Raw genomic sequence first — 72,089 nt, 5'->3', positions numbered from 1 at the left:
AAGGTCATTGCACTATACTGTTCTTAGTCAAAAAAATCATCTCTGAATTGTAAAACTCTTACTATAAGGCAAAAGGAGGCCTCATACCAACTTTCTGAAGGCCGTCTCATTCTACTTTTGAACAATTCTAAAAGAGTTTTTCTTTATAACAAGCCTTCTACTGAATGCAAATGCATCTCTTACCTTTCCATAAATTTCTCAGTACTGTTGGTGGTTAATCAACCACTCATTGCATCATCTTAAACTTCTTCCTTACCTTTTTTATATCTTTTTTGTTAATTAAAAAAATGCTGTTCTTGCCTTTTAGTCATTCTAAGAACCTTTTTTTAAAAACATCAGATATCTGAGGCTAAACTAGATATATTTCCAATAAGATCAGAGGTGAAACAAGGATGTCCATTATCACCACTGCTATTCAATATGGTATTAGAAATGTTAGCTGTAGCAATAAAAGAAGAAAAAGAAATTGAAGGAATTAGAATAGGCAAAGAAGAAACTAGGTTATCACTCTTTGTAGATATTATGATGATATCCTTAAAGAATCCCAGAGAATCAAGTAAAAAACTACTTGAAATAATAAAGAACTTTGGCAAAGTTGCAGGTTACAAAATAAACCCACATAAATCATCTGCATTTCTATTTATTACTAACAAAGTCCGAAGTCCAATAGCAAGAAATAGAAAGAGAAATCCCATTAAAAGCTATAGTAGACACTGTAAAATATCTAGGAGTCTACCTGCTAAAACAAACCCAGGGACTATATCAACACAATTACAAAACACTTTTCACACAAATAAAGTCAGATCTAAGTAAGTAGAAAAACCTCAGTTGCTCATGGGTAGGCTGAGCAAACATAACAAAAATGACAATTCTACCTAAATTAATTTACTTATTCAGTGCATACAAATAGTAAAACAACTTGAATTACTATTATTCCTAGATATTCTGCTAGATTGTGATAATGATATGCTGAATTCATTGTATTGACTCTTTCCTAATTATCCATCTTTTAGGGAAGAAAGATAATATGATAACACAAGATGAAAATTCAGAGATTATGTTAAAGCCATTAGTCTTTCGCATAGATGAAAACACTCCTGAAGTAGTAAAAAATGTTCTACTAGAACGTGGTTGGAATAAATATAATGAAGATGTGCAGGATGTCGCAGATTGGAATCTGTACTGGCGGACCTCAGCTTTCCCTATGATTGACCATAACAACGTCAAGCCATGGCAGAGACTTAATCACCACCCAGGGACCACCAGACTTACCAGGAAGGACTACCTGGAAAGACATTTAAAGCACATGAAAGGGATTTATGGAGCCTCTCTTTATGCCTTCTCTCCACTAACTTTTATCATGCCCAATGACTACAGTAAGTTCGTTGCTGAATATTCCAGGGAAAAAGAGGCCCTTGGCACCAAACCAAGCTACTGGATATGTAAGCCAGCAGAACTGTCTCGTGGAAGAGGAATAATTATTTTTAGTGATCTTAAAGACTTGATCTTTGACTGTGCAACAGTGGTACAGAAATATATCAGCAACCCCTTCCTCATTGCTAGGTATAAATGTGATCTGCGTATTTATGTTTGTGTTGCTGGCTTCCAGCCCTTAACCATTTACCTCTATCAGGAAGGACTGGTACGGTTCGCCACTGAAAAGTTTGATCTCAATAATCTGAAGAACAATTGTGCCCACCTGACCAACAGCAGCGTCAATAAGGCTGGGGCCTCCTACAAGAAGAATAAAGAAGGGGTTGGCCGAGGTTGTAAATGGACCCTGAGTAAGTTCTTCATTTACCTCCGCAGTCAAGATGTGGATGACCTGCTTCTGAGGCAAAGAATCAACCACCTGGTGATCCTCACAATTCTCTCCATTGCCCCTTCAGTCCCCTCTGCTTCCAATTGCTTTGAGCTCTTTGGATTTGACATTTTGATTGATGACAAATTCAAACCATGGCTTTTAGAAGTGAATGTCAGTCCTGGCTTGTCCTTAGATTGTTCCACTGATGTGTCAGTAAAGAGAAAGCTTATCCATGATATCATTGAATTAATGCATTTCAAGCAAACTCACCTGACAAAAATCAAAAAGGAACCTGGTAAAGCTTCAGGCCACCAGCCACACATTTCCTGGACTGGAATTAATAAAGATAGAGTCTGTGAAACTTCAAAGCATTGGTGTAAAATTTCTTGGGCAGAAGGTAAAAAAGATAGAGACCAGGAAACTCCTGGACAATGGATAAACATTTCTCATTTTGGACAAAAAAATGTAGTTTATGCATCATCTAGACACACATCTCATAGCAAGGAGACTTGTATGTCTTCCAATATTTTCTCTTTATTACAAGGAAAAGCCTATAACAATGATTTAATTGATGTACAGAAAAAAGTCCAAGTTTTTCCTAAGGAAATATCTACTGTAAAACTAAGAGAAATGAAGGCTTCAAGAGATTCTGTATCCCCAGCCTTTCCAAAGATAAGAAGTAGACAGACTACATTCAAGCCCTTCCGTCTGTTCCCATCTTCTGAGTCATGTAAGAGGAAAAAAAACATCATCCCATATTTCCTGTCAGACAAGGGCATGAGGCCATCTTCCCATGTAGGTGATTTTGTTCTCATTTTCCCCTTCAATGAAGCTACTCTTGCAGCTACCAAGAATGGACTGAATCTCAAAAAGGTCATCCATGAATTCCAGAGGCTTGTAAATAAACAACTAACATCAGAGGCAACTAACATTTCTTTACATAAGAAAACGTCACAAGGGAATTCGATGACTTAGGGACCATCTGAATGCAAGTCCCTGAAATTTCCATTTATTACAAGAATCTTGACAACACTAAGTTGCATTTCCTTTTTGGCTATCATCTAAAACTATCAAGATTGGATAAAAGGATAATCTCATTAAGAATGATCATTTTAACTTTTGATGGATTAAAATCATCTATTTTATTACAAATTTAAGATTTTCACTCTGGAAAAGTGGTGCCTACACGTATTTGGACATGGCTTCCTGCGATGATCCTATGTAATTAAAAAATAAAAATGATTAATGATTCAGCCAACACTTTAAAGGCTCTTAAAAGAATAAAACAAAACTAAAAGATTCTGTACCCCCAGATTCTGTTCCCTCAGATTCTGAACCCCCAGGAGCAAACATTCTATAAAAGTCATATTTCAGCAGATCTTTTCATGGGACTCTATTAATGACAAATTTCTTCCTAATGAATGCTTCCTAATGAATACTCAATACTATAATTACATTGTGGTATTGGGTAAGTCATTTCTCCTTTTCTGCCCTCAGTTTCTTAATCTAAAAAATGAGGGAATTGGATTCACTGACTTCAAAGGTTTCCTCCACCTCTAACATCCTATAATATGTCAAAGTTTTTCCCTAAACAAACAATTACTGCAAAACTAAGGAAAAGAAAACACCAAAAAATTCCTTGTCCCTAGCCTTACCAAAGATAAGAAACAGAAAATTTTCATTATATCCTATTACATCCCATGTGGGAACAAATATCATCTATATTCTGAAAGCTAGCTATGTTGTTCATACAATTTCATTGAAAGCATTTATGCACTAACCTATTCAACCAATATTTATTTAAGACCTACCATTAGCAGTACTGTGCTGGGCCTTGTGGGGCATACAAAGAGGGATTAGTCATGACTCCTATCATTGCAGAATGGACATTCTAACATGGGACATAAGACATGCACAAAGAGCTATGATCCAATAAGTTATTCAAGTGGAATATGAGAGGTCATAAGACCATAGGATGATGGGTTTAGAGCTGGAAGAGACTTTGAAGATCACCTGATCTAACCCTCTCATTTTACAAATGAAGAAATGGAAGCCCAGAGAGGGGACATGGCTGACCTAAAGTCAAAAAAATTAATAGTAAAGGGCAGAATTTGAACCAAGGTCTTCTGACTCCAAAATCAGGGTTTTTAATCAAACCATCAAGAGAATTCAAGAAGAGATAGCCCATTCTGGCCAGGGATGCAAGGAAGTGTTTATGAAAGTGATAACATTTGAACTGGACCTTGAAGGATAAACAAGAATTAGAGAGGTGAAACTTCAGGATAGGAAAAGGGTTTCATGTATAGAAGTGGGATATCATGGGGATAGCTCAGGGACTAGGAAGCTGTCGAGTTTGCCATAGAATTTGGGTATGGTAAATGGAAAGGTGCGAAAGACTTACCTTGGAGGGTTGTGAACACCAAGTTTTGTTCTAAGTATGAGTGACATGATTATAACTATTTTGTAGAAAGATAAATGAGGCAGCAGCAGGTGAAATGGACTTGAGATGGAAGGTAACTGCAATCATTCTGATGAAAGGCAATAAACATATAAGGTACAATGGTGGCACCAGGAACGGAGAGGATGAGATTGTTGTTTATCTTTTGTTCTCAAAGAGGATCAATGACATCAGGAGGATGATGTCTTGACTGGCAAGTGAATTGGATTTAAGTGAGGCAGGGCTGTGCATACTATCAGCCTCACTCTGTCCTAGAGTCATCAGAGTCCAGTATCAAGATATAGGTCAGGATGATGCAGTGGGAGACCTTGGCCTTTTTAAGTTGAGACCTTCCCCAGTCCCAGTTTGTATAAGGCAATGCCCATTCATTAACTGAAGGCTAGGTAGAAATTGAGGCAAAAAGTGACCTAGCTTGCCTTCACAAAAGAACCAGTCTAGGAAGGGAAGACTCTCAGAGTTTCTGGCCATATGGACTAGAGCAGGGAAGGATGAGAAACTAGAGACTGAAATGTCAGAATTGATAGGATATAGGTGGAGACTGAGAGGGAACAATCAGAAGCAATTGTTACAAATTATTTTTTTGTTAATTGTTTAGCCTTATGAAAGTCATGGAGAAAACCTTAATAATGAAGATTAAACTTAAAAGTCTGTCTTCCTACATACATTTTGATGGTGGTTAAAAATTGACCAGCACATGCTTAATTGAGGCTAATAAAATTTCTTGCATCACTAAAAAATGGCTAAAACTTATTGGGCTGTGACTTTTCTTCTGTTCAGCACTAGCTTCCCTTGGATAGCATCACATGATGTAGGCATTTTTATACTTGACTCGTCTCGTGAGTTTGAAGTTTCCTAAAATATGTTATGCTTGTTTCTGGCTTAACATACAAGTTTTTCCCTACTGTTGAAAGGATGATAGATGTCAATGATGGCTATAAAATTGATCTAAATTTGATTTAATTTAGCTATTATATATGACTCTACCCTATGAAAGGCATTATGCTAAGCACTGAGGGAGTACAAAAGTGCAGAAGACGTAGTCCCTCTCTTGAAATGACATAATCTATTAGGAGAGATAGGCTAGGGTAGCTTCCGCTAAGTCTTATTACAATGGCTCATCTTGCTGTGAAAATGGTTCTAGGATTTTCTAATGCTTTTCCAGTAGAGGACAAGCTTTTGTAGGTTTTTCCCACTCTAGAAAGTCTTCAAATATGGCCCTAGTGACAATTTTTCTATGCTACTGGGGGACCAATCTAGCCAAGTACCCAGAGGCTTATCACTAGCAGGTTAAATTGAAGTACTGAAGGATTGGAATGTTAACTAAACAAAAAAGAATGAAATATAGTGAGAAATTATTTCTCTTGAACATACTGGTATTTGGGAAAAAAACAAATTCAATTAAAGTAGGGGAAAGTGGTAAATGACTACTTTTATGGAGACGAAAGAGGGGATTTCTGAGCATTTGAGGTCTTTCATAATCTAATTCTGAATTTAAGGTCTAATTTCATTAAAATTATGGCTTTTCTTTCTCTTGATATAGGTATATTACTAAATCTTTTATGTGTACCAGCCATGAACAAAATAATTTAGGGCTTGAAAATGGAATGAACAGAAAGATGAAAGAGAGAGACAAAGACAATGAGAATGGACAGAAAGAAGAACCTAGAGAAAAGGAAATTGTATTTAGCTACAAACACAATAATTTGAATCTCTCCAAATTCCAAGATGTGATGAAGAAGCTCTCCTTGTAAAGCCTTGAAGTAAAATGATCAGCAATGAAGACAAAGGTCCCTGAAGACTTTTAACAGTCAAACAATAGACAGTTTGGCCCAAAAGGTTGTGAAAAAGCTAAAGCCAGAATTTTTTCAAATCTGAAAAGGTGACAAAAATTAGACATGTTGCAGAGTGTATAAAAGTAATACTTTAAGAATATGTAATTTTGTCAGCTAATGGAAATCATAATCCCCCTGGATCTTAGTAGACGGTCTGGGACAGTTGCAGTGATCAAAAACCAAAATGACCTTGAAGTCATATGAGAGGTCTGTTGATGAGTCTCTCAAAATTTACCTGGATTTGTCCTCAGGCTTAGACATACAATCTCTGCCTGGACCCATACCAATGTCTTCATTGTAGGATCAGTCAGATGTTGCCTTTCCCTATCATAGACTTCAAGACCCCTGGGTCACCTCCCTGGTACAATGAGCCACAAGAGTAGAACTTGCATGGTGATCTAAATCATGGCTGATATGCATCAAGGAAAACTGAGGAGTGGAACTGAACCAGCTAAGGAGGAAACATCTTTTCATTCTCCAAGGAATGGTGATCTGTATTCACAGGTGCCATCAGATAAGAAGGGGTGTGTGTGTGTGTGTGTGTGTGTGTGTGTGTGTGTGTGTGTGTGTGTGTATCTGTGTGACAGAAAGAGAAACAGAGAAGAGAAAGGGAGGGAGGGAGAGGAAGAGGAAGAGAGAGAAAGGGAGTGGGAGAGGAGGAGAGGGAAAGAGAAAGGGAGGGGCAAGAGAATGGGAAAAGAAAGGAGAAGAGAAAGAGAGAGAAAAAGAGAGAAAAGGAGGAGGAGGAATAGGAGAGACAGAAGAGATAGGAGGGAGGGAAGGAGAGAGGAGAAAGAAAGAGAGAGAGAGTCAGTCTAATATATATCCCAGAGTTCCAGAGGGAAGACATCAAAGGATTCATAGACAGCCAAAATCATTCATTAGCAATCAGCCCAAGGGATACAAAACTTTTAAGCATTAAATTCCTAACCCCTTCCCAAGACCACACTCCCAAGGTGTCAAGCATTCTATGAGTTTCTTTAACTTTGTACCCACCCCTCTCCCTTATCTAGCAATGATCATAAAGAACCAAGAGCTAGGGAGTGAAAGCAACGACTCACCTAAGCTCCTGGAAAAACTCCTCTGGATATATCTGGGGGGAGAGTCTGACCAGACTTTGGAGGTGTAGAATCCAGTGGGAGACGGACTTTGACAGATTCGGAGCCCAGGCTGGACTGGAAGGTCCACGGGAGGGATCTGTTCCGCGGGGGTAAGACCCCGGCGCACAGCGCAGCGCGGTCGGCACGGCAGGGCGGAGGGGACCAGAGGAGCCCGAGAGTGGTGGGCAAGACCAGCGGAGCAGGAGATAAGCCAGGCCGAGCCGGTGAGAGCCGCTGAGTGCCAGACATCAGCGCAGCAGTCCTTGAAATCTTCAGCCTGAAGACGGACTTCGGTGGGTCACTACTTGAACTTCCAGGAACTGGGATGGCAGAGTGATCAGTAAGTGCTCTCTCCTCCCCCCTGATGACCCTGAGGGAACCATAAAATTCTTCCCCAGATTAATCCTGGATCAGCAGGAACAGCAGAAGGGGGCGGGTGGTCTCATAACACCAGAGGCTGGAGAGGTGGCAAAGGGGGATTCTTCCTACCGTGGTGGAGGCTATCTGGAGGGACAGACGACCCAGGGCAGAGAAAAATTCGCACTGAGACCCAAGCAAGCCTCAGCCCGGGAGACGAGCCCCAGGAGGGGCGGGAACACGCATTAGCCTCTAGGCGTGCCCCAGCCCTCCAGGGGAAAGGGAAGACAATAGGGAAGCTGGGATCAGCATCCCCGGACCTTGCCTTTGCCTCAGGCCACCTGAGGAGATATCCTGAGACCAGACCACACCTCCCACACACCTATCAAGCTAAACCCAGGGTTGATCTGGGAAACAACAACAACAACAACAACAACAAAAAAAAAAAAAGCCTGCTTTTAGCCTAGAAAAACATCAACTCAACTTAAAAGATCTGTATCTTCTGACTGAAAGAACCAAAAGCTACAACACTCAGCCAACATCATGAATCGGAAAAAGCAGACGAAAAGTGAAAAAACCATAGAATCTTTCTATGGGGATAAGGACCAAAACACAAACACCAAAGAGGTCAGAGCTGAGACTGTACTTCCATCTGAAACCTCAGATGGGACTATGAATTTCTCGCAAGCACAACTAGATTACCTGGAACGTCTGAAGAAGGATATAAAAGAAAAACTGGCCAATGATTTTAAAACCATAAAAAAAGAATTCACTGATGAGAACATCAATCTGAAAAAGAAAATTGAAGAAATGGAAAAGGAAGTTCAAAAATTAACTGGAGAGAATAATTCCCTAAAAGGAAGAGTTAATCAAACGGAAAAGGAAACTCAAAACCTAATAGGGAAAATTGATCAGATGGAAAAGGAAACCCAAAACCTAACTGGGAAAATTGGTCGAATGGAAAAAGAAGTACAAAAATTAAATGGAGAAAATAGCTCCTTAAAGGGAAAAATTGGCCAGATGGAAAAGGAGATGCGAAAGCTAACTGAAGAAAACAATACGATCAAGATTAGAATTGGGCAAGTAGAAACTAATGACTCAATGAGGCAACAAGAATCAGTCAAACAAAATCTAAAGAACGAAAAGATAGAAGAAAATCTAAAATATTTAATTGGAAAAACAACTGACCTGGAAAATAGATCCAGGAGAGAAAATCTAAGAATTATTGGCCTGCCAGAAACCCATGATGAAGAAAAGAGTCTGGACAATATCTTCCAGGAAATCATCAAGGAAAACTGCCCAGAAGTACTAGACTCAGAGGGCAAAATAGTCATCGAAAGAATCCACCGTTCCCCACCGGAAAGGGATCCCAAACTCAAAACCCCAAGAAATATAGTTGCCAAATTCCAGAGCTATCAAGTGAAGGAGAAAATACTACAAGCAGCCAGAAAGAAACAATTTAAATATCAAGGTCACACAGTCAGGATCACACAGGACCTTGCAGCTTCTACATTAAAAGATCGAAAGAATTGGAACCCAATATTCCGTAAGGCAAAGGAGTTGGGACTCCAACCGAGGATCAACTACCCAGCAAAGTTCAGCATAACATTTCAGGCAAGGAGAAAGTCATTCAACGAAATAAGGGATTTCCAGAGCTTCCTGACCAAAACACCAGAACTCAATAGACAATTTGATCTTCAAATGCAGGTCTCCAGAGAATCATAAAAAGGTAAACAGAGGGGAAAAAACAAAAACTTGCAACTCAATTAGGGCAATCTGTTTACCTCCCTATAAGGGAAGATGATACCTGTTAATCTTGAGAACTGTGCAGCTATTATGATAAAAGGGATATATGTAGAGGGAACGGGCATAAAGTAAATGATGTCATGGCAAAAATATGATTTAAGTATGAGAAGGGAATGTAATAGGAGGTGTGGAAAGGGGGAAGCAGAAAATGGCAAATTATATCACATGAAGAAGTACAAAACTATAGTAGAGGGAAGGAGGGGAGGGAGATGAGCATTGTTTGAGAGGTACTCTCATCTGATTTGTTCAAAGGAGGGAACAATAATCTTAAGTAGATAAGCCTAACTAGCTCTATAGGTAGTAGGAGGGGAAGGGGGAAGAAAGGGGAGGGTGGCTAAAAGGGAGGAAAGAAGCAATAAGAGTAAAGGGGACTAAAAGGGAGGGGGGCTAAAAGAAGGAGGGGAAGGCTGCAGGAGGAGGGGGAGAAAAGTGAATAGTATTGAGGAGGGGAAGGGAGACGGGAGAGTTAAAAGCACAAATGGTGGGAAAGAGGGTGGAGGGAAATACACAGATTGTAATCATAACTGTGAATGTGAATGGGATGAACTCTCCCATAAAACGGAGACGGATAGCAGAATGGATTAAAAGCCATAATCCAACAATATGCTGCTTACAAGAAACACATTTGAAACGGGGGGATACACATAGGATAAAGGTCAAAGGATGGAGCAGAATATATTGTGCTTCAGCTCATGTAAGAAAGGCAGGAGTAGCAATCCTAATCTCAGACAAAGCGAAAGCAGGAATAGATCTAATCAAAAGGGATAAGGATGGAAACTATATCCTGCTAAAAGGCACCATAGACAATGAAGCAATATCATTACTAAACATGTATGCTCCAAGTGGTATAGCATCCAGATTCTTAGAGGAGAGGTTGGGGGAGTTGAAGGAAGAAATTGATAGCAAAACTATACTAGTGGGGGACCTCAACCTCCCCCTCTCTGAACTAGATAAATCCAACCTTAAAATAAACAAGAAAGAGGTTAAGGAGGTAAATAAAACTCTGGATAAGGTAGATATGATAGATCTTTGGAGAAAATTAAATGGGAATAGAAAGGAATATACCTTTTTCTCAGCGGTACATGGAACATTTACAAAAATTGACCATGTACTAGGACATAAAAATCTCACAATCCAGTGCAGAAAGGTAGAGATAATCAATGCATCCTTTTCAGATCATAATGCATTAAAAATTACATGTAATAAAAGGCCATGGAAAGAGAAACCAAAAATCAATTGGAAACTAAATAATCTAATTCTAAAGAAGGATTGGGTTAAAGAAGAAATCATAGAAACAATCAACAACTTCATTCAAGAGAATGACAATAGTGAGACAACGTACCAAAACTTATGGGACACTGCAAAAGCAGTTATTAGGGGAAGTTTTATATCTCTGAATGCTTACATAAATAAAATAGAGAAAGAGGAGATCAATGACTTAGGCTTGCAGTTGAAAAAGCTAGAAAAAGAACAAATTGAAAATCCCCAAGTAAATACCAAATTAGAAATACTGAAAACCAAAGGAGAGATTAATAAAATTGAAATAAAGAAAACTATTGAATTAATAAATAAAACCAATAGTTGGTTTTATGAAAAAACTAATAAAATTGATAAACCTTTGGTTAATCTGATCAAAAAAAAGAAAGAAGAAAACCAAATTACTAACATTAAAAATGAAAGGGGTGAACTCACCTCCAATGAGGAGGAAATTAAAACAATAATTAGAAACTACTTTGCCCAACTTTATGCCCACAAATTCGACAATCTAAACGAGATGGATGAATATTTTAAAAAATACAAATTGCCCAGATTAACAGAAGAGGAAGTTGAATACTTAAACAACCCCATCTCAGAAAAAGAAATTGAACAAGCCATCAATGAACTCCCTAGGAAAAAATCTCCAGGGCCAGATGGATTCACAAGTGAATTCTATCAAACATTTAAAGAACAGTTAATTCCAATACTACATACACTATTCTTGAAAATTGGGGAAGAAGGAGTCCTCCCAAATTCTTTCTATGATACAAATATGGTTTTGATACCCAAACCAGGAAGAGACAAAACAGAGAAAGAAAATTATAGACCAATTTCCCTAATGAATATAGATGCAAAAATTTTAAATAAGATTTTAGCAAAACGAATACAGCATCTTATCACGAGATTAATACATTATGATCAGGTAGGATTCATACCAGGATTACAGGGCTGGTTCAATATTAGGAAAACTATTAGCATTATCGATCACATCAACAACAAAGCTAACAAAAACCACATGATTATCTCAATAGATGCAGAAAAAGCTTTTGACAAAATACAACATCCATTCCTACTAAAAACATTGGAGAACGTAGGAATAAAGGGAACTTTCCATAAAATAATAAGCAGTATCTATCTAAAACCTTCAGCAAGCATTATATGCAATGGGGATAAGCTAGATGCATTCCCAATAAGATCAGGGGTGAAACAAGGTTGTCCATTATCACCACTATTATTCAATATGGTACTAGAAATGTTAGCTGTAGCAATTAGACAAGATAAAGATATTCAAGGAATTAGAATAGCCAAAGAAGAAACTAAGTTATCACTCTTTGCAGATGATATGATGATTTACCTAGAGAATCCCAGAGATTCAAGTAAAAAATTACTTGAATTAATAAACAACTTTGGCAAAGTTGCAGGGTACAAAATAAACCCACACAAATCCTCTGCATTCCTATATATTAGCAACAAAATTCAACAGCAAGAGATAGAAAGAGAAATCCCATTTAAAGTTAGGGTAGACAGTATAAAATACTTAGGAGTCTACCTGCCAAAACAAACCCAGGGACTATATGAACACAATTACAAGACACTTTTTGCACAAATAAAGTCAGATTTAAGTAAGTGGAAAAACATTAGTTGCTCATGGGTAGGCCGTGCTAATATAATAAAAATGACAATTCTACCCAAATTAATATACTTATTTAGTGCCATACCAATTAAACTATCAGACAATTACTTTCTAGAGCTGGATAAAATAATATCAAAATTCATTTGGAAAAACAAAAGGTCCAGAATATCAAAGGGACTAATGAAAAGAAATGCTTGGGAAGGTGGCCTAGCGCTACCAGACCTTAAACTGTACTATAAAGCAGCAATTATCAAAACCACTTGGTATTGGCTAAGAAACAGAGAGGTAGACAAGTGGAATAGACTTGGCACTCAAGATGCAGTAGGCAAGGAATATAGCAACCTTGTGTTTGATAAACCCAAGGACCCCAGCTTCTGGGATAAGAACTCATTGTTTGACAAAAATTGCTGGGAAAACTGGATAACAGTGTGGCGGAAATTAGGCATAGACCCATACCTGACACCGTACACAAGAATAAAGTCCAAATGGGTACATGATTTAGGTATAAAGATTGATACCATGAATAAACTGGAGAAGCAAGGAATAGTGTATTTATCAGATCTATGGAGAAGGGAAGAATTCTTTACTAAAGGAGAGATAGAATGCATTATGAAATGCAAAATGGATAACTTTGAGTACATTAAACTGAGAAGTTTTTGCACAACCAAACCCAATGCAACCAAAATCCGGAGGGATGTAGTAAATTGGGAAAAAATTTTCACAGCTAAGCTCGGGGATAAAGGCCTCATTTCTAGAATATATAGAGAACTGACCCAAATGTATAATCATACAAGTCATTCCCCAATTGATAAATGGTCAAAGGATATGAACAGGCAATTTTCAGAGGAAGAAATTAAAGCTATCTATAATCATATGAAAAAATGCTCTAAATCACTATTGGTTAGAGAGATGCAAATCAAAACAACTCTGAGGTACCACATCACACCTATAAGATTGGCAAACATGACAGAACAAGAAAATGATAAATGCTGGAGAGGATGTGGGAGAGTTGGAACACTAATTCATTGTTGGTGGAGCTGTGAGCGCATCCAACCATTCTGGAGAGCAATTTGGAACTATGCCCAAAGGGCTACAAAAATGTGCATACCCTTTGACCCAGCAATATCGCTACTAGGACTATATCCCCAAGAGATCATAAAAATGGGAAAGGGTCCCACATGTACAAAAATATTTATAGCAGCACTCTATGTAGTTGCCAAAAACTGGAAGTCAAGGGGATGTCCATCAATTGGGGAATGGCTGAATAAATTATGGTATATGAATGTAATGGAGTACTATTGTGCCATAAGAAATGATGAACAAGAAGACTTCAGAGAGGCCTGGAAGGACTTATATGACCTGATGCTGAGTGAAAGGAGCAGAACCAGGAGAACTTTATGCACAGCAACAACCACAGTGTGTAAGAGCTTTTTCTGGTAGACTTAGATTTTTGTAATAACACAAGAACTTCTGAAAAAAAAAAAAATCCCAATGGTGGACCTCAAGGCAAAATGCCTTCCACACTCAGAGAGAGAAATATGGAAGTCACTCACATAATGTAGCAGATCATGTTTGTGTATGTGTATCTGTTTGTGTATCATGTTCTGATTTGTTATACGGATTCTTTCATTTATCTTAGTCTGACTACATAGCATGACTATAGTGAAAATATACTCAATAGGAAAGTATATGTAGAATCTATACAGAATTGTATGCAGTCGTGGGGAGGGAGGGAGGTAGTGGGGGGTGGGTGGGGAGGGATAAAATCGCAATTGTATGGCAGTGATTGTTAAACATTAAAAAAATTAAAAAATTAAAAAAAAAAAAAAAAAGAACCAAGAGCTAGTCTCTCCTTTTTAGACAGGGTAAATCGAGTAGATGAGAGAAGGCTATATAGTTAAAGAGTTTCACTAGATTTCAGCAAAGCATTGAATAATTTGCCATGCTATTCTTTTTAGATAGTAGGGAGAGATGTGGGGATGTAACAAAGAATATAAAGGAGATACTTCAGAAGTGATGTTACCAATTAGGAATTAAGAAGAATTGGGCTATAGTACAATTTGGAACTAGTTAACTAGGCAGATTCAAACAATAATCATTAACTGGAACTGGTAGGAGACTACTCCCAAACAATCTAGATTTGATTCTGTGTCATTTAACACGTTTATTCAATGATATGATAAAGATACAAATGACCTCTTCAAATTTACAAGTGACAAAGAGCTGGAAGAGATAGTGTATTGATGACAAGATCCAGAAAAGTTTCAACAAACTCAGAAAGGGTGTTGAATCCAAGAAAATGAAATTAGCGATAAATATAAAGTCTTACACTTGGATTCAAAAGAGAGCCTTTTTACCAGGACAATATGAATTGACATTAATTTATCTGAAAAAAAGTCTGGGCATTGAGCAAGTCCCATTTCAGTCAAAAGCGGGATATGGCACTCGAAAAGGTAACAGAGTATTAGACTGGATGACAAGATACGAAGCTGAACTTGTCAGAACATACAGGCATTATGCCTAGTACTCAAGGCCTCATTTTGAAAGACTATGGGTAATCTGAAGAGAGTTCAGAGATATGGGACAATGATAGTAAGAGGCCTCAAATTCCTGCCATATATGAATCTAGTGAAGGAACAAGGCATATTTAACTTGGAGAAAACATTGATAGATCATAACAATCATCTTCAAGTTGGTAAAGGACTGTCAGATGGAAGAAGGGTTAGACTTCTTACAATGGGACCCAGGTAGCAGAATTATGAACAATGGGTAGAAATTTCAAAGAGGCAAATTTAGGATTCAAGAAAGGAAATACTTTTAATGACCTGTGCTATTCAAAATAGACTACCTTAGAAGGAATTGGGTTTTTCCTTATTAAGAATCTTCAAGTAAAGTCTAAATGATCATTATTACATATTACTCCACTTTCCATACTGCATACGATCCAGTCAAACTACCTTTCTTGTCTTCCATCTTCATAACTATCTATCTCCCATGTCTGTGCCTTAGACCATGGTGTTCTCCAAGCATGGAATGTTTCCTTTCTTTTTTTTTTATTTTTTTAATTAATTTATTTAACTTTTCACATTCATTTTCACAAAATTTTGGGTTCCAAATTTTCTCCCCATTTGTCCCCTTCCCCCACACCAAAACACTGAGCATTCTAATTGTCCCTGTCACCAATCTGCCCTCTCTTCTATCATCCCTCCCTTCCCTTGTCCCCATCTTCTCTTTTGTCTTGTAGGGCCAGATAACTTTCTTTACCCCTTTACCTGTATTTCTTATTTCCTAGTAGCAAGAACAGAACTAGACAGTTGTTCCTAAAACTTTGAGTTCCAACTTCTCTTCATCCCTCCCTCCCCACCCATTTCCCTTGTGGAAGGCAAGCAATTCAATATAGGCCATATCTGTGTGGTTTTTCAAATGACTTCCATAATAGTCATGTTGTGTAAGACTAACTATATTTCCCTCCATCCTATCCTGCCCCCCCATTACTTCTATTCTCTCTTTTGATCCTGTCCCTCCCCAAGAGTGTTTGACTTCAAATTGCTCCCTCCTCTCATTGCCCTCCCTTCCATCATCCCCCCCCCCACCCTGCTTATGCCCTTCTCCCCCACTTTCCTGTATTTTAAGATAGGTTTTCATACCAAAATGAGTGTGCATTTTATTCCTTCCTTTAGTTGAACGAGATGAGAGTAAACTTCATGTTTTTCTCTCACCTCCCCTCTTTTTCCCTCCACTAATAAGTCTTTTGCTTGCCTCTTTTATGAGAGATAGTTTGCCCCATTCCATTTCTTCCTTTCTCCTCCCAATATATTTCTCTCTCACCCCTTAATTTCATTTTTTCAAGATGTGATCCCATCCTATTCAATCCGCTCTGTGCTCTCTGTCTCTGTGTGTGTGTGTGTTTGTGTGTGTGTAATCCCACCCACTACCCAGATACTGAAAAGTTTCAAGAGTTACAAATATTGTTTTTCCACGTAGGAATGTAAACAGTTCAACTTTAGTAAATCCCTTATGATTTCTCTTTGCTGTTTACCCTTTCATGCTTCTCTTCATTCTTGTGTTTGAAGGTCAAATTTTCTTTTCAGCTCTGGTCTTTTCATCAAGAATGCTTGAAAGTCCTCTATTTCATTGAATGACCAGTTTTTCCACTGAAGTATTATACTCAGTTTTGCTGGGTAGGTGATTCTTGGTTTTAGTCCTAGTTCTTTTGACTTCTGGAATATCATATTCCACACCCTTTGATCCCTTAATGTTGAAGCTGCTAGATCTTGTGTTATCTTGATTGTGTTTCCACAGTACTTGAATTGTTTCTTTCTAGCTGCTTGCAATATTTTCTCCTCGACCAGGGAACTCTGGAATTTGGCCACAATGTTCCTAGGAGTTTCTCTTTTTGGATCTCTTTCAGGCGGTGATTGGTGGATTCCTTAAATACTTATTTTGCCCTCTAGTTCTAGAATATCAGGGCAGTTTTCCTTGATAATTTCATGGAAGATGATGTCTAGTCTCTTTTTTTGATCATGGCTTTCAGGTAATCCCATAATTTTTAAATTGTCTCTTCTAGATCTATTTTCCAGGTCAGTTATTTTTCCAATGAGATATTTCACATTATCTTCCATTTTTTTCATTCTTTTGGTTTTGTTTTGTGATTTCTTGGTTTCTCATGAAGTCATTAGTCTCCATCTGTTCCATTTTAATTTTGAAAGAACTATTTTCTTCAGTGAGCTTTTGAACCTCCTTTTCCATTTGGCTAATTCTGCTTTTTTAAAGTATTCTTCTCCTCATCGGCTTTTTGAACCTCTTTTGCCAATTGAGTTAGCCTATTTTTCAAGGTGTTATTTTCTTCAGCATTTCTTTTGAGTCTCCTTTAGTAAGGTGTTGACCTGCTTTTCATGCTTTTCTTGCATCTCTCTCATTTCTCTTCCTAGTTTTTTGTCCACCTCTATAACTTGATTTTTAAAATCCTTTTTGAGCTCTTCCATGGCCTGAGCCCATTGAATATTTATTTTGGATGTTTGGGATACAGAAGCCTTGACTGTTATGTCTTTCCCTGATGGTAAGCATTGTTCTTCCTCATCTGAAAGGATGGGAGGAGATATCTGTTCACCAAGAAAGTAACCTTCTATGGTCTTATTCCCCCCCCCCCCCTTTTCTGGGCATTTTTCCAGCAGGTTACTTGACTTCTGAGTGTCCTCTCCACACCCACCTCGCCTCCAGATCCACCCAGCCAGTGCTTGGGGTCTGAGATTCAAATGCTGCTTCCCAGCCTCAGGGCTTTGGGCGGGGATAGGGATGCTATTCAATATGAGATTAAGTTCAGATGCTCCAGGTGGGGGCAGGGCTGCTTCACAGGGCTCAGTTCCCTCAGGGGGTTTACATGGAGACCTTTAACAATGGATCTGAGCTCTTGCCTGCTTTGGGAGCTCCTGCCTGCTGCTGCCCCTGCTGCTGCCTCCCGAAGGGGCCTGAGTTATGGGGGCACCCTGCTCCCCTCTCAGTGAGCCCAAAAGACTCTCTCACTGACCTTTGGTGCCTGTGGGTGGAGGGACCTGCTCAGCTGCTGGAGATTCCATCCCTGAAGCCTGCTCAGATCTGCTCCTCTCAGTGCCACGCGGCCAAGGCAGGGCTAGGCTCTGCTCTGGGTCTGATGTGTGATGGACCTTTCAGGTCAGTTTTCCAGGGCTCTCTGGAACAGAAATCTCCTCAGCTCCATTGTTCTATGGCTTCTGCTGCTCCCAAATTTGTTGGGAGTTCCTCTTTACAGGTATTTTATGGGCTGTGGGTTTGGAGCTACCATATGTGTATCTTTCTACTCCGCCATCTTGGCTCCAAATGTTTCCTGTCTTACCTCAGAGTCATTGAATCACTTGTTTCTTAGCTCCCTTCCCGTTCAGTTGAATCACTGCTTGGTTGTGGTGGATATGTTCTCCTTTGCATATGAATAGTCAAAGGAAGATGAGAAAGCCAAAGGAAGAAATATAAACGAATATGGAGTTTGAGAGCTACCATAATTGATTTAGATCTTGATAAATAAGTGGGAATGTAACTGAGGGGCTGTGATCCCTTTTGGTAGTGCCCTAAGTGGTGTGAGATGAAAAAGATTATGCAAGGGAAGAGAGATGAAACTTGGTTGCTAAAACTCCACACTCAGCATATACCTGTATGAAGTGAAAAATGACAAAAGGCTAGAAAATCAGATTCTATTCTGTGAAAAGAACCTGTGAGTCATGATCAGTTCAGCTCTCTTGGTTTCTATCTCAGAAGTTCGGGAGGTGGACAAATGAGTGACAGTGCTTTAGATGGTGTAATGCATGCCTCTTATTCTAGTTGGAGTTGACTAACTGATATAATTATTACAAAATATTTAGCTCTTTTGAAATCTGGTGAAAGGGTCTTCAATGACCTCCATTTTTGAAATATATTTTATCTTTGCAAAACCACATATAATCTCCAAAAAAGGTTAAACTTGGTGACTTAAATAAGAAAAGCAAATATAAGCTTTTTTAAAAAAAATTTCAATAAGAGAAGAAAAGGAAATTGAAGGAATTAGAATAGGCAAAGAAGAAACTAAGTTATCACTATTTGCAGATGATGTGATGATATACCCAGAGAATCAAGTAAAAATCTATTTGAAATAATAAACAACTTGAACAAAATTGCAGGTTACAAAATAAACCCACATAAATCATCTACATTTCCCTACATTACTAACAAAACCCAACAGCAAGAGATAGAAAGAAATCTCATTAAAAGCTACAATAGACATTATAAAACATCTGAGAGTCTATCTGCCAAAACAAACCCAGGGACTATATCAACACGATTACAAAACGCTTTTCACACATATAAAGTCAGATCTAAGTAAGCAGAAAAACATCAGTTGCTTGTGGGTAGGCTGAGCTAATATAATGAAAACAACAATTCTACATAAATTAATTTATTTATTCAGTCCCATACCAATCAAACTACCAGAGAGTTATTTTCTAGAGATAGAAAAAACAATATCAAAATTCATCTGGAAGAACAAAAGGTCCAGAATATCAAGGGAACTAATGAAAAGAAATGCTAGGGAAGGTGGCCTAACCCTACCATATCTCAAATTGTATTATAAATAAGAAATCATAAAAACCACTTGGTATTGGCTAAGAAATAGAGGGATAGATCAGTGGAGTAGGTTAGGTACTCAAGACACAGTAGTCAATGAATATAGCAAACTACTGTTTGATAAACCCAAGGACCCCAATGTCTGAGATAAGAATTCACTGTTTGACAAAAATTGCTGGGAAAACTGGATAACAGTGTGGAGGAAACTTGACATAGACCAATGCCTGACTCCATACACAAAAATAAAGGCCAAATGGATACATGATCTAGGTATAAAGACTGATACCATAAACAAATTAGGAGAGCAAGGAATAGTGTATTTGTCAGATTTATGGAGAAAGGAGAAATTTTTGACCAAGCAAGAGACTGAAAACATTATGAAGTACAAAATGGACAATTTTGATTACGTTAAATTGAAAAGTTTTTGCACAAACAAACCTAATGCAACCAAGATTATGAGGGAAGCAGAAAACTGGGAAAGAATTTTTGTAATTAATGTCTGTTTCTAAAATATATAGAGAACTGAATCAAATGTACAAGAATACAAGTCATTCTCCAATTGATATATGGTCAAAGGATATGAACAGGCAGTTTTCAGAGGAAGAAATTTAAACTACCTATAGTCATATGAAAAAATGCTCTAAATCACTATTGATTAGAGAGATGCAAATCAAAACATTTCTGCGATACCACATCATACCTATCAGGTTGGCTAACATGACAAAACAGGAAGATGATAAATGTTGGAGAAGGTGTGGGAGAGCTGGAACACTAATTCATTGTTGGTGGAGCTGTGAGCTGATCTAATCATTCTGGAGAGCAATTTGGAACTATGCCCAAAGGGCTACAAAAATGTGCGTACCCTTTGACCCACCAATATCACTTCTAGAACTGTATTCCAAAGAGATCATAAAATGGGAAAAGGTCCTACATATACAAAAATATTTGTAGTAGCTCTCTTTGTGGTGGTCAAAAAACTGGAAATCAAGGGAATGCCCATCAATTGGGGAATGGCTTAATAAGTTGTGGTATATGAATGTAATGGAATACTATTGTGCAATAAGAAATGATGAACAGGAAGACTTCAGAGAGGCCTGGAAGGACTTGAACTAATGTTGAGTGAGAGGAGAACCAGGAGAACTTTGTACCTAGCAATAACCACAGTGTGTGAGGAATCTTTCTGGCAGACTTAGGCCTTCATAGCAAGGCAAGGACCTAAAAAATTCCCAATGGACTCTTGAGGCAAAATGCCTTCCACATCCAGAGAAAGAACCATGAAATTGGATCACAGAATGAAGCAGATTATTTTCTCTTGTGTTATGTTTTGTTTTGTTTTATGGTTTCTCCCATTCATTGTAATTCTTCTATTCAACATGACTAAGGTGAATATGTATTTAATAGGAATGTTTGTGTAGAACCTGTATAAGATAGTACACCATCTCAGTGAGGGAGTAGGGGAAAAAATCTAAGATATATGGAAGTGATTGTAGAAAACTGAAAATAAAATAATTTTTTAAAAATCTCACTATTGCATGGCATAGTTTCAGTGTATTCTCTCAAGAACATTTAGACCTAAGTCTTGATACCCACACTCCTCTCTCTATGCCTCAACCCTACAGTTTCAGTAACATTGTCCAGAAGGCGCTGAGACCCTGAGACTCTTAAGAGACAAGGAGAAACAGAGGAAATGGGTAAGAAATGAGAATTAGGAGGAAGGGAAGACGACCATGTAAGCATAAGAGTTAAGATCGGAAGAAAAGACTTGTGTGTCAATAAGTAGGACAAAGCTTTTGGGGTCATTTTAAAGGAAATACACTGCCATATGGGAATTAAAGTTTCTTTGATGTTAAATTCTTTTGAATTTTGAAGTTGAAAATTTTGAAGTAGAAGGTACACTACCAGAGGTACCAGAAAGAGTGGGAAACCTGTACAACGACTTTGGCTGAGAGGATTTCTCCTACTTTTGGGGGGGAAGTATTTGATAGAGATGGCTGGTTTATCACATCCAATGCCTAATTATCCCTGTGTCTTAGGAGCTTTTCTTTAAAGCTGTCTTTAGAAACATCATAAAGCACCTATTTGGTTTCTCTCCATGGTAGCAGGAGTGGGCAGAGTAGTTACTGACCATTACTCATGAGGAGATTGTTGGGATAGGACATGGGCTGTTTTGTTTTCAAAGTATTTTGTTCTTTGTAGTGGAAAGGTGGTGTTTTGTTCAATTGACAAAAATATCCTAAGAGCAATTCTGTGGCACAGTGTTCCGAGGCCATCAGGCACACACCACTCTTTTTCACCCTGAAGAAAGTAATCATTGTTAGTTTATTCTTCAAACATGAGGATTCAATTCAACAGATATTTATAAAAATGCCTACTTTATATTTCATTGAATTATTTAAATGTATTTCATGCTCATATCAATTGGATTTTTTTATATTTGTTTATATTCTTCTGTCCAAGACTCTTTACATGTGAAGGGATTCTTAAAAGATACCTAATGTCTAAACCACTTAAAAATGTCTAGAGCACACCTAAATATTTTTGTTACTGAAACTCAGAATGGTTTACCCCTTGGAACTTACCATGTAAACTCTACTCAAAAGTATTCCAACCTTGCCAAACAGGATCATAGTTTATAATGGGAAGGGAACATACAGGATATTATTTCTTGCTCCTTCCTTTTATAGATGAAGAAAATAAGGCAGAGAAATGTTCAAGGAACTTCTCTGGGTCACACAGCTGAACTCAGTTGAAACCAGGTCTTACATTACTCTGGAAACTTGATGACTTTTCTTTAGATTATAAATCTCACTACAAATACATTGGTAGGCAAATAAAAGTATTGGGAGACTGAGGCATGTACCCACTGTAGATATCATGGGGCTGCTTTTGGGTAGGGGAAGTAACTGACCACCTACTGATATGATTTCATTCATGTCAGGAGAATATCAATGCTGTTTGATGTTTGAAAGTCCACCATTTGAACTTCTTTCATTTAACTTCATATTTCAACTTCAAAATGTCATTAATGTCAAGATCTGTCATCAGTTATTTATACCTTAAATGGGAATGAAGACAACAGTAGCTTTAGATTGTGGAACAAGAGACTAGACACCCAACGAAGGCAAAGAGAATGTTATACAAGTTAAGAGAAAAGGGTAGAGACTTCATCTGCTTCACAATATTGCCTCAGGAAATCCTGGTTATCATAATTAATTTCAAGTCTATTCACTCACTCATCCATTCATTCAAAAAACATTAGCTGAGTCTACTAATGTACTGTTAGGTGTGTGGAAGGGTACAAAGATGAAAGAAAAAGTTCATGCCTTCACAGTGCCCTGGTCTAGTGGGAGAGATAAGATTCATGTTTAAATAGGTATTATACAAAGTAGGATGATTCAGTGCCTAGAGAAGGCCCACTACTATATTATATATATGTATGTACATATGTACATACATATATATATGTATATATATATATTCAAATAGTGGGAGAACTGCTAACTGCTTTTCATTAAAGGTGGGGATTAAAGAGGAGTAGAGTGAGAGAGGAGGGCTTAATTGAGAGGGTAGTAATTAGACTGGCTCCTGAAAATTGTTAGGATCATGCCAGGTGGAGATTGAGGAAGAATATTTCAGGCAAAGGGGAAAAATGTAGGAGTGTTTGATGGATAGGAGTATAACACCGTGGCTACACAATAGGCTTGTAAAAAGTAGTAGTTAAAAATAACACCAGAGTTTTAAAAAAAAGTTGGAACCAGTTCATGGTGAGATTGGAGATTTTCCATCTGAGGAAGGGAGATCATCCTTATCCTTCCTCTCTATGCTGCTTCCCTGGCTTCTCCACTTGATCTAAACTTACATTGTAAGAAAGTGCTAGAGCTGGCAATTTACCTGTTCCCAATTTGGGGCATTTCTTACTCCATGTTGTAGAGTAGGCTATTCTTCAGATCTGGAATGTTCTCCTTTTTCAGCTCCACTTCTTGGAGCCCCATTTTTTTTCTTTTCAAGGCTCAGGTTAAGGACTATCTTTTACAAAACACCTTTCCTGACTCTACTTATTTTTTGTCTGCCCAAATACTTTGTATTTATTTTGTTTGTGTGTATATATACATATATATATAATATATATATATGTATATACATGCACACACATTACATGTATACACATACACACACACATATATATACATATACACACATATGGTGATAATAAATGTTTATTGAACTGAATGAAAACAGTTGATAAATCAATTTGCAATGGAAGGTCAGTGCTCCTTGATATTGTGTGGTTCCCAATGCCCTCTTTCGAGGTTACATGGCCAGTTTTGCTGGAGTAGAGAGCCATGCAAGGAAGAGCCACTTATTTTTTTCATAGAAACTACTCTTAGGGTTGACTGCAGCTTTCTCATCCTTTTAGGACTAAATAGAATGAATTAGATAATCAGATTAAATGTGATGCCTTTTCTTTAAAAGGTGTTCACTAAGCTACCATTCATCATCCTTTGATTCCTATGAAATAGGATCTCAGTCTTTTAAAGGCAGACAGAGTGAAGTATAGAGCATGTAAGAAACTTTACCAAGACCATACAGTTAGCTGGTTTTGGTTAAGATGAAACTTTCGCCAAGGCCTCCTCCATGTCCATTGCTCCTTCACCTAGGTTATCAATGTCTACTTATTGCTGAGTATGTAACATTATTTCCCCCTCCATACTAGGATAATTTTTGTCTGTAATTAGTGGAATGGCTCTCTTCTGACAACTCAAAATCTTCTTATAGTCTACAATAGTTCATCAGCATATATGTACAGAGGACCATTCCAAGCTCATTTTCACATATATGAGCCCAAAACAAGCATTCAACATGATACCAAACAAATGGAAGCTCTTACAATTTTTTAAAGATTTCTAGCCAGCATATCACGTTTGAAAGCAGAATGCTTCTATTGTTCTCCAGGAGAGGTTTTACACACTCTGCAGCGTTGTGAAGATTATATTTGATAAGTGCTATCACTCAGGCAGATTCCATGAGGGTTGAATGCAGTTTTCTGGCTAAATCACAATTGGGTTTTCAACTCTAACATGCTACGTGACAGCTAGAAATCAATTGATTCACTAAAACCCATTGTGCCTTTTTGAAGAGCAATTTGAAAAATGAGTTGATCTCTGACTAATCAGAGTATTATTTCAGTCCAATGCAAAAAAAGAATTGTTTGTGCCTGTTATCTTTGACAAATGAATTTTCAGCATCCAACTACAAGGAAATGGCAGTAACCCTGCACCAATAAAAAAGAATTCTATTCTCATAACAAGACAGAATGTTGATTTTTAGTTTCTTTAAACAATGCGAAAGCATCTTGAAGAACACAGCAGCATGTGCACAACATACAACAAGGCCCAAGATAATTATCAGCATGAAAATACATTATCACATCTGGTTTCACAAAAAAATATACATATTCAGCAAATCACATCTGGCCACATCCTGTCCTCGGTGATAACATTCACAAGAAGTTATTCATTTCCTACAATTTCTGGGCTCTAATTGTTTCAGAAAAAAAGTAATTTATTTCTTCGTTCTATTGGCTGCTTAAAATGGAATCAATACTGTAAGGTTAGTAAAAATCGTGCAATTATTTTCATACTTAGGGTTAAGAATGAAGTTACTGGGAAGGTAAATAGCTGCCAGAGAATTAAAGGTGGAGTCAGAGAGGTGGTTAAACGTCTGCTGCTCATAACAGGTGTTGCTACAAGACTGTTAAAAGCCCCTTCAATTCATCCACTATGTTTGGAACCAAGTACAAAAACATAGCTCTGGAAATATGACAGGTATTGCTGTTTGGACAATCCCTGAGGAGGCAAGATTCCAAAAAGGCTAAGTTCTCTTGGTTTGGGATGAATGAACAAAGTAAAAAGAAATGGGAAGTCCAAGTAAAACATGGCCAAAGACAGGACCTCATCTAGTTATTTCAACAGCAGGCACATCTGGTCACTAAAGAATAAATGGCCTGGAGAGGACCAGGAGCAATTGCCTTGGGAACAAGAAGTTGACCCAAGAGTGTCATTTCCAGCACTTTTTTTTCTTCTAAGTTAGAACTAAGGGAATTATTTTTCTTTTTAAAATTTCTACATACTTAGTTGGGTTGAGATCTCTCATGGATCTCTCCAAACAGGCCCTTTACCTATGTCTCATTTCTGGTCAGACAGCTAGAAAGGATCAAATGAAATCTGAATGAAAAGTAATCTAAATTGCCTACATAATTTTAAACATGGAAGAGGCAAATCACTTCTTGTCAAGGATGATCTTTCCTGCTTCATCTTTTATCCGAACTCTGCCAGATATATACTTTGTTTCTTGATGGCCAGTGTTATACACAGTCTTGACAGTACCATCGGGAAATTCTCTCCTCTTGAATTGTGAAGTGTGGATCTCCTTCTGCCCATTACTGAACATAATGGTTTTATCTCCATTCCTAAAAGGAGAAAATTAGTCTTATAAAGTGCTTGGTAGCCAATAATAAAGCTATACAGAAATACGTGGGAGATATCGCTGCTACCTAGACCTATTTTCCTCATACAGTATCTTAGGTGTTCTCAGGAGCTCACAGAATCATGTGATGCTACAAACTGCCACATTACCAAATGGAAAATGATCAATTCTTTCACTGTATATTCTAAAAAGTTAATATTTATTATAGGTATATAATTTATATAAATGGGACCCCTAGATGATGCAGGGGATAGTGCTTGGCCTGGAGTCGCAATGACTCATCTTCTTGAGTTAAAGTCAGGCCTCAGATACTTACCAACTATGTGACCCTGGGCAAGTCACTTCACCCTATTTGCCTCAGTTTCCTCATCTGTAAAATGAACTAGAGAAGGAAATGGCAAACCACTCCAGTATCTTTGCCAAGGAAACCCCCAAATGAGATCACAAAGAGCCAGACACAACTAAAAAACAACTGAACAACAAATTGATATAATTAATCTCACTTATTAAATCATATTTAATCAATTTAACCAAAATTGATCATAGATTTTGACAGATACACCTCAGGTAGATAACTGCCTAAAATATGGCTTTATTTTTCATTTAAGAAGCTTAAATATGGTAGTTGACAATGAAATAAATGTTAGGTAATATTAATTTAACACTCATTTTCTACATGAATATTGAGTGACCCAGACAAGGTCCAGAACAGCACATGAATGTCAGAGTACAATTTCCCCAGAATTCATGTTACCTTTTTCTCTATCTTTGCTCTTAGCCATGTAACAAGAACTGGTCAATGATTGCCTTGTTTTGATCCCCTGCACAATGAGCACTCTAGGCAAAGATTGTTCTCACTGACTAGTTCTAGTTACCTCCTATGAAGAACAATCCTTTCTTCACCTGAAATGCTCAACGTTCTTCACCTTGGCCTCTTAAGCTTTCCTGGTTTCCTTCAAATTTCAGTTCAAATCCTATCTTGAATAGATTTTTTCCCATTTCCCACTCCTCCCTTTGGGAGGCATTTTCATCGATTTTTGTTGTTCAGTCCCTTAGTCATGTTCAACTCTTTGTGGACCAATTTGTCCAGGGGGTTTTCTTGGCAAGGATAATAGAGAGTGGTTCACCATTTCCTTCTCCAATATATACCTCATCCTTAGCAATTTCTATTCTAATTTCTATTCATTAGAATGTGTGCTATCTGAAGGCAGGAATTGTTAACCTTTTTTTGTATTCTCTTGATGTACAGTGCCCGGCATACATTAAGCACTTGAAAAATGCTTTTTGAATTATTGCTCATTTTAATTTTCCACCAATACCTAAGGGAATAAAGAGGAAAAAGGAGTAGAAGGAAAACAGAAAAAAAGCATGCCTTAGAGTTCCATAAACTCACAATGCTAACCTTTCTACTTTTACCAGTGTCCCATCGGGGAACACAGTCTCTTCATGCCCGACACCAAGGTGTTTCACTGTCCCATCTGGAAACACAATCTCCTTAATGCCATTGGGATGGTGTTTTTCTATAGGAAGCAATTTTTTAAACAGTGTAAGTATATTACATTGAGACTATTTAGAAACAATCTTTTTTTATTTCTTAACCAATTTTGTGAATTGTGCTTTTTAGGAGATTGTCAAGAACAGAGGGATTGATTTATACTTACAGAAAAAGATGAAGGGTATATATCTTGAAAAGTACAAAATTCACAATTTTAAAAAGTGCTTTGAAATTAAGGAGCATGCTTGTAGTGATGCAGTGTAATTAGCCAGGAATTCCTGTGTATGATGTGTCCTAAATCAGTACTTTTTTTCTTTTTTTAAAAAAATCATTTCTTTCTTAAAATTTTGAGTTCCACATTCTCTTTTTCCCCCCAGGCTCTTCCCCATTGAGAAGGAAAGCAATGTGATACCCATTATACATATGAATTTATGCAAAATAGTTAATTTATACTTCTGTGAAGTCGCTCCAACTCAAAAATCTCCAATAGATTCCCAATGCCTATAAGATTCAGCCCAAATTCTTAAATGTGGCTTTCTAATTCTTCCAAAATTCAGATCAAGCCTATTTTTTTGGTTTTGGTCTCCACTCACACCCCACCTCTCCTTCTCTCTATGGTTAACCTGCCAGTCCCACCAAATTAACATACTTACCCACCCCAAAGTAGACCTCAAATTCTCCTGGGTCATCAGAAATCCACTTGAGGGATTATCTACTCCAACCCCTTCATGTGACAGGTGAGGAAACTGAAGTTCTAAAAAGGTAAATGACTTCTTTCAAACGATACAGATGGTAAGGCTAGTATTCCTCTTCCAGATCCAATATCTTTCCTTAATATCAGACCTATTTCCTCTATTTTTATTTTATACTTATCTGAAATGTTCTAACTTTTCTCCCTAGCTTGCTGAAATTCTACTTGTCCATTAAGTTCTAGTTCAATTCAACCTACCCTTCACTGCCTACCCTGGTCAGTTTTCTGTTTCAACCCCAATGCTACTAATCAACAGTGTGGTATAAGAGAATGAGCACTGTGCTAGGCATCAGGAGATTGGACAATAAATCCTGTCACTAACTAGTAATGTGAGGTTGAACAAGTCATAAGTAGCCAACTTTTGTTTGGACCTTCTTGGCTCCCAACCCATGAAACTGTGATTATCTACCCAATCAAGTTCCTTCAACCCAGCTCTTTTCCAATTTGCCATTGGCCACAGACACCATCCCCTTCATCTCTTGCTCTGTAAACTGTAATCAAATCAACACTAGTATTGGTCCTGGAAACAGCATGTCAATTCACTATGCTCTCTCTCATATCAGGAATTCTCTAAGGCAAATGATCAAATTTAGTTTTGAAGAAGACTTGAAAGAGATAAACATAGGGAGGCAGCATGATTCAGGGAAAAGATGGTTGGATTTGGAGTTGGGCAATCTATCTCTTACATCTTGCATGACTTTAGAGAAGTTGCTTAATATCTCTGGATCCTGGTTTTCTTATCTGAAAAATGACAGGGTTGTACTAAATGTCCTCTGAGGTCTCTGCTGGTTCTAAATCCATGATGCTAGGACCAACCTCAATCAGAGGAAGAAATAGAGGCAGTGTGACTTAGTGGTAGAAGACTGATCTTAGAGTCAGGAAGACCTAGACTCAAGGCCTTTCTTTGACCCATAAGAGAAGTGTTACCGTGGTCAAATAATTTAACCTATTAAGGTCACCTTGGTGATTCTCTAAGACTTTTAAGTGAAAGGCAAGGGCTAATCTGTATGAGTATAGAAAATTTCCACACTGGGAATTCCCTATATCCATGGAATTCCAGGTATCAGCATGTTTGTCCACCTCAGCCATTTTCCAATCTACCTTTGGGCATGTATACCATTCCCTTTACCTTTTTCCCTTAAGAACTGTAATCAGATCAGCACTACCATAGCTTCTAGAAAGGGCATGTCAGCTGACTGGCCTGTTTTTCTATTCACCGTCCCTGTGACTTCCCCACCTAAAATTCACCAAGGAACAATAACACTATTCACAATTCCTATGGAGTAGTTTGGTGATAATTTTACAGTTGGATAAGCTAAGACTCAGACAATTTAAAAGGTTCAGTGACAGAAAGAAAATCCAGGTCTATAAAGTACTTTTCATTTTCAAAAGAACTGAATTAACATTAATCAGTCATCCTACATGACAGCAGTGAGCTAGCAAGTCTAATCCTTCATTTTCAGTGATTTGCTTAAGGTTACTGAGAGGAACCCTTTGCCTTAGCTCTGATGGAGTCTGAGACATTTCTCATGCCTTCTTCTGAGTTTGACCCACCCCATATGGGACATACTGCTAGAATTAAAATAACCACATAGGCTGAAAGTTAAGGACAGGAAGGAGAAAGAAATGACAGGAAGGACAGAAACAAAGAACACGAGTCCATGGTTCTTGTTTTGAAGAAGAAAATGAGAATGGTTTGATTCCTGCATGGGATCTGCCAAAAGTTTACATGCAAAATATTTACAGTAAGGATGAACTGAACAGCATGTAAACTATAATGGCTAGAAAAAAATTATCATAAAATCTGTAGCCACAGAGTTTTCTCTTGTTGTTTTCTCTAGCAGTCATATGCAACAAGCAAGTCAACATACATTTGGCTGCCAACACAGAATGGTTTTTTTTCTTTTTTTCACAGAGAAAATAAACAACCTTCAAAAGCTTAGGAAAGTAGAGGGAGGAGGTTATGACCTCTAGTGGCTCAAACACAAACAAATCTGCCTAGGCCAAGAACCACTGAGGTTCACACAATGGATGTGTCACACAAAGAAGAGTTTTCACTGTGTGTTTATCCAAGTCATATATTTTTTTACTTCCAACGCTTCAAGGATCTATGATTTTATTGGCACAGGCACTCCTTCCACCAACACAGATCATAACCCCATAATGGTCCTAGATGGACTGTCTTGGCTAGCAACAAAAACAAATCATTCAGAAGCCAACCTGTCCAAACTCATCATGTCTTCAGACAACAGACGTGCAGGCCATGATGGGGCCCGCACTAGAATTATTTCCAATTTGGTGGGATCTGCCAGAGTTTAGACCCAACTAACAAAGGCTTCAAGACCCACGAGGTCACCTCTATATCATAGTGAGGCATCAGAATAGAATTTTCATAAAGAAGAAAAGTATTTGTTCAGATCTAAGTTTTCTCACTTGGAGAATGGGATGACCAAAACCAATCTACCTCAAATAGGTACTGAATAATCAAACTGTAAAGCATATGGCAAACACAAAATTCTATCTCTGAGGTGTGATTGGGAAGGGAAAAGATACATACTTGAGCAAACATAGCAGAATTTACACATTGAAATGAATGTTAACTTGAAGTTGAAAGGAACCTGAGAGGTTATCAAGTCCTACTCAGGCTTAAACAGGAATGCCCTCTACAGACCTTGACAAGTAATTATCCAGCCTCTACAGGTATTAGAGAGTTGGGTCTGGAGTTTGGAGTCCCGGACATCTATAGCACTAGTGAGCTGTATAACCCTGGGCAACTCACTTAACCTCTCTTTCCTTCAGTTTCCTCATCTGTAAAATGAGGATACTGATAGCACTTATCTCCTAAGGTTGTTGTGAGGACAAAATGAGATAATAATAGATAGTACTTAAATGTTAACTATGATTTTGATTATGATTTTTACTTAAAGAAAATGGGAATTCAAGAAGCAGGATCTGCTCTTGTTTTTAGCAGTATTTTCCTCAGAAATAACTTGTCACTTGCTTTTGGGACATCCTAAGGCCCTAAGACAAGTTCTTCCCATGTTCCTATTCTCATTAAAAACTAATGACTTCTACTACTGCTATTTGTCATTCCTTCATCTGTGAAATGGAGATTAAAGTCACCTATGGAACCACTCTCTCTGTGGATCTTAAAGATCCATTGCAATAACTAATGAAAAGTGCCTTGATGTATCTTAAAATGCCAATAAATGTTAGTCTTAATAAAATGGCAATTATTATTAGCATTAAAGGGATTCATTTTTTGGTTCATTTGTTTGCTTTATTACTAGGAACTAAATGTGTGTTCATCCTTCATTGCTGAAGACCATACCATCAGAGAAATAATGACAAGGGTAGTCAGGAGAGAATGTTCCAGCCAAACCCACCAAGAACAAATCCCTGGCAGATGGGAGGATGGAGGAAAAGAACCCCAGCCTTGACCGTCATGCTGGTCTGAGTCTCTTTGTCTCCCAGTTTTGAACTTCAAGGATTTTTTATACTTTCTAAGCTTGATTTGGATTTTTTATACTTTCTGAGCTTGAGCCTTTTCCCCAGTACTTCATATGTTCTAGTAGGAGAGAGTGCTATAGTTTGGGGGTTTGGAGGAGTGGGGGGATGTTTTGTATCAATTGTCCTTACCATACTATTTCAGTGATTACCTATTTCTAAAAAGTAAATAATTCTGCCAGATAACTGATATCAAATAAGAATCACAAGACGGGGGAGGGACACACTGATGGGAACTCAAAGCTTTGTTTTTAGGAAGCCATATGCCCTAACCTCTTATGGCTACTCCTAGAAGTCTGAGGTGAAAAGTAGCAACTGTGCCCTGGGGGTTGGCCAGATGGCCAATGCAAGTAAGATTTGGAAGCAGGGCCTGTGCCACAGATGGCTTTGAATTTATAAGAGGTAAGGAAAGACAGCTTTAGGTCACATACAGTGAATTACATTATTTGCAAATGTTGACAGTAAACGCCATTTCCTTGGTGTATTTTGCACATGATGCCTCTAAATTGGCCCCCTGGTGAAGAGCCCATGCACGGTGCCACATGAGAGCTGATGCCATGATCATATCATCTCCTCAAGTACCTCTGCCACAACATTGTCATCTGTCTACCTCTGCACAGCCAAAGTAAAACAGAGGGCTGAGCAATCATTTAAGAAATTTGAAGTCAGTGAGAATAACCAAGGCACTCAAGCTTGTGTTTTTCCCTCAGTTCTCTCAGTTGAGAAAGACCACATTTATTTGCATCCCCACAGTTTTGGGGACCTGGCTTAGATACCTCTAATTCTGTTGTCCATATGCTCCCCCAGCCCTATTGTGCCCACACATACTATTCATATATTTTCACCAGCTGCTTTTTTTTCTTTTCTGCTAAATGACTATTTTTTCCCATTACAAGGAAACACATAGCAATCCCACTCCACCCCCTTCTGTAAACATTCTATAAAGGATATTTTCAGGATAAACCAACAGGAAAAAGAATCTAAGACAAAATATGTTAATAAAGTAACCTTGACCTGAAAGGTCAGTCTACCACTTACCAATCTGCTTATTAGGAAATTGTAGCACTTCCAGGCCATCAGGATACATAGCGTGAGTCGTTTGGGCATCTGCGTAATAATAAAGCTGAAAGTACAAAGCATGTGTTACCGGAAGGTTCTGAGAGTGTTTCTTTTGAATCTGGACTTCATGCATTCAAAGGGACAAATGCTTTCCCTGCAGGTTCCCATGATGATCTCCATGCAGGCAACCAGATCTAAAGAGAGAAAGCAGCATCCTAGATAGAATAAACCAGAAGTCACAAGACTTGAATGACAGTCCTGGCTCCTCCAGTGACTAGCTGGGTGACCATGGACAAGTTGCTGCAGTTTTCTTGATCTTGATTTCCTCACTCGTAAAATCTGAAGACAGAACAGGGTGATGTCTCAACTGGCACAATGGATAGAAAACTGGACATGGCATTCAGAAAGTAACATGACTGAATCATGCCTCAAACTGTTTGACGCTATACCAGTGACCTAAACTCTAGCAGCTTCAGTTTCCTTATCTGTAAGATGAATGGGTTAGACTCAGGGGCTTCCAACTCCTGAAGTCCATGATCCTGGCACCTCTAAGGTTTGAAAACCATTCCCTAGAGATGTGCATGATAGGAAAGGGAGCTCCAAACGTGGCACTTGAGTGACCAACCCAGGCCTTGCCAGTCAAGTGGATAAAGCTACAAAGATTCATGGATCGTGATTCCTAAGTAACTGAAATGAAACTAGAGCAAGGCAGGGCCTGACACTCTTTCAAAACATATGCTGAACTGTATGTCCTTCTTTCAGATCCAGTGTCCTCTCTTTCGAAGGAAACACCAAGAGATAGAGTAATTTCCATTGGGTTAGGCACCATCAAGTTAGACTGGCAGTGAGGAACCTGTGTCCTCGGGCCACATGTGACCCTCCAGAGGTCACAGGTTCCCCACTCCTGGGTTAGGCCTTCCACAGAAGCCCAAGTTCACCCAGCTGTGGGGGCTTCATATAATTGCTACTTCCTTCCCTTTCAAAGAAGGCGGGTAGGGGAACTAGAAAAGAATTAAAGAGAAGAGCGCTATAGTGAGTGAACGGGAAATGTTTTAATAGTGTACTATAAACCAAGAATAAGAAAACTTTTCCTTTTCTTTTCTTTCTTAAAAATATCTCTAAGGTTACTGATCCTGAGAAAACTTCTAAGAACAAACACCAAGAAGGATGGGTGATTTCATTAGCCCAGCTTTACACAGCTAGCAAATGTTAAAATGGCAAATCAACCCTGGGTCTTCCTTACTCCAAACTCAATACTACAGCCAACTTAATTTTGTTTTTTGTTTGTTTTAAGAGACAGAGTTGTTAACATTTCATTGGACTTCTTTTAAAATTAAGAATGAATATAAACTCTATCAAACAAATTCATCAAATAAAAGTCATTTCATGTCTATAATCTGACACATTGTGAGAAGTGACACGCCAGAGGGTGGAGGGTAGAAAATAGCTGGCCTTGGAGTCCAGGAAACCTCCACTGAAGCCCCACCTCTGACACTTACTGACTGCGTGACTCTGGAAATTCAGTTAAACCTACAGACAATTTTCTTAGGTTAATAAATTGCTAAGAAGATGATAATTTGCTTTGGAAGAGGAAGTTACTCATAAGGATTTTCCTACAATGATGAACTGGAAGGTTTGATCATTTTCCCAATAAGAGAGAAAGACAGAGGGGAAGAAGAGAAAGAATGAGAAAGAGAAATGAAAGAAGAGGGAAATAGATAATCCTTTGTCAAAACCCTGAGGCAAAAGTCTAGCTCCTTTGCTCCTACTTTGTAGGGAGGAAAGCAGAGCCGATTAATTTTTAAAATTTTGTTAATGTTGCCAAAATTTGTTAGGAGAATGGGGAATTAGTTTTAATTTTCTTATTTTCCTTATTTTAGATAAAAATGCTAACATTAATATTAAAAATTAGACGTTTTTATTTCATGTCACAGTGGGAAAGGGTATACTTTCCTTGAGTTACTTGAGGCAGTAACTCAGGTAGCATGGTGGATAGAGTGCCAGGCCTAGAGTCTGCAAGTCCGGAGTTCCAGTTCAGCCTCAGACACTTACTGACTGTGGACAAGTCACTTGATTTCTGTTTGATTCAGTTTCCTCAACCACAAAATGGGGATAATAACAGTGTACATAGTAGGCACGTGATAAGTGTTTATTGAATTGAGCCTGTCTCTCTCAAGGTCGTGAGGATCCAGTGAAATAATATTTGTAAAGGGGTTAGTATTGTGTCTGGCACATTGTTGTCCAGTCATTTCAGTTGTGCCCAACTCTTTGTGACCCCATTTGAGGTAGGAACTATATAAATGCTTATTCTCTTTCTCTCCCCTCCCCTCTTTTACATGTTTCATTATGTGGTCATATTATATGTCTTCCTTAAGACTGTTATAACTGCACTATTTTTGTAACTATACATTCACTTGATGATGATCTATTGCTAACTGTTCAGAGGCTCGAAGGTATGCTCAAAGTTACGTAGACAGCTGGGAGCAAAGATCTAAGGCTCACACAGGTCTTTTGACTAAATTCATTGCTCTTAGCTGAATACTCACCTACATGGGTAAGGCTGATACTGCAAACTCAGGGCTAGGTTTTCCCCATGGGTTGGAGATTCTCTATTAGGATAAAGATGAAACTATGTCTATGGTGATAGATTCAATATGCAGAATGAGATACATATTTTTGACATAGACAATATGAAAATTTGTTTTACTTGGATAGTGATTAAATGGTATTGAATGAATAGATAGCTCTTTTTAATTTTTTCTTTTTCTTTTGAAGGAGAGAGTGGTGAGAGAAAATAAATGATAGCTATTTGAAAAAGAAAATAAAATGGAAAAACAAACAAACTATATCTACAATCATGAATGTATAATGTTCTTAGATCCTAACATCAGAACTATCTTTCAGAGAGAAATCTATAACCTCTATTTGGGGGCATCACTCTCTTATCCATTATGGAAAAAGAGAGGGAGAGAGACAAAAGGAGGAAGGGAAGGAGGGAGGGAGGGAAGGAGAGAGAGAGGGAGAGAGAGAGAAAGAGAGAGAGAGAGAGAGAGAGAGAGAGAGAGAGAGAGAGAGAGAGAGAGAGAAAGAGAATTATTAAAATCTTGACCTTTAGTTGTATGTGCCATCAAGTTCCGCGAGCTTGGTTCTTGAATGAGTTAGCTATTGAATAGAATGTAGCCAAAACAAAACAAATAAAATGGGAATCCTCTAGGACAACAAGAAAAAAAGGAATACAAATACATAGCATCTCTTCCTGATTCACAAACCAAATAAAAATTAAACACAGTTCAACCAGTTTACAAACGCCACTCAGGGTAGGGAGAAATGATGGTTCTTTTTCCTATTAAGTCATTGCCAACAGGACTCTAATCGCATTGTAATTAGATAACACTTGCACAGGGATTGAAATGATCATTGTAAAGACACAAAGAGAATCTCTTATATTTGAATTTCTAAGAAAGGTAATTTATAGGATGATGATGAGATTTGATGATTACATGATGAAAAGCTTTATAAAATGTCAGAGAAGTCATTAACACTAAGTAGGCTCACTGCAATGTCACTCATAGTTCCTTTTTTCAGTCTTTTCCATTTTTTTTCTTGCTAGGGCTCATGAATGACTTCAACTAATCACAACATTCCCTCTTCAAAAGATACCAAATGAAGAGGAAAGTATGAATTGATCACATTAAAAAGGGAAAAGACAACAAGGAAGCAATGAATCAATCATGGCAGTTTCAAGCTAGTGTGGGCAACGGACATTGTTAAATCTGAAAGGGACTTCAGAGGTCATTTCATAGTCCAACCCCCTCATTTTAAGATCAAACAATTGAGGTAGAAAAAGAGGAAATGTCTTGTTTGAAGCACAACAAATAAACACACAAATAAATAAGAGGGTGATTTTAAGCCCTCCTGAAATGAAATTGTATTTTTGGCTTCATGTCTCACAAGTCTTTCTTCCTAATATTTCCCTACACTATCCTGTCCTGTGGCATGAATGAAAAACCAAATATCCAGAGCTTAGATTACAGAGGTTATACAAGTAACCATAATAATTTAATGCTTTGGGTTGATATAATGCTTCCTCATAATACCCTAGTAAGACAGGTAGCAAATATAAGCTTTAATGACTCTACTGGACAGAGAGGAAACTGGAACTCACAAAGGGGACAGGCCCAAGACTGCAAAGGTAGTGAGTAGTAAGGTCAACATTTGCAACGAGCACCTTTGATTCCAAATCCAGTGTTGCTCTACAACACAGTGCCTCTTCCCCTACGTGAATCTTACAGTAACTTTTAGCCCTCTCTGCTGGAAAAAGGAAGAGATCAGCCAGTCAGTTGAATGATAGAACAAGTAGAAATGAAAAAAAAAATCTGAGGGACTGGAAAACAGGGCCATACTGGAAGAAAAAAAGAAAGGAATATTCAAAAAGTAAGTTAAAAACCAAACTTAAGCTTGAGAAAAGATTTGGACTATGTATTTATTGTTGTTCAATCATTTTCAGTCATATGCAACTCTTTGTGACCCCATTTGGGGTTTTCTCTGCAAAGTTGTTGGAATGGTTTGCCATTTCCTTCTCCAGCTCATTTTACAGATGAGGAAACTGAGATAAACAGGGTTAAGTGATGCCAAGAATCACATAGCTGGATTTGAACTCATGAAGATGAGTCTGCCTGATTTTAGGCATGGCACTCTATGTACCATGCTACATAGCTAGACTATATACAGGGGGATATTCCCTAGGTTTTGAAGAAATTATTTTAAAAAAAAATTCACATACCACTCTCTGATCTGGCATGAACTTCTGCACATCTCCATTTGGAAATGTCACAGTAGTTGTTTTCTTATCAGTGCTGATTTCCTTCTTGGTGCCATTGGGGAAAGTGATTGTTCTCCGTCCATCTAAAAATTTCCATTCCACCTTTGGAGAAAAAAAGAAAGCTGACACATGGAAACCAGTGCAGAAGGAGGCTTTTGTGATTTGACTTACCCACTTATTTATTCAACAAACATTTGCCAAATGCCTATTGCATGCATAGTACTGACAGAACTAAGTAACTATGATGGCAGCATGAAAATGCAACATTAAGGACATATTCATTAAATTCATTAATTCAAAACATGAATCACTGAATGTGGCTGATACAAAATGAGAAAAAGTTTAGGGTATCTGGCTTATTTTTTGTGTGTTTTTTTCATAAGGTATTTGCCTGTTCTAGCTTCTATGTAACCTATAAAACGTGTGATCACTGAATTCTGGTGAATCAACTCAAGCCAAATCAACACTTACTAAGTATCCTACTCAGTATTAAAAGCATCGTGCTGAGATACAAAGATGAAAAACAACCTAATTCCTTACCCTAAGGTGCTTATATGTTATTGGAGTAGGGGGTGTTAAGACAAATAATCTAATGTGATACAAAGGAGAATGTGGTAAGGACAAAAGAGAGATATAGATAAAGTACTACAAGAAAAACTGAGTAAAGAGATGATTTCCTGATGGGAGGAGATGGAGGATCAGGAGAAGCTTCATGGAGAAAGTGACAAAACCTTGAAAGAAGATGTCAAAAGAAAGAAATTGAAGAACAGGTAACAGTCCAATATGGTGAGAATGTATATAAGTGTTATATAGTGGGGAGGAGCATGAGACAAGGGCAGAAGAGCAGGCTGGAGCCAGACACTGAAAAATCTTAAATAGCAGATAGTGTTTGTATCTTTCCAGTAGAAGCTAAGGAGAGCTACTCAAGGTTTATAAGCCAGATAGTAAAATGATGAGACCTTTGTAGAAAAATCCTTTTTGACCACTGTGGGTAGGATGGGTTAGAGAAATGCAAGATTATAGACAGGGAGACCAGTTAAAGAGTTGACTGTTTTAGGCAAGGGATAATAAAGAATTGAACTCAGGCTATGGCAGTGTGGGATGCAGCTGGTGGTGCAGTAGATGGAATGTTGGACCTGGAGTCAGGAGGCCCTGAGTTCAAATCTGACCTCAAACATTTAATATTTGTGTGACTCTTGGCAAGTCACTTAAAACCTCTAACTGATGCCTCAACTTCTTCAAATTCATAAAATTAGACTCACTGTAGCACCTACCTCCCAGGTTGAGAGGATCAGCTAAGAGAATATTTACAAAGCACTTGTCACCAGACCTGCCAAGAACAAGCACTACAAAAATGCTTTTTTTCTCCTCCCTTTCTCATAGTATGAATGGAGAAAAAGAACTATTTCCAAGGAAGAATCAACAGAACTTGGCAACTAATGGTTGTTTGTCCTCCATTCTCAAAGAGGACTATGACATCAGGAAGGGGATACCATGATTTGCAAGTGAATTGGATTTAAATTGAAAGTTTGAGGAAGGAAGGGCTAGAGAGGGAGAGTCAAGGATAACTGAAGTTTCAGTCCTGGGTGACTGGAAAAATGGTGCTACCATCAATAGAAGGGAGAAGTTGGGAAGAGACATAAGTTTTACAGGGAAAAATAATAAGTTTAATTTTGGACTTATTGGCTTTAAGGTGAACATGTGTGTCTACATACAAATGCTTTCTACATATATGCACATACATATAATACATATTATATGTATACGCGTATGTGTAGAAAGCATATGTATGCTTATACATATACATATGTGTGTGTGATGTTTATTGTGCATGCACATACACACACACATACCAAGGACCTGTAATGTCCCTGGTGTGGGAACTCCCTCCTCTGATACAAATTATAATAAAAGAACTTAACTGTTTTGGTCATCTCTGGCTCAGAGAATTTAAACAATTCACCCAAGGTCACAGAGCTAAGAAATATTAGAAATGGGGTTTGAAACCTGGTCTTCCTAATTCCAAGTACATCACTTTATTTCTTATGCAACATTGTCATATATAGATGTACAGATATGTGTGTATATGCATGTATATATGTAGATATACACACATACCTATCATCTCAATGTGTATGTGGCGGGGGGGAGATAGGTCCCACTAAATTAGATGGTTTCAGGGATTAGCCCATTGTCTGATAATCAGCCAGATTCACCATCAGGTTGGTCATAGGTGATGAATTTTCTGGGTACAGAAACTCATGTCAAGCCATTATTATTATAGTGAGTTTGTGACCTGTGGCAATGAAAGGAGGGCCCATATTGTCAATATCACAGGTCCTTGAAGTCCTAAGGATTTGTACATGTACAAATATACATGTACATGTACATATATATGTGTATATTTGTGTATATATAGATGTGTGCATGTGTGTGTGTGTGTGTGTGTGTGTGTGTGTTTGGGAGTCATCTGAATTCATACTGATGCCATGAGAGGATATAAGGCTGCAAAGACAGAGAGTATGGATAAGGCAGAAGACAGAGCCCTGGGGACATCTGTGCCTTGTGGAAAGAAGGAAGATGAGCCAGTGATAGATCTAGAAGAGGAATGATCACATCAGTGGGAAGATACCTGGTGAAAGACGTGTTGCACAAAAAGGACAGGGTCCACAGTGCAAAATGTTTCAGCAAAATCAAGGGGAAAAGGATTTAAACTTAGTTTGCTCATCTGTAAAATCAGGGGATTGGGCAAGATGACCCTTCAAGGTCCCTTCCAGCTTTAAACCCTTTATCCAGTGACTGAGAAAAAGCTATTAGATTTGAAAATTAAGGAGGGAATTATAACCCTGAAGAAAGAAGCTTCACCAGAGTGGTGAGAACAGGAGCCAGACAACCAGGGATGGGAGGTGTTCGTGCAGAAGTAAAGGTCCTGACAAAGTGAGGTCAGTGGAAAGTGCACTGAACTTGAAGGCAGAGAATCTGGTTTAGCAGTGAAAAGGAAGAGAAACCTTGAGTAATAACTCAAGGAAAAACAAGTTCAAGGGAAGGTTACCTAAGAATGTGGGAGTCTATAGTAGATGGTGAGGAAAGAGTGAAGGAAAGGGAGAGGGAGAAGAGTAGGGGGAGAGAGAAGGGAGGGAGAGAATGAGGAAAGGCAATGAGAGAGAGAGAGGAGAGTAAGAGAGGAGGGAAAGACAGAAAGAGAGAAACAGATAGAGAGAGAGAGAGACAGAGAGGAAGAGAGACAGAGAAAGAGACAGAGAGAGACAGGGAGAAACAAAGAAAAACCAAGAAAGAAAAACAGACCCACACACACACACACAGAGGCAAAGACAGAGAGACAGAGATGAAGCGAGAGAGATAGAGAGACTAAGAATGAATGATGGAGGAAGGTCCTGGAGGAAAAATGCGACAGTAGTGTCAAGGGAAGAGATCAGAACTAGCAGGAAGGGTAGGATGGGTTAAGACAGATGGCTTTAGAGATATGAAAAATAAAGTGAGAATAGAATAGAATGATTCTGCAAGGTTTCAAGCCTCCTAAAGTACTTGTCAGCTTGAGAGTCATAGGCAGGTATTGAACTCAGGTCTTCCTGATTCCAAGGTCAGCATTCTAGCAGCTATACTGTGTCACTTCATAAGGATATAAGATGACAGCCAGAAAGGGGAATTTTAGGGTTCAGGATCTTAGAGCTGCAGCAGTTTCAGATTAAACAATATTTAAGAAGTGATCAACAACTCTTGGAGGTCACTGAAGTAGAATCAAAATGGAAGTCACTGGAGAATTATAGTCAAGGTGTTAGAAAGTCCACAACCATATATTACCATGAACAGCTTTTCTTTCTATTTTCATATTTTTCTTTTGCTACTGAGTCATTTTCAGTTTTTTTGGTCCAAAGTTAAACTAGTCACAGTAAACAAATACAAGCATTGCTCTGGACCTTCAACTGCAGGTAGGGTTACACTAGGAATCTACACTGGGCGATGATGGTCACAGAGTTTGACCCAGCACAACAAATTCCCTATTTAAGGATTTTACTTAAGGGTATCTTTGCACCTAAAGAAGAAATTTAAATAGTAAAAAAATTAAAATTATAATCACTAGAACCAATGTACAAGCCCAAGTCACCTCAAATTTACACTTTAACAAATTATTTTAAAGTTTAACAAAATATTTTCTCCATAACAGCTCAGTGGGGGTGGGTAACACTAGTATTCCTGTTTTACATATGAGGAAACTGAGACTCATGGAGTTTAAGTCCTTTGCTCAACCAAGGTCACATATACCATTAGTAGGACTCAGACTAGGGTCCACTCAGAGTTAATACCAATTGCGCTACACTAGCCCATAATAACCAATTCAGAGATGAGACATGTTCATGGTAATTAAATTCCATTGTATGTAATGGGATGCTCTAAGCTGTAATTTAATAGTTAATTCTGGTATAAACTGAGAAAACGTACAGGAAGTATAAAACATTTTTTAAAATCTTATGCATTGCTCTGAAATTCAGCCACCAGTCATGAAACAAAACGTGCCCACTTGCACCACCTGCTGACCAAGCCAATGGTTTCATACCTTAGGACCCAAACCAATCCTTCCTCCTCCCCTCTGTATATGCCCCAGCAACCCAAACAGAATGTCAAATACATTAAACAATTTTTAGCTTAGTGCTGTTCCAGAGGAGTCATTCTTTAATTATCAGTATTCATTTCCGTCAAAGAGGAACAAGTTCAAACACTGTTGATTCTGAGTAGCATGAATAATTTCTCCCTTATGGCACATGATGGCATTTTCTCAGATTCTCTAAAACAAGTAAACAGATCAATCCATCTTCTGCAGAATGATGGAGAAGTGCGGGCAGAGTTGAGAGGTGAAGGGAAATGATCTAGGCGATGTAAGGCAATGAGAAAGGGGGAGACCCACAGGTAGTAAGTCCTAGTGAGGAGAAGAGCAGGTGAACTGAGGAGGGTGGGTGGAATAGGACTGGGAGCCAGTATGGAAGGAGTGACCTAGGGAAAACTTAAGCCCCTTGTAGCAGGGATTCTTAATGATTTTTATGTCCTTTTGGCAATCTGGTGATGTCAAAAGATCCCTTTCTCAGAATAAATGTTTTTAAAACATAAAATAAACTATATAAGATTTTTAAAATTACATTGATTGCAGTTATTGCAGTTAAAATATTTTTTAAAAAAATAAATACATTGACCACAAGCTGAGAACCTCTGCTTTATAGGGAAGCTTCATACAGTGGAAAGACTAATTTTGGAGTCAGAGGACATGGATACCTCTGCCACTTAGTATTTTATGACCTTGGATGAGTCATTTGTCCTTCATGGATCTCAGCTTCTTCTTCTATAAAATGAGAAGGGGAAGGAGGACATAATTTATATTCGACCACTAGGGTTCCTTCCAATGTTGGATCTGTGTCTTGTCATATATTCAGACATGAGGCTAATGATTAAAAAATATTGAAAGAATGAATACTGGGCAGAGAATGTTAGCAACTATCTCTCCTCACAGGGCAGTCAGGAAGAAGAAAAGTTATAGACTCTAAAGAGCTATCTACAGAAATGTGAGATGTTATTATGCTAAGAGTGAGTTCCCTCACTGAAGTCACCAGTGTGTATGGAAAATCGCAGACACTCCTGTTCTTGCTGTATGAACTGTCTGTCTCTTTGCTGGAGAGGAAAAAGAGAGAGAGGGAGAGAGGGGGAGGGAAGAGAGAGAGAGAGAGAGAGAGAGAGAGAGAGAGAGAGAGAGAGAGAGAGAGAGAGAGAGAGAGAGAGAGAAAGAGAGAGAGAGAGAGAGAGAGAGAGAGAAGCAGGCAGGCAGTGACCTGGGACCTTTTTTTTTGTGCATGAAGGCACTTACTGGTTCTGAATTTCTATCCTCATGATTGCCTGGATCAAGTAGAATGACTCCCCCCCCCACACATACACACACATGAAAACAAATACAGAATGGTGGCTCCAATTTCCTACCTTGCCATCTGGATGTTTTATTTCTTTTTTTATTTCCTCTTCGTTTTTCTTATTCTTCATAGACCGCAACAGTTTTCTGGATGTCGCTAACTTGGAAGAAAAACCCTACAGAAGCATTACTGTCATTTACTATAGGTTGATGGGGCCTTGATGTCAGCTACTATTATATAGTGCAGCCAACCTCCCATCACCCTTTAATATTTGACAAGCATGCATCTCAACAGGAACAGCGAGTGCTAACAGAAGCAAAAGCCATTGTAGGCTTTTTGTTTGTTTGTTTGTTTTAGGGAAGGTAGAGGAATTGAGTGGCAACTAATATTCATTTATTATTTAATTTATTGTAGAACATCAAAAGTAGTGAGCATCGATATCCTGAGGAAGTACGTTAGCAGTGCTTTGGATCAGATTTTTTTTTAATCAAGATTTTTACTTTCTCGCTTACTCCTTTCTTTTAGGTCTGAACTGGGAAGAATTCCACACCAGTTAACATACTCCATATTATAAAAGAAATGATCACCTGTTAACTGTTTAGGAATCAGTGTATAATTCGAGTGACAGACAGGTGGCTCAGTGGATACAGCATCAGACCTGGAATCAGGAAGACCTGAGTTCAAGTCTGACCTCAGAAAGTTAGTAGCTGTGTGGCCCTGGGCAAGTCACTTAACCCTGTTAGCCTTGGCTTTGCCATCTTGAAAACGAGCTGGAGAAGGAAATGGCAGACCACTCTAGTATCTTTGCCAAAAGCAACGACAACTACAAAGATCCATATACTCTCCATATAGTGATCTGAGAGCTGTTGTTGGCAGTCTTTGACATACTGAAAAAACAGAGATAGGTAGACAAATGATGTCCCAATATTCAGAAGACAGGGGGAAGTGAGTTCTGTAAATCATAGACAAAGGACCGTCTAGAATGCATCTAGAAACTGTTGGTTTCACATATTAGTCATATCTTCTTAGAGCTGGAAGAGAGCTTGGAAGTCATTTAATCAAAAGATCCTCTTTTTACTAGTGATGAAACTGAGACCCAAACATGCTAAGGGATTTGTCCAGAGTTACTCAGCTAGTGAAAGGCAGAACCAAGAGAAAGCCTGCCATCTCCTAACCCTCGCCTAATCAGTCAGTGAACAAGAATTCATTAAGTGCTGACTCTGTGGATCCACCCTTCTTCACCCACCTCCCCACTTTTCTAAACTTTTTTTTTTATGTTTTATCATTTTATATGATAAAGAAGAGATGGCTCAAGTTTTCTAAGAGGAAAATATTCCTCTGTAGTAGGAAGCAGGCGATTCCTTGCAATAGGAAAGAAATAAGTAAATGAAATCTTGAGATGCCTATTTGGAGGAGCTTAGAGGGAGACCAAGGAGAAACAACCCATTCTGTTCCTAAAGAACAGGAAATACTTGACTAATTTCATTTCCTTTTGTGATAGGACTATTAGGAAAATGGTGGGGCATAGAGAATAAAAGGCCAGCTTTACAATAAGGAAGATATGACACATACTGGCTACGTGACCACAGGCAAGTCATTTAGCCTCTAGATGCTCTAGGCAACTTTCCAAGACTACAACTTGCAGAGAAGATGCCAACCTGTCTTGGCAGAGGGAGTTTCCTCACCAAAGAATTCCCCATCCTCATGGAATCATAAGTTCAATACCTTCCCCTATCAGATGATGCATCAGGGGAAGAATTATTTGTCAGCACAATCTTTCTGAAAAGAAAGAAACCTACCCTTGTGAACAAAATGGAGAAAAGGAGAATCAATTTCCTTGATACTGATGAAATTTCACAATAAAATTCACAATGAAAGGAATTCCTATCTCCTTGAAAAACTATACAAATCGATGTTGACTTCTGGATTCCTATCCATCTGGAGGAAGGACCCTGCTGACTTGCTGCAGGAAGCAGAGCTCTCTGGCAGTTATTTTGATTCTGTTTTCTCTATGAAAGAAAACAGTCTTTGGAATGGTAAGAGTAAATAAAAATGGTTCACAGTATCATATCTATAGAACTAAAAGAGATCTTATGGGTTATGCAGCACAATCCCCTCACTTTACAGATAAGGAACTGAGAGGCTAAGTAGCTTCCCACAGTCACATAAGGTAGTAACTATCTGAGAAGCTTTATAAACTCAGGTTTTCTTGACTACAGCCCCAGTGCTTTGGCCACTGAACCAGTTGAAAACCAAGGTAACTAGGACTACGGTAAGACAGGACTTTATCATCTATTATTAATCTATCTTTTTATTATTATAATTGATCTATTATTAATGACTTCAAATTACCAGGACTGGACAAACTATATCCCAGAGAGGATTACTAAACACTGTCAATATTTTAAAAAATAAACAAAAGAGATACTTCAAGTCTGAAGATGAGGAAGTGTTATTCTAATTTTAAAAAATAGAATAAGAGTCTAGACTAGTGAGCTTAACTTCAATTGCTGGCAGAATGCTAGAACATATTATTAGTAAAGGAATGATTTGGAAACAGAAGCAGTGATCGCAAAGAGCCTCGTCAAGAACACAACGTTAGATTAATCTTGCTCGATTTTTTTGAAAAAAATTATTAGACTGACTTATCAGAGCAGTGCCATAACTTGAAGAACCTTATTTAAATAAATTACTTGACAAAGTTACCCTTAGTACCTTGGTGTAGAATATGGAAAGATGTTGGCTAGGGAGTATAGCATATATATTAGGTGGATTTGATGAATTTGGAACAGGTTGAAGGACTGAAGCTAGAGCAGGAATAATGAATCAGTGTTGGCTTGGAGAGAAGTCTCCAGGGGAGCGTCTCAGAGATCTGCCCAGGGCCTTATTCTGTTTCATTTTTATCAGTGGCTTTTATGAAAGCACAGATGGCATGATTATCAAATATGCAAATGGTATAAAGACAGGAGAGAGAACTGAACTATCAGATGACAGAGGCAGGATTAAAAAATCTCAATATGCTATAATAATGGATGGAAGCTAATAAATGGAATTTGATAGGAATAAATGTCAAGTTCTATGCTTGGGCTCAAAAATACCTGCACAATAAATCATTAATAGTTGGTATGAAGGAAGACCTGAGGGTTTTCTAGGATTGTAAACTCAGTATGAAGGAAACATGAGACATTGGGGTAGATACAATTTAATATCCAGAATGAGAGAATTGATAATCCCACTGTACTCCACCCCAGTCAGATCACATTGACAATACTATGAATTCTAGGTACAACACTGTAGGAAGGATCTAAAGCCAACTCTCTATTCACTATGCTATGCTGCTTCACAAATTTATTTAAATATAAAGTTGAGAAGTAGTATTTGCATTGATGTTTAATGTTTTTCTCATAAAACATGTAATTAAAAACAAAAGATCTGAGGATGGGAGGTACGACCAGTTTTCAAATATTTAAAAGGCTGCCATATTGAAGAACAGTTAGATTTAACCTTCATACTCTCAGAGTTCAGAGCTAGGTCTTTGTTACATGGAGGCGAATTTCATTTCAATATACAGAAATATTTTCTAATAATTATAGTCTTCCAGAAATGAAATGTGCAACCTCATGAAGTAATGGATTCATGATCCCAAGAAGTGTGTGAGCAAATACCAGCAACCACTTGCCAGGCATGTTGTTGACCATTTTCCTTCACTGCATGGAGGATGGACTAGATGATTTCTAAAGTTCTTCTGCCTCTCTGATTCTGTGAGATACAGCTTAAAACAAATGAACCACTCTTAGGCACTTGGAAATCCTTCCATTATACAGATTTCATTGTCAAATTTGACCTGAAATCACAATTTGAAAGTTTCATTCATAGTGACATACTTCTTGAGGGGAAAGATGAAAAATATCTTAGATATTTGTAATAATCTGTTTTTTAATATTTGTAAATAGTCTGTTTTTTCAATTCTTCCTGACTGTCAAACAATTGAGAATTAGAAAATGACTTAAGTTTATTCAGCAATATCTAACTGAGCTCAAAAGGTAATGGGGATATTTACCCAGTGATCTATAGGTTAACTTAATTTTTTTTATTTTTTAGTTCTCCAAAGGATATGGAGAGAGTGGCATTGACCTGTCACCCCTAGAAAATCTACTGATATTGAAAACACTTATTCAGAGATTAAATCTTAGAGGTGTTCTAGCCCAAGAGCAAATCTCTGCATTGATATGATTTGTCTATGCCTATTTGGATTTATGGAGCAAGTCTGACCTTGACCACCTGAGTGTCTTCATTCTGATGGAAGGCAGAGGACCCGTGATCATTATTCTGAACCCAAAAGAGGACTGTATCTTCATAATTCCCAGAGGTCAATGGAGACCTATCTAGAAGGGAAATGAGTTTGATTACAAGAGGACAGTGGGGTTGTCCTACACAATATCACAATCACAAAGTTATGACAAAGCCCTTTTTAAAAAATTTTGGCTATCAAGGGGAGGGAGTAGTTTTCCTAAGATGGTCATGATAAATAATAGTCAAGATGGCCGCATACATCGGATAGATATGCCCCCCAAAACAAAAACAAAACATATTTTTAGGGAATTACTTAAACTGGACAGAAAGCATCCTTCTGACAACTCTTACCCTTTTCATAAGCTGTCAAGCTGTCTTCATTATACATGACAAGTGGGGAAAATGGCACTGGTGATTTTCTTAAACATGCTTTTTGCAGATTTCTTGGAGGTCGATGGACGACCTGGAGGTGCAATACCCAGTGAACTAGAAGCTTTTACAACAAGGACAGCTTTAAAAATTACATGTTGAATTTATTATATCCTTAACATAAGGTGATTATAAAGCAATGAATTTCATATATAATCCACTTTTCTGTTCTAATCTTATAAATGGAAATGCTTGTTTTACTTGGTGTTTATTAAGTTTAGAATAAAAATTTGTTTTAATTTGAAAAGAACTTGATACTGCTGTTTACTGTATCATATACCTCTGCCTTACTTCTTTTAAAAACTGTGCTCACCAGCCAGTTAGACAGCTAACATTTCTCAAGAACCTACTATGTGCCAGATACTATGGTGATATAAAGTTATTGTTTTTTTAATTTACCAGAGAGCTATTAGTTTTTTTAATTTTCATATTAATCTATATTGGCTCATGAATTACCATAACTCATAGCCTTGAATATAAACAGTATTGTGATAGGTGCCATGGGGATAACATGAAAACACATCAATAAATTTAACCATAAAAATGATATATACATATATATATTTTACTATTTGTCCCAAGTTCAAGTAAAGACTGATAAATATATCAATGGCATTTATTAAATGTAGCAGGCACTGTGGCAAGTAAAGGATATCCAAAGAGAAACACAAAACACTCGCTGTCCTTGAGAAGCTTAGGTTCCATTAAGGCAAACAATATGGAATATCTAAATGAACATCAAATGTATGCAAATTAAATACAAAATATTTTGGAGGAGAAGGAGGAATAGGAACAGCTGGAAGGATCAAGAAAAACCTTTTGTAGGAGATGGCACTGAAGGGAGATAGATAATACAAGAAGGTGTACATGAGAAGAAAGTCTATTTCAGGCAATGTGGAGAGTCTGCACAAAGGTAAAGAGATGGTTGATTAAATATACAAGAAATACCAAGAAAAGACAATTTGGCTGGACTGTGGGTGTGGGGCACAGTTGCCATGTAATAAGACTGGATAGGGAAAGTGAAGGGCTTTAAATGCTAGAGGAGTTTATATTTAATCATAGAGGTGAATAAGGAGCCATAGAAGTGGATTGAGTGTAGAGGTGAAGGGAGTAAGATCTGTACTTTAGGAAAATCTCTTGTTGCTGTATAGAGGACAAATAGGAAGAATAATAACAATAAAACAATTTAAGGTTTGAGAAGTGTTATCTCATTTTTCCTCACAACAACCTTGGAAGGTAATTCTATTATTATTCTTGCTTGATAGTGGGTCTGAATTTGAACTCAGTTCTTTCTGACTTCAGGTTCAGCACTTGAGATTGGGAGACCGATGAGGAGGAAGCTATTATAATAATCCAGGCTGATGAGAGATTGTAGAAGAGAAGAGGATCCAATATACAGCTTTGGGGAAGAGGATGGGTTATGTTCCCAGTTAGAAGGCAGGTCAGGGACCAGCAAAGGAAACTGAGAAAGAGCCAGGCAGAGCGTTAGGTAGAGGACCAAGAGAAACTGGTGTTACAGAAACCCAAAGAAAAGAGAGGATCCAAGAAAAAAGGGTATTCAGCAGTGGCAAATGCTGTAGAGAAGTAGTAGAAGAGTCAGGACTAAAGGACTAAAAACAGATTATTGGGCAATGAAGAGGTCATCAGGAATCCATGAGCTGATATGTATTTCTGATTGTCTACTCTGTAATCACCACTGCGCTAGGGTAGGGGATGGGAAGATGGAGAATATTAAAATGTGGCAATAATTTTTTTAAATGAATGAATGGGAGTTGACCACAATAAAGCACATTAAAACAAGAAATGGAAAATGTCACATGTAATTAGATCATCATTTAGCACTTAGTCTAGGTCAAGACTAAATTGAACCATCGATAGGAACATAGAAAACTGATTATTTTAAGCACAGTATGATACTTCTCCAAAACAACAAATTGATAGTGATCTTATTAGGCCTCAGTACAATTTTTGTTCAATATGAAACTTGAAATGTAACTTGAATAGTTTATGATTCTAAATGCCCATTTTTGGTTTACATATATATATATATGTATATATATATACATATATATGCATACAAGAGTTTTACCATTTCTGGATCAAACAGTGTGATTCTTTGTTCCAGGGCAGATCTCTTTCCAATAGGTGGTGGACTTCTGACACGAAGACTTCTGGAAATAGTTTTTTCTCTATGTTCTCTTGATGTTGCTTTCTTAGATTCCATTCTTTCTATTTTATTGCTTACTGGCTAAAAACAAATAATTGTGCATTTTTATACTAACAATAACCATATATATCTTCCTCCTCCTCTCAGAATATTGATTTGAATTATGCTAGTGACTGTAACAACTAGAATAATACAAGTTTTTCTTTGGGCCTTAGCCCCAAAGTAAAATCTTCTTTTGTCTAAAACTTAAAAAAAAATAACCCAATAATAATGTTTGAAATTAGGGATGCTGATATCCACTTTCAAGAAAAGCTCACCCTTCAGTCAAGAAGCATTTATCAAGTGCTTACTACGTGCCAGGCACTGTGTTTAAACCCTAGGGATACAAAGAAAAGCAAAAATAGACCTTGTCTTCAAGGAGTCATAACCTAATTGGGGGAGAAAACATGTAGACAACTGGAGTCATACAAGCTATATTGAAAGCAGCTGGGAGGTAAACTCAGAGAAGGGCACAGGGGGAAGACAGTAAGGGAGGGATGAGGCACAAGAAGCCTCCTGGAGAAAATGGAATTTGAACTGGGTCTTGAATTTTGATGGAAGTCAGAGAAGCTAGGAGACAGAGGTTAGGAATGAAAGCATTCCGACCAACGCAGGCAGCCAGTGCTGTCGGGAGATGAAGTATCAGGTTTGAGACTCACCAGGTTACCCATGGAATATACGGAGAGAAGTAATATGTAAAAAATTCTTGAAATGTAGGAAGAGACTAGGCTGTGAAAGGCTTCAAATTTCAAACAAAACAGTTTAGAAAATACAATCCAGGGAATATTATGAGTTTATTGATAGGAAAAGACATTATTTTGACATGTCATGATAATTAGGCCTGAGGGACAATCACATTGTTAATTTATGCTTTCTGGCTTCTGTGACTCAAATAAATGAATGGTTTAGGATTCATAAAAACTACAAGATCCCAGAATTTGGGGGCCCATAGTCACAGGTGAAGATGTAACATGTATTCATTCCTCAGTTCAAGAACACTTCACAGACTACAATAGCTCTAAGATATTTTAGGAGGTAGTCTAGTTCTTCAACGTAACCTCAGATCATGGACTACATACCAAGCCAGAAAGAGGAAAATATATACCACTGGATTAAATAATGTAGGTAAAGTGCTCAACAAACTTTAAAGCCAAATGCTATTATTCTAAGTAAATCTTTATAAAAATTTGCAGTATTTTCTCCCATAACCCACGTCAAGGGGCAACATGGTATAATAACAATGAATGAATGAAAAATCATTTAATAAGGGCTTTCTGTGTCCCAAGGACACAGCTGTTATTAAAATAGCTAACTTTTACATAGCATTATAAGGTTTGCAAAACATTTTACATTCTCCATCTCCTCGAAACCTCTTATGAGGTGGGTGCTATTATTATCCTCATCTTATAGATGAGAAATTGGGGGTCAGAGAGATTGTGACTTGCAAGGGTGTGAAGCAGGATTTGATTCTAGGTCTTCTTGACTCCATGAACTGGCCTCTATCCAGTATGCCACAAAATTTCTCTCTAGAATAGTGTTTAAAGAGCTGACCTTAGATTCAAAGTGTCCTAGGTTCAAATCTTGCCTCTGACAATACTGGTCTGTGACCCTGAGCATCATACTTAAACTCTCAATGAGCCAGGCAACTCTTTGAGACTGCAAGTGCCCTTTGACAATTATAGATGAGTTCATTCATTGGGAATTCCCTATAACTATGAAATTAAAGGTCTGGTCCAGAAAAAAAAAAATACATTCCAATGACAATCTACTTTTTAACCCAAATCTTTAGAGAGAGTGGGTCAATACTAGCTAAAATGTTAAGGTTTGGGGAAGTTTTTCTGGGTTTTTTGGGGGGAGAAGGGTTTGGGCAAATTGGATGGGTGGGGTAGGTATTTGTGTTAATGTATTTCGAAAGGGTATCCCTTCTAAAGAGTTAAGGAGGGACAATTAGTTGACTCAAGGAAGAAGACACAGACTAAAAAAGTCTATGGACAAAAAAATATATGTTTATATATCTGTAACATGCATTTGCTTTCCAAGAGGATAAACATTAGCAATCACCTCTAAACAAACACATTTTTCAGACGATAACCTCTGGCTGATGTAACTCTCTAGATCAGCATGCATTGGTGTTCCCTCATTCTTTGACAAGCTTGAAGGTCCTCCAAAAATCGGTTCTGATCCCTAAAGAATGGTGAATCAAAAACAAAATGTCAAGGGAAAGATTTCACATGGGTACAAGCACAGTAACAGAGAAGTAAATTCTGTATTTTATCTACATGGCTGTGACTGGAATTGTCCATGTAAAATGTAAAGCATTTCCTCACTATCACCCCACCCCACCAACTCTCCTTTTTCATCCATACTTAACAAGATATATGACAGCGTATTCCCCTAGAGGTTAAACTCATCTGGAAACTACATGAATTAACTCTTTTAGATCACAAAGGTCACTTGTGTTTGCTATACTGACTGCCTACTGGTTATATAATTGATTTAGTAGGACAGCCAGTCCTAGAAATATTGGCCATGGCTTTTTTTATCCTCTTTTAGTATATTCTTATTTGAATATAGGCCACCATCCATGGAGATACATAATGGTTAAAGTGTTTTAACTGAATAGTTTATTTAAAACTATGAATGATTACTGTCCCACATTAAAATGACATCCTACTGCCAGTTTGATTTATAATAAAATAATTTATATTTCACTTAAAGATGGACTTTCCATAGACTGTGTCAAATAACAAATGAAAAAAGTATAAACTCAAAGAGAGATTATGCTTTTTGACAAGAGACCCTAGTTGGGAGGCCCCAACCTTGATGTTTTTTGTGGATTTATTATTATTAAAGATAACGTGTGTGTATTTGTCCTTCATTGCCAAAGAAGACCATGCCATCAGAGAAATGATGACATGACTTGCACTTGACTTTGTTTTGAATGAGGGAGGGTTGTGCAGGTCACCAGTCTCACTTCTCCTCCAGAGCCATCTGAATCCAGTGACCAGATATTCCTCAGAATGACTGGAGATGACCCAGGATGAGGCAATTGGGGTTAAGGGACTTGCCCAAGGTCACACAGCTAGTGAGTGTCAAATGTCTGAGTTGAGATTTGAACTCAGGTCCTCCTGACTCCTGCACTGGTGCTCTATTCACTGCACCACCTAGCTGGTCCTAAAGATAACATGATTTAAATAAAGTGAGTCCTCTTGCTATGCTTTAGAGACATCCCTGAAAGAATAAGAGTGAGGAGATGCAATAGGACCTGAGAGAAAAAAAAGTCATCCCCTTGATGAATAATGCTCGTTTATTGTAAATAACAAAATGTGTCTTTGGTACCAGAGGTTCTGATTTCCTTCTTGCAGAATGTAAAGCCACTGATTTTTTGATGATTTCCAGCCGCTGATGTTCCAAAGCTCGAAGTTCGTCTTGAAGCTCTATGTTCTGCTTCATGAGGACTTCTATCTGGTTCTGGAGTTTGATATGAGCCACAGACCACCGGCATTCATTTATCTTGAACTGCTCTTGTAGCCCATTGATCTGGTGCTTTAAGATCTGTTTGTTATTCAGGGAAGAAACAGCAAATAACCTTTCTGCCATCCTAGGCACTACATGCCTTAGCTTGGCACAGCTGAAGGATGAGCATAAGACCTGGGGTTCAATTCCTGGTGTCGCCATTTGACCTTGAAGAGGTAAGTAAACATTTATTTAATGATGGAGCAGAAATAAGGCTGACTCTGATACTATATGGTCCTTAATATCTTACTTTTAAGGCCCCTTTCTAAGAGAGGAAGAAAGAAGACATTGACTTTGTCATGTGGTAAAATGAATTGAGTATATAAGCAGCACACTAAGTAAATTTGTGGGGCACTTAAATTTCTATTGTGGTTTATTTCGTATAACTGCCTGAGATTAAAATGGCCAATTGACACTAACAAGCTTTGTTATGGGGAAAGTCAAAGAGCCTACTCTAGGAAACATCATTAATTATCCTGATCTAGTCACAAGACACAGATCAAAGATGTAGGGGAGATTAATTTAATTTTGTGATTTCTAAATCACTGACCTGATACTTTATAAAAATAAAATTAAAGGTGGATGTTCAAGGAGCCAAGTAAAACACAGACCCCAAAAGTCTACGAAATGGTAAAGGAGACTTGTCAAAGCAAAATCTAGTATGTTTAAATGTGCAGGATGGTGCTAGGAATCGTATGTGTAGCTTTCTCTGGAGACTTCCCTGAGACATTTGCATCCTGATGGGGTATGGGGGGAAAACAGGGGTGAGATGTGTGTATACTGATTGAATGTTTACTCTTCCACTCATTCCCTTGTAGTTAGGAGAGGTACATTAAAGAATCTGGCATCAGAAAGCGAGCTGATCCATGACTAATCAAATCAACCTATTGGTGAGTAGATAGTAAGTAGTGAGAAGAAAAGCAGGGAGACCAGCAGGAGGTACTGGATGCTTGAATTTCTTATTTTGTTGTGGTAAGTGTAAGGTCTCTAGGTTGCTTCATGGTAGAATGCTGGGGTTGCTGCAGCACAGAAAGAGTTGATTGATAAGCCATGTTTCAGAAGCAGCCCAGAGAGTTTCTTGCCTGACTATACTGACTGAGCTCATTCCTTTCTCCCCTGCCAGACTAGTATTGGAATGGTGAAAAGCTAGAAAATAAGTTAGCAAGGCTAACAATGAGGGATGAGAGATAGGGAAATGAAAATATAAAAAGAAAACTAAGTATTACAAGGTACAACTTATACCTGTTCAAAATTTTAACAAATTGAAAAGGTTCACGTTTATAACTATTCCATCTGTTATACCATCCTAAGGATGCCAGATACAGTAAATTTAAGCAAGAGCTAACTCAAAAATTTATCCATCGTTACATCAAGGGAGAAAATAAATTAAACATTGAAATCCAGTACTGAAATTCACTAAGGTATTTTCCAAGATGAGGAATACCAGGGAAAGGAAAAATGAAGTCAAACTTAATTCAGGAGAATCTTGGTAAAAAAGTATATAATATGACAAAATTTTTTAAAAAAGGACATAGAAATCATGCCAATACTGCATATGGGTGCTAAGTAAAGGCTATATTAAAGATAATTTTGTTTGTTGCTTTTTCCCACACATCATGGAGCTCAACTCACCAACATCTCCTTTGTATCATCATCCTTCTGAGAGATTCTAGATGTCCTTGCCCATTTTTCCGGGTTTGCCTTTGTAAGCTGTGTTGGGAGATTTTCTTCCTTCCAGTGTTCATCTGAAACATTTACCTCTTTGGCCTTTTCTGAAGTGACTTGAAGTGACTTATTTGTGCTCTAGTTCAGAGGAAAGTTCAGGATCACACACATCACAGGTTTGTTTGCTTCATGATGCATACTTATATCTACATCTATGTCTATATCTATATCTACATCCATATCTGCCCATATGGATATGGCTATATCTATCTACAGCAACAAAGAGTTAAGTGGAAAGGGAATTTGGAATCGGAGAACTTGCATACAAATCTTAGCTCTGCCACTTACTACCTGAGTGACCTGGAGCAAGTCATTTAGTGAGTCACTCTCTAAACCTCAGTTTCCTTATCTGTAAAATGAGAGGGATAAGCTACATAATTTTAAAAGTTCCTTCTGGTTCTAAGTTTTAAGATAAGATCCTAAGGAACCTAGTGTTTTCTCACAATGTCTTGTCATTTTTGAATATTAGCAACATTGAAGCCACAATCATAGTTCTGAAGTCCCTTCTTTACCTTATGATGAAAAGAGGACCTTGAATAACAAAGGACAAAGTTCTCTACTCTCTCTAACCATCTTTATGCAGGGAAAGATGGACAAGTTCTCAAGTAACTTGTTGTCTAAAATTATTTTATTTGGAAACCACTAAATGGAAGATAGACAGAACAGGGTATATGCCATCATCTCCTTCTTAACAGAGCCTGAATGTTTTAATTATCCAGAAAATTATTGTAGTAAAAGATCACCAAGAGTGAAGAGACTGCTAGATTTGGAGCCATTGGAGGCAAATAGTTCAAACATAGTGCCTACACTAACCTATATATTCTTCAGTAAACCACTTAACCTCTCTGAGATTCTTCTTTCTTGCCTAAAAAATGAAACTAATAATAACGCAGTAATGTCTCAGAGTAATTATCATAAAGCACAAATAATGTATGTAAAGTGCTTTGCAAAAGTGAAAGCACTGTATTGCTGTATCAATGGTTCTGACATCCTTGAACTATTTCTTTTTCTTTCTTCTCTAAAAATATTTTAAAGAACTTACAGTCTACAGTCTAATCAGCATGATTAAAAAAGGACTTCAGGGTTCTTTTTTATAAAAGTTTCCTAGAGTTAATCAACTAACACTGCACTAAATGACTCTTGTAAATAAAATTACAGTCTTAGAGCTTGAAGGGACATCAATAAATCATCTGATCCATTTTGCAGATGAGGAAACTGAGGCCTTGAAAAAGCCACTTGCTCAAGGTCTCATGGTTATCAGATGTCAGAAAAGAACATCTGGTCTTCTTACTCTTTATCCAATGCTCTTATGCCCTAAATTTCCTCTGATTGGTCTTTTACACTTACTGACTCAACCTCACTCCAGGGACAATATTTCACTTTTCAATGCCACTCCATCAAACTAACAGAGAAAGTGACATTTGAGAGTATATCCTATTGGGATGGATGGTAAGAAAAATTCTGAATATACTCCAGATATAGCATGGAACAGCTTGAAAGGAAGACTGTGAATAGCATTTTCTCGCTGTTGCTTTGTGGCTGTGTACAAAATTGTTCTTATCTAATAATATTTTAAATATTCTTACCTAAGAATATTTTAAATATTTTTACCTAAGAATATTCTAATTCATTTTTATTTGATTATTATTTAATTAATAATTATTATTTAATTCATATTTTAATTCATTCCCAGCCAGACTTTCAAGACTCAGAAAGAAATCATACAATCAGAGAAATATATAATACTAGACACATTTCTGTCAATGTAAATTAGTATGAGGACACAAAAATGCTTGCGTGCTCTTAGAGCTAAACTCTACTGATGAAGATAATTTCATTTTATAGTTTTAAGGGGGTTGGGTGACATTTCTAAACCAGATAAACTGGGAAAGGTATTACAAGCTTCCATCCCAATACTGCCACCCAGTGGTCACAACTACCGGCAACTCAAGGGATGTCAAGGAGAGCAGCGGAGATGAACTCATGGGTAATAACTCTCACGATTCAGATTTCCTGATAGCATTTAATCAAGGAGAGGACAATATCCATTTATTTTTTAAGCCTAATTTTTAATAAGTATTTTAAAAATAGATCTGTGATTTCATCATTTTTAAACACTCCCAGGGAGGAACTTCTTTAACTAATAAAGATCTGTGCCTTCTTGGGTACCTGGTCATCTTAGAAGGTTACCTGAGGCGCTGAGAAGACTTGCCCAATGTCTGAAAGGCAATCAATGACAGAACTAGGACTGGAACCCAGCTCTTTCTCACTCTGAGGCCAAATCTTTATCTAGTCCATCATCTTGCTTATCCTCAAGAAAGTGATTTTTGAATTACATATATTAATAAGAATTCATAAATGAGCTGATTGATTAACAAGCTAATTAGAAGAAATCCTAAAGAGAGAATTTTTGTAGTATGAGATAGTCAAATAGACCTAAAAATATTAAAGTCCTATTTTATGATCCTATTATTTTCTCTGCTTCAGTTATATCCATTTCCTTCAGAATTATATGTAAACCCCTCACTCCTCACGACTCTATTTGCCTTTTCCCAACCCCTTTCTAATACACTGATTATGCTAGTTCTAGATCTATCTGTGTCCCCAAACATCACCAGTGTGGCATTTTTCTATACTTGTACTAACATTTCCGGCATTTTCTTCATAGCCAGTCCCGGCACTAGCTCTTCCAACAGTTTCTTCCAGCTTCCTGATTGCCTTGCCCTATCAGAAGGAGTTGGACAGACAATCTCTAAGGTCCCTTTGGGCATTAACATTCTGTAATTGAGAAAATGGAGCCCAGTTCTAGAGCCAAGATCTAAACTGACTCTTTGTCTTAAAGGGCCACATCCTCTCCTTTCTTTACCTCCTTTACAGAATAGTAAACTTATCAAATATTAGCTAGTAAAGATATTCAAAATGATGCAATTTGATTATTTTGTAGGATCATGGCAAGCAACTTTACAGAAAGATAAAACAGAAGGAATCAATTGTACATAGCTGCCGACACTGGGAATAGGGAATGAGGAGAGCATAGACCTACGAACAAGAAAGGGATTAGTATTACATTTGAAATAAATAGCTTTGCTCTCACAATATGACTCATTTCTCCTAATACCTGGGTCACAGCTGCCCTTGCTGACTAGGGAGTACAAGTAAATTAACTGTGCCTTAGCTGGCCATAATCAGGGAAGATTCAATCAGGAGACATTTTAGAGACTAAGCAATCTGGCTACATGAAGGATCTGAGGACCAGAGTCCACTATTCTATCCCAGCTCTCAGAAAATGGAGCCTGGACCACAAATACCATTGCTACTAGGAAGGAGGTGGCAATCTACTTTCCTATGTCTAGCAAAATTTCTCCTCCTCTCAGAATCTTTAATTCAGAGTCAAAGGTAAAATCTCCCTTCCTTTTCAAGTGCTATCCATTTCCATGTTTCCAGCCATACTACTCCCATTTGCCAGTACATGTCCCTTTTATTCCACTCTTTGGAATTTTATCCTATTGTTAACCAACAGCCCTTCATATTAGACTTCTCACACTCCTTGCCCCTTCCTGAGCTCAGGGAAATGTGCCTCATCCCAGAAGCTACTGCCTCCTTAACCATCCTCTCTGATATTATATACATCTCTTATTCTTCTCATCATATTTGGTTAGGAGGAGGGTGAATACTATTTACTTTTCACTGTCACAGACTCCCAGACCTCTTTGCCTTCATCATTAGCAACCCTTTCTGATTGAAGAATATGTTCCCCTGTCTAGTTCCCAGGGATACAGCTCCCTCATCCTGGAACTCCCCATAGCAATAAACGCATGTCAATCCCTCTACTGTGCCCAAACATCATAAAACTCCAATATCCTTAAAATGATGCCACAATGGTAAACTCCCAGGTTTCTGTTCTCCACATTACAGAAGTCATCCAAGAGAGTGTCACACAGAAAATTGTTCCTAAGGATGCACAGCTTTTCCTCTGACAGCACTGATCAGAAGAGGATAGAGAGCTACCGTAAATGAGAGGCACCTGAAATTTGGCCATCTGGTATTTGAACTCTCTGAGTTTTTAGTATCCAAAGAGAAAATTAATTTACCCGAGAAATTGCATTACTTTCTCTTGGGAAAGCAGAGGGTTTTCTCCATGGAGCTCATCAATCTCTTCTTCAAGTTCCTATAAGTTCCTTCTGGGTCTTTTTGAAGCTGCTATTAAAAAAAGTTCACATTAATAAAAACTTAATTTCAATTATGGCAAACATTAAAGAATATCAGATAATCTTAACAGATAAACCTCTCTTCTCCCTTTTTCTTCCTTTAGCTTTGGCTGGGGATCTTAACCTTTTTTATGCCACAGACCTCTTTGGAAATCTGGTGAAGCCTCTGTGTCCCTTCTTAGAATAATGTTTTAAATTCATAGAAATAAAATACATAGTTTCACAAAGGAATCTAATTATATTAAATATTATTTATTTTATTTTATCCAATTTATATTTATCCAATTATATTAAATACCATTATCAAATTTTTTTTATTGTTCATGAACCCCAGGTTAAGAATCCCTGTTTTGAACTGAAATATCAATAGCCCAAATATCTTGGACTTCCTCAATTGAATAAACTAGCATTAAGGAACATAATGTATATGAGTAAAGCCAACTTATTTCTGCTCAGGTGTTTCAATTCCAGCCCCAAATAAACATGCTCTGATAGTCTTCCAAAACAAATTTTAAAGTAATTCTATACCACATAACCTAGAAAGAGACCTGATGCCTACTTCTTGTTTGAAAGTAAATAATGCTGGGTAAATTCAAAGACACCATGAGTCACAAGGTGATTGCTATCCTTTGCAACACAATTCACCTGTAAATGAAGACACCATATTTCAATCCATTTGCATTTGCTTATCTGTGTACAGGCTGGCATTAGATGGTAAAATGTAAGTTCCTAAAGGAAAGGGACATTGAGTTTTTGTCTTTATATACCTGGTACTTGGCCACATCATAGGCACTTGATCAATGCTTATTCATCAACCCTCAGTACCTTGCCAGGCCATCACCCCTGCTCTGGTTACATTCTCTTCCCTTCACATTCCTGCCCTTTTGGTTAACTAGTTCAACATTACTCTATCCGTTATTCTTAAATCTCTTGCTCCCTGTCCTATCACTAATTATACCTTGACAAACCTCACTCCTGGATTATTCCCACCATTAGTCTCCTTCGCTTCATGTGTTACTGAACAAAGTAGAAATAAATCTTGAAATTGTGAATAAATCTACTACAAATTTATATTTCCTCATTTCATTTGGAACCTCAGAGCAACAAGGCAATTCTTAAACTCTAATCAATTATCTACCCAACTCATTACCAGTCAGTTATTCTAAACCACCTTTTTGGTTCAGCTCAACCCTTGCACCCCCCACCTACCCTCTCAGCTGATGACTTTACCTCATACTTCATTGGGGAAAGAAGTGCCTATTTGCCTCCAGACCCATCTCATCTCATTTCACATTCTCTCTATCATCATTTCCCACTATCTCGGCTTTAATTCCAGTCTCTGATGAAGACATGGTCTTTCTCTTTGCCAAGTTCCATCTTCTTGTCAACCACTTCCTATGTACCCTCAATCCTACCCACTCCCATCTTCTCCAGAAGATGGCATCCATTACCATACCTTCTTTCCTTGTAATCTTCAATCTCTCCCTATCTACCAATTTCCTCCCAACCTACTAACATATTCAAAATATTCCCATGCTTAAAAAAAAACTCACCACCCTACAACATTCCCACCCATTATATGTCTCCCCTCCTACTCCACGAAATTCCTACAAAAGGCTTAATACACTTGGCGTCATTACTTCTTCCTTTCTGCAAACTCTGCAATCTGATTTCTGGCCTCATTGTTCAACCGCAAGTGCTCTCTCCAAAGATCTCTTTAATTGCCAAATCTAGTGGCCTTTTCTCAGTTTTCATCCTTTTTGCTCTCTCTGTAGCATTTGACACTATTACCTACCCTCCCACTCCTTCTCATTCTCCTTTACTGGATTTTTATTTATGTCATGCTCACTAGCTCAAGGTTCTGTCCTGGGTCCTCTTCTCTTTTCTCTCTATACTCACCTATTTGGTGATCTCTTCAGATTCAATTTGTTTAATCATCATCTCTCTTCAGATGAATCTGGGAGCTACACATCCAGCCTTAGTCTCTGGTTTGAGCTCTAATTCTACATCAACAACCAACTATTTGACATTTCAAACTGGATGTCCCACATACGTGTTAAACTCAGCACCTGCAAAATAGCTCTTTATCTTTCCTTCCAAACTTATTCACTCTTCCAAACTTCCCAGTCTCTGTCAAAGGTGCTACCATCCATCTAGTTACTCAGATTTGCAAACTCAGGGTCCTTCTTGACTCATCACTCACTTTCCCCACATATTCAATCAAATGTTGCCAAATCTCATTGTTTCTATTTCTACAACATCTCTTGCATACTTCCCTTTCTTCCATTCACACAACCTATTTCAGGTCCACATCCATTACAACAACCTAATAATACGTTTCCCTCCCTCAATTCTCCTTCTACTCCAATACATCTTCCATATAGCCATCAAAGTCATTTTCCTAAAAATCTAGTCTGACCGTGTCATACCTTCCCACTATTCTCTTTTAAGCTAAGGTCTTTTCCAGGTCTCAGTTTGTCTGAAGCAAAGTCCATCCAGTGATTAAGGGTAGGTAAGAAATGAGGCAAAGAATGACTTCTTTTACCTAGTAAAAAAAAATTAGTCTGGGAAGGGAGTTATCATGTAGGCCATACATAGACTGTCAATTTCCAAAGCATGAGGAGTTCCCTAGAAGAAACTTCAACCAGTGCAAGTCCTTACCTTCTCTATAACTTAGTCTTGGGAGTTTCCTAGGATACTGAGAAGTTATATAACTTCCCCAGGGTCATACAGCTAGTTGTATTAGTGGCAAGTTGAACCCACATCTTCTTCCTGTCTCCAAGGCCAGTTCTCGATCCAAAAAAGAGGCATTTAGACAATAGAAATGTTCATAAACACACACAAAAAGTCTGCTTTGTGACGAATCATCACAACCCAAGAGGAAAATGAGATCCATCAGGAAGAGAAACCTGTCAATCTGAAGCAGCAAGACACCCTGTGGGAGAGGCAGGAAACAGTATTTGCCAAATAGGTCAAACCACCACTATCACCTTGATCACCACCTCTTATTAGATCCCTGTGTACACATGTCATTATCCTATACCCAAGACCATCAGAAAAAACTAGCATGTATGTGTATGGACACACACACAGAGAACATTAGCCCCCAAATTCAGCCTGATCCCCTATTGTCATTGTTGAGTGGGATAATCCTTGTGGAGAAAATTCAACCTCACCACCACCACCAGCACTAACCACTGTTCAACCATCACCAATGAGCAGATAGGTCAAGAGTCCTAGGAATATAGTAGCACTCACCCTAGACTGCCAGCCCTCTTTTACAGCTTGGTCTTCTGGAATTGTCCATGGAAGCCACCCTTGGAGACATGACCTGGCAATGCCTCTACATCACAGATACTGAAGACCCTGTGGGGAAAATGTTCTTACTCGCCATTGATCTCTCAATTGCCAAATCGAATGAACTTCTTGACCTTTGACTTATTATGACCCTCCTGATACTCTCATTTCTTCCTCTCTCTAGGTTGGATGACACTGTTTTCTTCTCATTTTCTGATTGTTCCTTCTCAGTCTCCTAGGCTGACTCTTCCATCCAGGTCATGCTCATTAACCATGTGGATCCCCTAGTATTTTGTCCTGATTTCTCTTCTCTTCTCCCTCTATCATATCTCCCTCAGTGAGTTCATCAATTCCCATGAATCAAGTTATCATCTCTATGTGGCTAATTCTCAGATTTTCCTAGCCCCAGCTTCTTTCCTGACTACATATCTTCAAATGTCTATTAAAGAACTTAAATTTCAAATCACTTAGACTTCTTTAATTCAATAGATCCAAAGCTGAGCTCATCTTTTCCTTCCAAATGTTCTCTTCTTCCTAACTCCCTGATCACCATCAAGAGTACCAGCATCCTCCCAGTCACCCAGGTTTATAACTAGGTGTCATCCTTAACTCTTTCCTCTTCTCTCACACCCCATATCTAATCAGTTGTCCCAATTTTACCTTCTTAACATTACTCATATATGTCCCCTTCTCTCCTCTGACACCTGATAGAGGCCCTTGTTACCTCATGACCAGATTATTAAATAACAGCCTCTTAATTCCCCTGCCTCAAGTCTCTCCCTACTCCAGTTCATCCTCCACTCAGCTGTATAACTGACTCCTCAAAAATGTTTTCTGGTTTCCTTCTTTCAAATCTCAGTTTAAGTCCTTTAATCTTAGTGCTTTCTCTCTATTGATTATCTCCAGATTATCCTGTATATAACTTGTCTGAATATAGTTGTTTTCATGTTGTCTCCTCCTTTTGACTGTCACCTTCCTGAGAACAGGTCTTTAGCCTTTCTTTATATTCCTGTTGCTTAGCACAGTCCCTGGCACATAGAAGGTGTTTAATAATGCCAATTGATATGATTGACTTAGCTCTCCTCAGCAATACAATAATCCAAGACAATTCCAAAACACTCATGAAGGAAATTACTATCCACATCCAGGGAAATAACTGATGGAATCTGAATGCAGATCAAAGGAGATTGTTTTCATTTTATTTTTTCATAGTTTTTTTTCCTCTTTTATGTTTCTTATTTCACAACATGACTAATGTGGATATGTTTTCACAAGTGTGTGTGTGTGTGTGTGTGTGTGTGTATGTGTGTGTGTGTAACCTATATCAGATTGTTTACTGTCTTATGAAGGAGGGAAGGAGAAAAATTTGGAGTTCAAAACATTATAAAAAATGAGCGTTAAGAATTGTCTTTACATGTAATTGGAAAAAATTAACTACTATTTAAAAAATAAATGCTAGTTGACTTAATAAGTACTTTTTAATTCATGTGTTCATTCATTCATTCATGGTCCATAATTTGGATTTAGAGTTGGAAGGGATTTTAGAGATTATCTAATCCAACACTCCAATTTTAAAGATAAAATAGTGAGGTGCAGAGAACTGAAGTGCTTTGTCTAAAGCCATCCAGGTAGCAAGGAGCAGAGCCTAGGCTTCTAATTATACATCCAGAACCATTTCTACTCTATCACATTACCTCCCTACTGAAAATTCACTCATGAAATGCAATAAAACCAAACCTGAAAAATCCAATACATACACAATGACCTCACTGATACTTTATCTGAAGTATACCTTCATGGAAGGTTTCACATGGTTCTTAGTCAGGTGAGCTTACTTTGTCTTTCAAAATAGGGAGTAAACTGGCTACAAAATCACAATGCATGTCTGGAATCCAGATGCTCCTGGTGGTACTTTGAGCTTTCAGCTCTTTCTTAGGCCTTGTTGGACAACATGGTGGTCATGAGATATCTGAAAAGAGGACAGAGTCCTACTCCCTCTTGGTTCAATAGCTTCAGTACTTGATTCACTGCTGCTGGCCCTGGAGGAGTCATCTTTCAGTCCTAACAGGACTCCTTTTCTTGACAAAGAATTTGCTAGTTCTTCTCAAGGCCATCTCCTCTGATCCACTGGGCTTATCACTAGCATAGTTGGGTTCAGAAATGTCCAGATTTAGGAGGTCATATATGGAAGATCCTCACTTCTTAGACATAAAGGATAACAATTTACAGGACTAGAAAATGAGTTCTTCTCATTTGAAGATGGCAACTCATCCTTCCACAAGTTGACTATCCTTCTGTTGACTTGCTGCTTTCTTTTCTGATCAGAGACTAACGTATACTCTTTTCTTTTTCCTATGCCCTTATTTAACTGATGGACATTCTTCACAATTCTGTCATTAACTTTCTTAAATTCAGGGCTGGCTTTTGTTCTGTGCCCTGGAGTAGCTCTAGAAGATACAAGCTTTTTATTTGGGTGACAGGGAGCAAACCACACTTTGGTGCATTGTGGCTCTCGTTGGTCCCATCTATTTGTTTCTCTTGGTTCTTTACAACCTCCTGGAGACCCAAATTCCCAGGAATTACTGGGGTGTCTTCTACTATTGAAGGTGGACTCAGTATGTCAAAGTGTCACTGAACCTGATTATCTATGGATTCCTCTTTATTGTCTAAATGATTTTGACAATCAAGAAAGTGAGGCTCATTCTTCCCATCTGTCTGGGACTTTGACTCACTTTCTTGGCCATGATACTGTTGCATGCGATCGGGCACATGTTCACCACTTCTTTCTTTTAGCCATTGATTATTCTCTTTAGATTTGGAACTTTCAGTGTCTTCTTTTGCTTCCTGGTGAGAAGGGAAGAAAGTTATCTTTTTCTCTTTACTCAAGGTGACCATGTGGGTGTTAGCTTGCCATTCCAGCACAGGACGGTTTTCTTGCTTATGTTTTCCCCAATCCTGTGACTGAGGCAAACCCAAACTAGGCTGGCAGCCCAAGCTAACCTGCCTGGTCATATGATTGCTGGGTTGTTTGGGGTTGTTTCTGAAAAGGTTTTTCTTATTCTGTTCCAGTCTTGCAATGCCTTCCCCGCGTTTTAAAAATGACTTTCTAAGAGATGTCCTTGACTGGCATAAGTTCTTCAGGTGAAAACAAAACAAATGCATAATTACTTTCATTATAATCTCTGAAATGGACAGATCATTGTGTGTTGTTCTGTTTAAAGTATATTTATATTGTTCTGTTTAAAGGCAGCAAGGAATTTTCCTTCTTCAGGTTTAGCAATTTTAAATTTCCTTTTAAAAGAATATTTTCAAAATAATGTTTTTGCTGGACAAAAGAAATACTCTATTTCTAACTATTCTCAACTCTTTATTTTTTTCCATATTGATAATATGATTTATTTGTTACCCATATTAACTTAGGTAATCTCCCTAAGGAGATTTACCCTGACTGACTAAACAATTCAACTTTGCAAAAATAAGGGGAATGATGACATTCAAATAACTGGATAATCACAGCCTGAAGGATTTACCCAAAGCTGCAAAGGATTGTGGAAATCAGAAATGAGAAAAGAGAGATCCAGGATAGCTTTTCAATTTCTAGAAGCTCTGTGGATAAGAAAATATGAAAAGTAAAAATCCTTAGAGAAGATCAAGATTGAAATAACCAGAGACTTGGGGCAAACAGCATTTAAAATTACATTATACCTAAGTATTCTATTTCTTTTGTATCTTGTCAAAGATATATTATTCTTTGTTTCATGGATAATTAGATTAACTAAATGTATTCCCATCAAAATATACTCCCTTAAATGCATTAAATTAAGGAATGTAATTTTCAAAATTCTACATCTAAATACTTCAAAAGACCCAAGATTTCATTTCATTACTCCCTCTTTATGAGCAACTGGTGGCCAATGTTCTATTGATCTCTGCTTTTGGATAACAAACATCCCAGATGTATATAGAAAGGTTTTTCAGCTTAGTAAGACCAGACCAGAACTTCCTCTCCCCTGGCATAGTACATGAAAACCCTGGATCATCAAGATGAGGCACTTAGTTAGGATTTAGTGGAGGATTCACTGTCAACTAAACTATTCTTTATTAGTAGTATGATGATAGTAGTATGATAATGAGTTTATATATGATTAGCCCAATTATGTGTCTGGATCCTTTGTTTGATCATATTTCACATATCAGATCTGGAATGAAGGTAATGGAATCACCCTCATGAGAAGACCTCTTATAAGGTACATTATAATAAGGATTTTGGCATGGGTTGACTGCTAAGATCCCTTTAAACTCTAAAATTCATCAGTTCTTTGATACCCAAATCATTAATGTCCAGAGAAGAGTCCTACCACTCAGTTTGTACTCTCTAACCCAGTTGCCACCTAGTTGATGACAATAAGAATTACAAGCACAGAGATTAAAATAAAAAACCCTAGGGAGTGTGCTTTCAAATCCAACCTATTTTAATGACATAAAATATCACATTTTTATGTAGCTCATTTTAAAAAGAGCATAGAGTATTCCTTTTCCAACCTTATTGAATCATACAAGTAAGTAGTTAATAAAGTCATAATTTAAGTAGCATGGGGAAGTAGGGAAAAAAACCCTCAATTTGGACACCCTGAGAACTGATGAGCAGAATCCTCGATGAACAACATTAGCTTTATAACTAAAGGTTATTTTGTTTTCTTCAAGGGTAATGGGGGACTCAAATATTTTATTACCTACTGGTAAATCTCACTTGTTTTCCTTTGGATTAGGATCAGAGGGGTATTTCACTAAGAAAAAACTAAACAATAAACAATCAGTTCATCCATTTGACAAAAGATATTCAACTCTAAAGCAATGCTAACATGAAAATTAAATGCACAATTTTCAGCCAATGTTTTTTCACAATGATGATAATTAGGCAGCAAATTTTCAGTGAATATTTATGGTAAAAATAGCAACTGAAGTTAAATTTTAAAATGAATAAAAATTACTGTATGTTCTAGGAACCAAGGAATTCAGAGTTAGAGCTGAAATGGAAAAACATGCTTTTTAGATTCTTGACTATGGAGCAGATAATCTCTAAAATGTTAAATTAATAGAGAGGTTAAAAGTTTTAATTTTATAGCAACGAGAACAAAAGAGCTAGAACATGAAGCATAAAAGGCTAATCTACTTTGCAAGTGCAGATATGATGAAGAAAACTGGGGAAACAGTTCAGCATAAAGGACACTGTATATCTTCATGGAGTCTATTAAATTTAATTACTTCCCTCTGAGGCTTTAAATCCATAGAAGCTTTTTATTGAATTCAATTATTCTCCCCTGGTGATTACTAAACAAGGACATCTTCTGTGGATAGCTGTACTGCATAAGTACCACAGCCAATAGAGACACAGCAGGTCTGTTTACATTATCTTGGAGGGCATCATATGAAATCACATGACTTAGCCCTCACAATAAAATTTTATCTATTAGCCTTTTTGGACAAAACTTGAAATTGTGCGATGATAAAACCAGGATTTGGGTTGCATCATGATATGGAAAGAGCCCTGAGTTTGGCAAAATTAAACATGAAAATTAAATGCAAAATGTTTATCCCAATGTTTCTCAGGAATTTATGTATCTCATCTATGGGAAAAGGAAAGGGGGTGAAATAGATTACCTCTCTCTAAAACTCTCTTTAACTAAAAAATGCTATATTCTCAGGGAACAGAGCTGAGATATATCATATATCTGTATGTCCTAATAGCCAGCGAGCCCATACTTCTATATAGGGGCAGCTAGGTGGTGCAGTGGATAGAGCACCAGTGCAGGAGTCAGGAGGACCTGAGTTCAAATCTCACCTCAGACACTTGACACTCACTGGCTGTGTGACCTTGGGCAAGTCACTTAACCCCAATTGCCTCATCCTGGGTCATCTCCAGTCATCCTAATGAATATCTGATGACTGGATTCAGATGGCTCTGAAGGAAAAGTGCAGCTGGTGATCTGCACCAGTGAGGGCTCTCCCTCACTCACAACAAAGTCAAGTGCAAGTCATGTCATCATTTCTCTGATGGCATGGTCTTCTTTGGCAGTGAAGGATGAACACACTTCTATATAAGTAAGTATGCTTCTAAACTTGAATGAGTGAGTCAATATGAATATTGCCTCTAAATTTCTTCACTGGAAGCTCTTATATAGTATATGAAATCTGACTGTCCCATTAAATGAGTTCACTAATGTTGGAGGGCTAGAGATCCCTATCAGAGAATTTGTTCAATGTGAATTACTCACTAGTAACTAACTAACAGTACTCCTGTAAGTTACAACACTATATCACGAAGGCATACATAGCAGGAGCATAACCACACTTTTGAAAGCATTAAGGAACATTTGATATAGTATCTAGGTCTCGCCTGGATGATTTTTCTCCTCACTCTCCAAATCGTTTACATTTTAAAGACTCTGTAATTATTTCTAGGACTCAGTATAAAATTTCTACATACAGACCTTCATGTTAGATTCTTAGTTATATGTCACTCTATTAACCGGCGTTTTTCAATTCACCAGTTTTTCTATATATTTAAATGTAGTAAGGATTGATATTCATAACAATGATCCTCCAAGGTCGCCCAATCCTGTGCTTTTGGAATCATCAAGGAAAGATTAAATTACGTTCAACATGATTCTAGTGTTGTATATTTTACTGACATTACAATTCTTTGGAAATCAATTAAGCCACCATCTTTTTATTAATTTATCTACCATTATATATCCAGTCCTGTGTTCAGTAGTATGTGAAATACAAAGAAATATGACATGGTCTCTGCCCTTAAGAAAGAGTTAATTCATGAATATGAAGCAATCAGATAACATTTCAGTATTAAGCTAGGAGTCAAGAAAGTATGTACAAAGAGAATTTTTAAAAGGGAGAGATAAATATATTGAGACAGCGAAGAGATCAGTCTAACTGAATGTTGAGACGTTACATATTGGGGAAGAGTGAAAAATATAAGATGTAGAGTAAGGCCAGGTTGAAGTTCACTTTGAAAACCAGATAGTTTGATGTCATTTGCATTAGAACGCTTTTGTAGGAACTTGAGCATGGGAAATGACAGGATATTCTGAGAGCAGTATTTTAGAATTATTTGGCATCACTGTGAAGGTTGGGTTAGAGGAATGAAATAAAGTCAAGGTAATCATTTTAGAGGTTGCTACCTTAGCACGGGCATGAGATGACAAGAGAGTGAAAAAGCTAGGAGAGTAAAGAAGTTATGTTCATCCTTTGTTTTCCGAAAAGATGATGGCATCAGAGAAATGATGACATGACTTGCACTTGACTTTATTTTGAGTGAGGGAGGGCTGTGCAAGGTCACCAGCCTCACTTTTCCTTCTGAGCCATCTCAAATAAGAAGTAAAGGAAAATTCAAGGGATATGATGAAGAAAAAAATCTAGATTTGAGGAGTTAGATTAGGCATAGGCTGTGAGTCAATGATGATTCCCAAGGCTTGGAGACTGAGAAGTCTGTGATTCCTTTCACATCTCCAATTTAGGAGAAACTTGTTTCTCTCTTGAGAATTCCCATGCCTTACAACCTCTCCACCAGTGGCTGCTTTATTACTCATACTTTGCTTCTTACTGTCACTTTTGACTATTCCGTCTCCCAAGGGAGAGGAGTGGGTCACACTGGGTGGGTCACAAAAATCCCATCTCTGGCTGCCCTGAGGAGCGGCTCATCAGATGTCACCAGAGGAAGCTGGCCTTTGTCCCTTCTGGGCATTGAGCTGAGAAACTTACCAGCACAGAGATGCAAGGCCTTAACTTATTCCTTCAGTCAAGAAGCTGTAGCTGATCCCCATTCAATAAACTCTAGTGGCTCCCTATTACCTTCAGGATCAAATATAAAATCCTTTGTTTGGTTTTTAAAACCTTTCATAACCTAGACACTTTTTTTTCTTTTCCAGTCTTCTTACTCTTCCCCAACTACTGCACAATCCAGTGACGCTGGCCTTATATAAACATTCCATCTTCCAATTCACCAGTGGTGCCTCATGCCTGGAATACTCACCCTCCTCATTTCCACCTCCAGGCTTCTCTGGCTTCTCAACTTCTGTGAAAAAGTCTTTGCCAGTCCTCCTTAATGTTAGTCCCTTCCCTCTGAGCTCTCTCCTGTATATACAGTGTTTGCACAGAGTTATTTACATGTTGTTTTCCTCTTTATACTGAACCCCTTGAGATCAGGGACCTTTCTTTTGGCCTTTCTTCATATTGCCAATGCTTACCACAGCACCTAGCACATAGTAGATGCTTATTAAATATTAGTTTACTGACTGACTGACTCATAAAAGGCACATGTACTAAAACACTAAGGTTCTAAATGTTATATCAACCTCTGAGGAGGCGTAATTTCATAAGTTATCTGTTCTTCAAGCTTCATTTCCATTTCAATCTACTTTTTTGAATGAACCAAATCTACCTGGTTGTATTATTGTCTAGCACTCATCTCTTCTACTTCTCTACAATAATAGAACAAGAGACTGTCAGATATTTCACTAAAACCTAATAAACTCTTATCTACAGAATTTCTCTGATCAACCAGTTCATAACAATGTCAAAAAGAGTAAGGTTTTTCTATTATAATGTTTTTGATAAAAGCCATGCTGGCTCTCTGCCTCATTTCTTCCATTTCTAGAAGGTCATTAATCATTATTTTAATAATAAGTGCTAGAATTTTTCTAGGAATCAAAGGCAATCTAATCGGCTATGTTAACTCAAGAACACAAGGCTGAAAATGTGACTTTTCTGCTAAAGAAACTTCAGTGATACCCTACTGCTTCTAGGTCAAAATTTAAAAAGATAAGAATAAAAAGCAATCAAACAAACGAAGAATTCTTCAGCTTTGATTCTTCTCCAGTCTCCATGTCTTACTCTCCATAGGACTTTTACTACCATGCTATGGAAATCTCCAGCCATGGGCTACTTCTCACACCTCTGCCCCTGTGACTGCCCGCTCTTCTCCTTTCTCTTCTGTTTCCTCTTCCTCTTCT

The 72,089-nt window shown here is 37.8% G+C and overlaps 2 protein-coding genes across 6 annotated transcripts in view; one reads left to right on the top strand and one right to left on the bottom strand.

Moving 5' to 3' along the window:
• TTLL2 (tubulin tyrosine ligase like 2) overlaps positions 1–3,064 on the top strand; it is a 14,779-nt gene extending 11,715 nt beyond the window's left edge. For all 4 annotated transcript variants that reach the window (XM_072643881.1, XM_072643879.1, XM_072643878.1 and 1 more), the window contains one exon: positions 1,014–3,064. In XM_072643881.1, coding sequence (XP_072499982.1) covers positions 1,028–2,779 — 1,752 coding nt within the window. In that variant the 5' untranslated portion in view covers positions 1,014–1,027 and the 3' untranslated portion in view covers positions 2,780–3,064. The remainder of the gene's footprint in view (positions 1–1,013) is intronic.
• A 20,507-nt stretch (positions 3,065–23,571) lies between these two features.
• Positions 23,572–58,425, bottom strand: LOC140527164 (T-complex protein 10A homolog 2-like). 2 transcript variants are annotated; one of them, XM_072643876.1, is made up of 12 exons: positions 58,202–58,425; positions 55,463–55,633; positions 53,654–53,997; positions 52,376–52,498; positions 50,198–50,356; positions 48,031–48,142; positions 47,659–47,771; positions 43,457–43,561; positions 37,436–37,576; positions 32,632–32,716; positions 27,243–27,360; positions 23,572–25,823 (listed from the first exon to the last, which is right to left on the bottom strand). In XM_072643876.1, exons 3-12 carry the CDS (start codon positions 53,990–53,992, stop codon positions 25,634–25,636), a joined length of 1,485 nt encoding a protein of 494 aa, XP_072499977.1. In that variant the 5' UTR covers positions 53,993–53,997; positions 55,463–55,633; positions 58,202–58,425; the 3' UTR covers positions 23,572–25,633. The 2 variants fall into 2 exon arrangements, with proteins under 2 accessions (XP_072499977.1, XP_072499978.1); XM_072643877.1 differs by having other exon boundaries at positions 53,654–53,869.
• Positions 58,426–72,089: the final 13,664 nt, after the last annotated feature.

Source organism: Notamacropus eugenii, chromosome 2 (genome assembly GCF_028372415.1).
Source record: "Notamacropus eugenii isolate mMacEug1 chromosome 2, mMacEug1.pri_v2, whole genome shotgun sequence".
Taxonomy (NCBI): Eukaryota; Metazoa; Chordata; class Mammalia; order Diprotodontia; family Macropodidae; genus Notamacropus; species Notamacropus eugenii.
Note: the sequence above shows the minus strand (reverse complement) of the source record. Positions and strands in the feature narration are given on the sequence as shown.

Bases quoted from the DNA above. Each gene is read 5' to 3' on its own strand.
- LOC140527164 (XM_072643876.1), bottom strand. From the start codon at position 53,992: ATGGCGACACCAGGAATTGAACCCCAGGTCTTATGCTCATCCTTCAGC. The intron at 48,143-50,197 runs GTAAAACTCTTG...TTGCACCTCCAG, and splicing joins CACTGTTTGATCCAGAAATG to GTCGTCCATCGACCTCCAAG. The intron at 43,562-47,658 runs GTCAGACTTGCT...ATGCTTCTGTAG, and splicing joins AAGACACTCAGGTGGTCAAG to GGTTTTTCTTCCAAGTTAGC.